Here is a 72,089-nt window from a genome sequence, read left to right on the forward strand (position 1 = left end):
CCGGGATCTTTTATGACCACAGAGAGTCAGGACCTCTGTTTTACGGCGCCAATTTTACAGCACGGTGTCCCCCTGTCACTGCACTGGGGGTATTGGGTTCCATACTCAGACCACAGGGTAAGTGCCCCCCGCTGGCTTCACCAACTCCTCGTCCATCCAAGCTTTCTCCTAGTTGGCATTCCATCCAAGTGCTGGGCAGACCCGAACTTGTTTAGAGCTTTGAGAGGTGGATGACCTCTTATCAAGTGCAGGTGGCATGGTGGCTGGCCAAAGTGACAGATTGGGAAGCAAACCCCAAGCTCTTTAAGAACGTAGCATTGGTCCCCTTCAAAGAAAATGATTCCCAGCCAACATCTTTATGGAATCCTTTTCCTTTTCTGAGGTTGGCGGGCTGACTTCCCGTTGGCCACTGACAGGAACAGATTTGCACGGAATGATCACGACCCTCGAAGGGCAATGTTGTCACTCGCCACTTTTTGGCTCACAGTCCCTGAATGTGTAAATCTCCCCCACCTGAACTTAAGCCCAAGTAGAATTAAGACAGACGTCACACGACATACAGTAAATGTACACTCACTGGCCACTTTATTAGGTACACCTGCTCAACTCCTTGGTAACCCAAATATCTCATCAGCCAATCGCAAGGCAGCAACTCAAAGCATTTCACCCTGTGGACATCGTTAAGACCACCTGCCGAAGGTCAAACGGAGCATCAGAAGGAGGAAGAAAGGGGACTGAAGTGACTTTGAACGTGGCATAGCTGTTGGTCTGAGTATTTCACAAACTGCTGATCTCCTGGGATTTCCATGCACAACCATCTCTAGGGTTTACAGAGAGTGGTCCGATAAAGGGAAAATATCAGTGGGTGGCAGTTCTCTGCTGGGCGAAAATGCCTTGTTGATGCCAGAGATCAGAGGAGAATGGCCAGACTGGTCTGTGCTGACAGAAAGGCAACAGGAGCTCAAATCAGCACTCATTACAAGTGAGGTGTGCAGAAGAACATCTCTGAACACACAACACGTCAAACCTTGAAGCAGGTGGGCTACAGCAGCAGGAGACCACACCGGGTGACACTCCTGTCAGCTAAGAACAGGCGACTGAGGCTACAATTCACACGGGACAATAGAAGACTGGAAAAACGTCTGGTCTGACGAGTCTCAATTTCTGCTGCGATATTTCAATGGTCGACTCAACAACATGACTAGCAAGGACCCATTCTAGCTTGTATCAATGGTTCAGGATGGTGCTGGTAGTGTAATGGTGTGGGGGATATTAACTTGGCACATTTTGGGCCCCTTAGTACCAACTAAGCATCATTTAAATGCAACAGCCCACCTGGGAATTGTCACTGACCATGCCAATCCTTTTATGACCGCAGTGTCCCCATCTTCTGATGGCTCCTTCCAGCAGGTTAACGCGCCAAGTCACAAAGCTCAGATCATCTCAGACTGGTTTACTGAACCTGACAATGAGCTCACTGGACTCAAATGGACCCTACAGTCAGCAGATCTCAATCCAGTTAGAGCACCTTTGGGATGTGATGGAACAGGAGTTTCACATCATGGACGTGCAGCCGACAAATCTGGAGGAACGGCGTGAGGCTCTCATGTCAATACGGACCTAAGGAATGTTTCCAGCAGCTTGTTAAATGTGTGCCACGAAGAATGAGGGCAGCTCTGAAGTCCAAAGGGGGTCCAACCGGGTGCTGGCCAGGTGTACCTAATAAAGTGGCCGGTGAGTATATGTTGTATGTGCCGATGCTACTAATTTAATGACTTTTTCCATCTACACGGCAACTCCACAATTCAATTCATTTCTATCCAGCGGGCCTCACCGCTCTGATTTTCTTATTCCGGCATTTCTCAACCTGGAGATCCACTAAAAGGGATTGCTGTTTTTTTTTTGGCCGGCCGGCCTGACGTGCAGCAGATGCCGTTAAGCCATTTTTTGATTTGCTGAATGCAACGCGTGTTCTGTCATCGGCAGCAAATGAAACGGCACTGTGAGCAGAATCAATGTCGGCCAAAAAATGAAAAAAAAAAAAAAAGCAGCTCATAAATTGCTCCCGAACTGAGACGTGGAAAACAAGGAGACGCGTCCCCCCCCACCGCTAATGCAGTTCAAAAGTTTAACACATTGAGTGCTCCGTATATTATCTCCAAAGGCTTTATTGAAGAAGGATATACCGTCAATGAGCGGCTAATGAAAAAAGGTGCATTAGGCAAATTGGATTTCCCGTAATGCCACTATCGGCCGCGGCTAATTAAAGGTGGTGGGGGGGGGGGGTGCTCTTCATTTTGCTAGGAGGGCTCCATCCTGACTGAGATGCTAACGTCCAGTTATTGATGGACGCGGCGGCGGGCTAAAGCAGAGCTTGGAATCGGCTTAGTGTGTGAGCGGGTGGGCTACAGAGACCGGTGGGCTTACGGTCCATGCCGCTCTTCTTCTTCTTGTTCTTTTTCTTGAGATCACCGCACCGGCAGTTGGGACCGAAGGGCTTCGGGAGATCTGACCAACGGGACCCGTCTGTCTCTACCCACCAGAGCAGGATGTAGTCAGGGGGCTTCTACAGACACTTTGCCCTTCACCTCTTCTTGGAGATATAATGGGCCTGAACTGCATCAAACCCTGGAAGTGCAGCACTTATCAAGGTAAGATGAGACTCCCACATGTTACGGTGGTCTTATCGGGGGGGTTTAGCAGTTAAGGCTGCTGGTCCAATCCGTACCTTGGGATGAGTGAATTTACCTGCCTGCATGCCACTTCATGGTGACCTCTTCTGTGCGTCACTTTAATATAAAAAGTGCAAGCCAAGTGTTTAACTGAGATTAATAATACTAGAGCTGTGAATGGATTCAGGGCCTTGGGATGCTGAAAGGCGCTATATACTGGAAGCCAATGTCAGTCCAATAGTGGCTTGAAATCTGCCATATTTATGGTTCGGTTCACAGCACTGACCCAAATCCATATGTGAAAGGTGCTATAAAAAGACGGTCATTAAAATCACGTTGGACCACCCCAGCCCCTGCTTGGCTTATTCCAAAGCATCACAACCTTCTTCTGTTCTCCTCTCCTCCACGGTCGGCCCGCTTTCTTACATTTCAGACAAAATGTTTAAGGATCTGTCGCGTGTGTGTGTGTGTGATCATGATATCTCCACCTACTTACCCTGTACTTGAGTTCTTCAGGGGTAAGTGGGCTCCTCGGGTTTGTTACCGGGTTGGTCTACCATCACCCCTTATGATGAACACACACAGAGACCCTCGCCACAAAAGCACCATATGAAAGACGTATACACACAGCATGTGATTCACTAGCACTTGAACCCACACATGAGTAACACACACACATAGTCCGTCACTCCCTGGTACCCCTAGTGACGTACTTATCATAGGCACCAAAAACGTGCAACGTTTTAGATATCGTATCTCAGACCTAAATATTACTTTTGGTCTCCAAGAAAATATTCAAACATGCAAAAGCTCAACATCCAAGGCTATAGGCCATTTATCAATGTCTTACTTAAACGCACTCTTCATTATTGGACAGAGCTCTTCATCCGCAGCTTGATGAACCTCACAGCTTGGATCATATGGCACTTCCTCACTGCTCCTTACTACCTCCATTACTCCAGGTATGAAGACAAAGTATGGAAGCAACGTGGCATTTCGTAAAAAGCAATACCACCAGTAGAGAAAGGCATAAAAGAAATAGCAAAGTCTGGACGTATATAGTCTTTAGGAAAAGGCTTACGAAAAGTTAAAGATGTCCAAGACGGATGTCCCAGGATGCCGCTGATTGAGCACTTGACGTTATTCGTGACGTGCTTTAGCTGACGATCAGATGACAACAGTTGCCCGTCGCCGGTGCCCTCGCCTGACGTCACTCTCAGATGAGGCGTATTTATAAAATTCCACGCGGGGGTTTTTCAACACGTGATTGTTAACATACACCTGATTGGCTGAATTTTGTTACTGATAGTCTCTGTGCAACATCGCCCTCTAGTGTCTGAATTCTGGTACTGATGGTATCCCTGACTACATCACCCTCTAGTGACTGAAATCTGTAATACGTTTATAGGGTCGGTATTGCACCTTGTACAGAGTCCAGTGAAATTCTTACTTATATGTGTGTGTCCTGCGGTGGGTTGGCACCCTGCCCGGGATTGTTTTCTGCGTTGTGCCCTGTGTTGGCTGGGATTGGCTCCAGCAGACCTCCGTGACCCTGTGTTCGGATTCAGTGGGTTGGAAAATGGATGGATGGATGGATGGATGTGCTAATCCAGCGGTTCTCAATCTGTGGGGTGGGCCCCCCTAGGGGGGCGCGAAGTAACAAAAAGGGGGGGCGCGAAGATGTGAAAAAAAGAAAACAAGAAAATATGAAAAATACATCTATTGAAACCAAAACAAATTAACTTAAACTACATTCTGATACTAGAAAAACAAATATAGAGTTAGATAAATGTCGATAAAAGTTAAGTAGGTATAATAAAATATGCATCTATGATGTATCATTAATTTAAAAAGAACAAATTGGTATTAGTGGGCTCCTTTCAAAAAAAAGTTAGGGGGGGCGCGATTAAAACTGTTATGAAAACTTGGGTCGCAAATATTTAAAGGATGAGAAACGCTGCGCTAATCAACATGCAACATGTCATCACCCTCCAGCACTGTCGTTAGTGCGTAGAACTACCTGATCTTGAAACTTCTGTCAACTTAGCTGAAATAGCAGTGGTGTCTGTGTCTACATCGGCCCCTAGGGTCTGAAATACATCACTGATGTTATCACTGATGACAGTGCCCTCTAGTGTCTGTATTTTGTCACCGACAGTGTCACCGCCACATCGCCCTCTAGTGTCTGAACTCTGGTACTGATGGCATCACCAACCACATCCCTCTCTCGTCCCTGACACAGTCACTGAAGGTATCTCTGACTACAAAGCCCTCTAGTGTCTGAACTCTGTAACTGTTATCACCAACCGCATAGCCCTCGAGGGTTTTCACTCTGTTACTGATTGTATCCCTGACCACATCGCCCTCTAGTGTCTGTATTTTGTCACCGACAGTGTCACTGCCACATCACCCTCTAGTGTCTGAACTCTGTAATATGTTTATAGGGTCATTATTATCCCATGTACAGAGTCCTGCAAGTGCTGATTAACATGCAACATACCATCACCCTCCAGCACCACCATTAATGTATAGAATTACCTGACCTTAAAACTTCTGTCTTCTTAGCTGAAATAACTGCCTTACATTAAAACAATGCTACCCCTGTCTACATCGCCCTCTAGTGTCTAAATTCTTTCACTAATAGGACCACCGACCACATCATCATCTCATTGACAAAGTTCTATTACTGATGGTATGACTGACCACATCACCCTCTAGTGCCTGAAATATGTAACTGATGTTCTCACCGACCACATCGTCCTTTAGTGCCTGCACTCTGGTACAGGATTATATGGTCATAATTGTCCCATGTACAGAGTCCAGTGAAATTCTTATATGTGCTAATCAACATGCAACATGTCATCACCCTTCAGTGCTGTCGTTAGCCTATAGAACTACCTGATCTGAAACTTTTGTCTTCTTAGCTGAAATAAGAGCCTGACCTTAAAACAGTGGCATCTGTGTCTACATCGCCCTCTAGTGTCTGAAATATATCACTGATGACAGTGCCCTCTAGTGTCTGAATTTTGTCACTGACAGTATCCCTGACCACATCACCCTCTGGTGTCTGAAATCTATAATACGTTTATAGGGTCATTATTGCCCTGTGTACAAAGTCCAGTGACGTTCTAACTTACATGTGCTGATCAACATGCAACATGTCACCACCTTCCAGCACCACCATTAATGTACAGAACTACCTCATCTTGAAACTTCTGTCTTCTTAGCTGAAATAACTGCCTTATGTTGTGAGAAGTCAAGCAAAACAACCCCTTTTATTGGTTAATTAAAAAAAATTATAATATGCAAGCTTTCGAAGCAACTCAGGCCCCTTCTTCAGGCAAAATGTTATCACTACATCATTACATCACTGATGTTATCACAGGTGCCCTCTAATGACTGAATTTTGTCACCACCACATTGCCCTCTAGTGTGTAAAGTCTGGTACTGATGGTATTCCTGTCTACATCGCCCTCTAGTGTCTAAACTCTGTAATACGTTTAATAGGGTCGTTATCGCCCTGTGTACAGAGTCCAGCAAAATTCTTTCCTGCAAGTGCTAATTAACATGCAACATGCATTCACCCTCCAGCACCAACATTAATGTACGGAACTACTGTACATGATCATGAAACTTCTGTTTTCTTAGCTGAAATTACTGCCTTACCTTAAAACAGTGCTACCCCTGTCTACATAGCGCTCTAGTGTCTGAATTATTTCACTGATAGGACCACAGACCACATCATCATCTCATTGACAAACTTTTATTACTGATGGCATCCCTGACCACATCACCCTCTAGTGTCTGAAATATATCACTGATGACAGTGCCCTCTAGTGTCTGAATTTTGTCACTGATTGTGTCATTACCACATTACCCTCTATTAATAAAGTATCTATCTATCTATCTATCTATCTATCTATCTATCTATCTATCTATCTATCTATCTATCTATCTATCTATCTATCTATCTATCTATCTATCTATCTATCTATCTATCTATCTATCGTGTAAATTCAGGTACTGATGGTATTCCTGTCTACATCGCCCTCTAGTGTCTGAACTCCATAATACTTTTAATGGGGTCGTTATCATCCTGTGTACAGAGTCCAGTAAAATTCTTATCTGCAAGTGCTAATTAACATGCAACATGCCATCACCCTCCAGCACCAACATTAATGTACGGAACTACATGATAATGAAACTTCTGTCTTCTTAGCTGAAATAAGAGCCTTACCTTAAAACAGTGGCATCTGTGTCTACATCGCCTTCTAGTGTCTGAAATATATCACTGATGACAGCACCCTCTAGTGTCTGAATTTTGTCACTGACAGTATCCCTGACCACATCACCCCCTGGCGACTGAAATCTATAATAATAAAAGGCAAAGCCCTCACTGACTCACTCACTCACTCACTCACTCACTGACTGACTGACTCACTCACTCATCACTAATTCTCCAACTTCCCGTGTAGGTGGAAGGCTGAAATTTGGCAGGCTGAAATTTGGCAGGCTCATTCCTTACAGCTTACTTACAAAAGTTAGGCAGGTTTCATTTCAAAATTCAAAGCGTAATGGTCATAACTGGAACATATTTTTTGTCCATACACTGTAATGGAGGAGGCGGAGTCACGTATCGCGTCATCACGCCTCCTACGTAATCACGTGAACTAAAAACAAGGAAGACATTTACAGCACGAGTCACACGCGGGAACGAAGGTAAATGACGTTAATTTTTGACTGTCTTTTAATACTGTGTAAGCATACATATTAACACATGTGCAATTAAACGTGTGCATTTACGGGGTGATTTCTCAGGCTTAAAAGCTCACCTTTTATCAAACGCGGGAAGAAAGGTAACTGATGTTGTTCACTGTCTTTTAATACTGTGTAACCATACATATTAACACATGTCCAATTAAACGTGTGCATTTACGGGGTGATTTCTCAGGCTTAAAAGCTCGCCTTTTACTAAAAAGGTAAATGCAAAACTATTTTCAATCAGTTTATTGAAACGCTCCCGTTAAGGATTGCAATAACATATTCGCGAGATAAAAGAACGAAGTAGGGAGAAATGGAGGAACAGCCGCAAACAGCGAAGAGCAAAAAATTAATTAAACAATTGAGAACGGAGCGAGTTAAGCATACAAGCATGTTCATAAGGGAAACAAAGCACGGTGTAAAACGTAAGTTTAAATCAAGTTTATAGAAATGCTCCCGCTGCGGATTGCAATAACATATTCGCGAGATAAAAGTTTAATGAGAAGACACGAGGTATAAACGAACCACACGCCGTGGCGCAACGTTAGGGGCAACAGTTTCAACCATTCTATGATCTGCTTCTCGCAACTGAAAGATGGCACATGGCGGATGTTAGCCGACTTGCTGACCGCAACATTAAGGGCTTCAACTCTGGCGCTGACGCCACATCTCAGTGCCAACACTTTGCAGACTCTACTTAAAAGACACGCCCTCCTCACTGGACAGTTAAAAACACCAATCAAACTAACGATGACATCAAGTATTACCCAATCAAAAGTAGGAAAGGAGGCATCTTCATAAAATGCGTGTGGGATGATTTGCATGAGACGCTGCTTTAAAAAAAAAATGATAAAAAAAATACGGGATAAATCCCGCCCAGTATCGATTCAAAACGGGACGCGCAATTTCATTCTCAAACGCGGCACGATTCCGTATTTTAAAGGACGGGTGGCAACCCTACAGTGCCAGGTAACCACCCATACAATCAGATTGTGATTCAGACTAGGAATGCAATGAATGTAATTACTCCGATCTACATACAAGGCGAAAGTCTTGCAACATTCAAAGATGATGGTTTGTGATAAGTACACCATACAACATAAAAAAGCTTATGAAGCCTTGAACCGAAAAAAGCAAGATCTCAGAGATCGTAAAAAAAAAAATAGGAGGTAATGTCGTTTTACTCGCTGTAGATTTTAGTGAAACATTACCAGTTATTCCACGAGGGAGACCAGCAGATGAACTCAACGCGTGTTTAAAATCCATGCTTCTCCCACGCTCGGTTATATGTCGCGTGTTCTCGGGTAGGTGCACCAAAAAATGTATACATTTAAGCATGTAATGGGCAAAGAAAAAATGAGGTATACCCGAAGGCACTGCAGTAGTACTTAATGTAACTTTACTTCTTAAATGTTAATGTTTTACTGTTTAATAATTTATACGCTTCTTATATGTTGTTCAAATTCTTTTATCAAAATACCAGTGACAGCGCAATGCACGATAACATGGAGTGAATACACCATACGCATCCGCCCACGGCCGCCCTGGTGTGCGCAGATAGGAGTTGATTCTACAATAAAATAAAATAAAGATAAAAAGAGTAAAACAATCATCACCCATAAAGCATGTGTGTGTGTATATATGTGTATATATATATGTTGATATGTGGATGTGTATATGTATATATATATATATATATATATATATATATATATATATATATATATATATGTAGATATGTATATATATGTGTATATGTATATGTATATATATGTTTATATGTGTGTGTGTGTATTTTATATATATAAAACACAGCAACACTCATAACAATGACAACACAATTACATTGACAATCATGTTACGTTATTTTTAAAATGTTTCCTTTTTTTTTCATAACCTCTTTAACACACTACTTCTCCGCTGCGAAGCGCGGGTATTTTGCTAGTCTGTAATATGTTTAATAGGGTTGTTATCGCCCTGTGTACAGAGTCCAGCAAAATTCTTACCTGCAAGTGCTAATTAACATGCAACATGCATTCACCCTCCAGCACCAACATTAATGTACGGAACTACTGTACATGATCATGAAACTTCTGTCTTCTTAGCTGAAATTACTGCCTTACCTTAAAACAGTGCTACCCCTGTCTACATAGCGCTCTAGTGTCTGAATTATTTCACTGATAGGACCACAGACCACATCATCATCTCATTGACAAACTTTTATTACTGATGGCATCCCTGACCACATCACCCTCTAGTGTCCGAAATCTGTAACTGATGTTCTCACCGACCACATCGCCCTTTAGTGCCTGCACTCTGGAAAGGGTTTATATGGTCATAATTGTCCCATGTACAGACTCCAGTGAAATTTTTACTTATATGTGCTAATCAACATGCAATATGTCATCACCCTTCAGTGCTGTCATTAGCCTATAGAACTACTTGATCTTGAAACTTCTGTCTTCTTAGCTGAAATAACAGCCTGACCTTAAAACAGAGGTTCCCCGTCTACATTATCCTCTAATGTCAAAATGACATCTCTGATGTTAACAATGATGACAGTGCCCTCTAGTGTCTGTATTTTGTCACTGACAGTGTCACCACCAAATCACCCCCTAGTGTCTGAATGTTGGTACTGGTGGCATCACCAACCACATCATCCTCTAGTGCCTGAACTCTGTTATATGTTTATGGGGTCATTATCTCCACCGTGTACACAGTCCGGTAAAATTCTTAACCTGCATGTGCAACATGACATCATCCTCCAGCACCATCATTAGTGCTTAGAACTACCTGATCTTGAAATTTCTGCCTTGCTTAACTGAAATAACAACCTTAACTTGAAACAGATATATCACTGACCACATCGCCATCTAGTGTCTGAATTCTGTTACTGATGGCCATCACTGACCACATCGCCATCTAGTGTCTGAATTCTGTTACTGATGGCCATCACTATCAACATCGCCATCTAGTGTCTGAATTCTGTTACTGATGGCAATCACTGACACATCGCCATCTAGTGTCTGAATTCTGTTACTGATGGCCATCACTATCAACATCGCCATCTAGTGTCTGAATTCTGTTACTGATGGCAATCACTGACCACATCGCCATCTAGTGTCTGAATTCTGTTACTGATGGCAATCACTGACCACATCGCCATCTAGTGTCTGAATTCTGTTACTGATGGCAATCACTGACAACATCGCCATCTAGTTTCTGAATTCTGTTGCTGGTGGCCATCACTGTCAACATCGCCATCTAGTGTCTGAATTCCATTACTGATGGCCATCACTGTCAACATCGCCATCTAGTGTCTGAATTCTGTTACTGATGGCCATCACTGACCACATTGCCCTCTAGTGTTTGAATTCTGTTATAGATGTATAAGGGTCATTATTATCTCATGTACACAGTCTGGTGAAATTGTGTCAATTAATATGTTGTCACTCTCTGCTGGGTTAATTACTGAGTAGAAAAATGTGACCTCGACATTTCTCTTTTCCTCACCTGAAAAATCTCACCGCACAGTACTTTACAAAACTGCTAACCCCCCCCCCCCCCCAACCCCCCAACTGAAATCTCTTTCAAGCATATCTGGCTCTTTGGGCATGAATGAGTTCTCCTTCATATCTGTTGGCTGTAAGGATAGCTCTGTGATTGGAGACCAAAAGAACAAGTCCCCAAATACACATGGTGCCGTGACCCTGATTCACTCAGGAGAGGGGTGAGTGTAGCAGAGAGAGAGAGAGAGAGCCTGTTGTGATGTCAAAGCAACCCTCACAGTTAGAGACCTGATTGGTCACTTGACCTGGAGGAGCTCTCCAATAGCTGCACAGTCTCACAAGGGCGGTCTTTATTCCCAAGAACTCAAGTTTGAGTCCCAGTGTTGCTGTTCTAAGGAGAAATAAGCAGAATCGGGGGGTGTTGTCAAACTGCATGACTTCTGTAAAAAGAGGAGGGATTGCGGTGAGGCTAAGAGTGAAAGACAGGGAGATAGATAGATAGATAGATAGATAGATAGATAGATAGATAGATAGATAGATAGATAGATAGATAGATAGATAGATAGATAGATAGATAGATAGATAGATAGATAGATAGATAGATAGATAGATAGATAGATAGATAGATAGATACTTTATTAATCCCAAGGGGAAATTCACATACTCCAGAAGCAGTGATAACAATGCCGATAACAATGTAGGTATACAGACAGACAATAACTTTGTATAACTTGTATAAATTGAAGAGTCGTATAGTGTGTGGGAGGACCAATCTCCTCAGTCTGTCAGTGGAGCAGGACGGTGACAGCAGTCTGTCGCTGAAGCTGCTCCTCTGTCTGGAGATGATCCTGTCCAGTGGATGCAGTGGATTCTCCATGATTGACAGGAGTCTGCTCAGCGCCCGTCGCTCTGCCACGGATGTCAAACTGTCCAACTCCATGCCTACAATAGAGCCTGCCTTCCTCACCAGTTTGTCCAGGCGTGAGGCGTCTCTCTTCTTTATGCTGCCTCCCCAGCACACCACTGCGTAGAAGTGTGTATAATGTATAATGTGTAGAATGGCATCTGTGTAGACAAAAGCAAGGGGTACTCTTTTAGCTCAATCATAAGACCACCACCTCCCCAACCACCACTGCTGTCTGAAGGAGAAAAAGCACTTAAGTGGGTCAGGTCACCCGGCCAAATTCCTCAGCAGAGACAAATGTTTCTGTGACGCGGATTCACTCGGGAGAGGAGTGTCTGCATCTGAGGAGGTGGACGGTGGGCCTGATTGGTCAATTGACCTTGAGGGGCTCTGCCTTAGCTAGCGCTGTTGGTAATTCTGAGACTTCAAGTCCAAGGATGAACAAGCAAGTGAGAGGGAGAGGTAACAATGGGGGGATTTTATCAGCAGGGAGTAATGGGGCTGTGACCGGGACTGGCTTAGGGAAGGAGTGAGTGTAGCATATAGACAGAGAGAGAGAGAGAGAGAGGTGGAAGGAACCTTTGCTGTTAAGAGTCCTGATTGGTCACTTGACCCAGGAGGCAGGGCTAGATGTACCATCAGGGTGTTCTGGGTGCGGGCCCAGGGTCCCACTGCATGACACAATGAACAACGACAAAGAAGTCTCCATGTGCCAAAAATGACCCTGTCTGGCAAAACGTCAATCGCAAGAAAAGAGAAAACTGTGAGAGGCATTGAACAACCGGGTGTCTGCGATCAGCATTGTTAACAAAGTATGATCAACTCTCTGTGATGGAGAGGGGTCTGTGGGTAGGGGGTCTTAATCCAGATTTGCCCGTCGGAGGTCTCTTTTAGCTCATCGAGCTGAAGGTTTGTTATGCAATCACGAAAACTATAAGTTCCAGTCCCGCCAACGTGACCTCAGGCAGGACGAGCAGCCGAGTGAGATGGGCTGTCAGATTCCCAGCAGAGACAACTGGGCACTGTGCCAGCATCCCACTCACACAAGGCGGGTGTCACGTCACTCTGCTCATTTCTCTGTTACGATTCGAGGCAGCCTACCCACTCCGCGGGGTGCCATTCAAAAATTAATTCACGCAGTCAGAGATTCAAACAGCACCAACGACAGTTAGCAGTCCAACAGATATTCATCACAATGATATGCCAGTCCACGCACCATCGGAGGAAGCCGTAAAGAAGAAAAAACAAAAATGCCCATTTTATTTCTTCTGTAGCTTGCAGGAAGCCCACTCCTCCATATTAGTTCTTCCCAACAGGTATCCTCCACATGGTGGTGTGCAACAGGCCTTCCATCCCAGTAGGGTGTATTTACTTCAGCCAAAAGCTTCTCTCTCTTCCCACAACTGCTGGGGTCCTCTGATGTTAGAAAACCCCTCCTTGCTTGGGGGCTTCCTGTTTTTTTTAGCTCGTCCCCTTTGGCCAGCCCATAGTATGTCTTCTCCCTTAAAGGTGCAGATCTTACCCCCATTTTCAGGCAAATCAAACACACTCAAACAGACAGACAAACCAATAAGGGGAGACAACAAGAAGCAAAGACAACACTGACGGGACGACCGCTACAAGACCACTGCTCTGCGAGATGCAAAGATGCACCCTCGTGGATAGAAGCCCGATTGGCAGTGGGGGGCCGAAGGAGTTCTCCTTTATCTCCATTGGCTGAAAGGATTGCTCTGTAATCATATGACCCCAACTCCCTGAGTTGGAGTCCCACCACCATTGTTTGGAAGGAGAATGAGCGCCTAAATGGAGGAGGTTGCCCTGATTGAAATGTTTCTGTAACCGGGATTCACTTGGGAGAAGAGCATCGGGTAGCCGAGAGCCAACCTACTGCAAAGTGGTCTGACTCGTTAGTTGACCTAGAGGAATTCTCCTTCAGACCACAGGTTTGAGGAAGAACAAGCATATGAGAGGAAGAGGTCACATTGGGGGCTTATATCAGCAGGAACAAGTGGTGCCGTGACCTGGATTGGCTCCGGGAAGGAATGAGCATATCAGAGAGGTAGAGAAAGAGAGATGGAGGGAGGGAGGGGAGGTGCCCTTGCAGTTAGAGTCCTGATTGGTCACTTGACCCAGAAGCAGGGGTGGATCTACCATCAGGGAGTGTCTGGGTGCATACCGAGGGTCCAACTGCTCTTTTCTGCAATCCAGCCCCCTCGGCACTATGAAATAACAGTCTCCACATGCCAAAGTGACCAAGGGGGCTCTCTCCCACCTGATGAAACGATGGAGTCTCCGCACGCCAAACGCAAGGGTGGGGAATACCATGAAGAATTAAACTTCTGGATGTCCACGAGCCGCAGTGTTAAAAGTACGATCACCTCTCTGTTAAGGAGCCTGTGGGGGGTCTCCACAGTGGATTACTAAAGATTTAAAAAAGAAGCTGCAAAGGAAAAACAGAAGAATAAGGCATATAAGACTAAAGACTGCAAAGTGAATCGTAGAGCGGATGAGAACATGAGGGCAACCATCAAGAAGGATATCAGGGAGGCTAAAAGACAGTTGGAAAGGAATAGAGCAGATAAGGCGAAAGACGACCCGAAGAGATTCTTTCAGTATTTTAGTAGTAAAAGAAAAGTCAAGGAGGAGGTCAAGTACATCAGGAATAGTAAAGGGGGATTAAAAGATACAGACAGGGAAATAGCGGATGCCCTAAACTTACATTTTTCTGAAGTGTTCACAAGTGAGCAAGTGGATAACCTCAGAGTAGTAACAGGGACTACTAAGGAGGTACTGAGGGATTTGGAAATTAAAGAAGGAGAAGAGCTGCTCAGATTAAATAGGCTGAAATCAAACAAATCACCAGGACCAGATAATATTTACCCTCGAGTTCTTAAGGAGGCTGACGAGTACAGATAGAAACCCTTTGAAACAGATTTTTAGGAAGACACTACAAACTGGAGAGATTCTGAAGGACTGGAAAATGGCAAATATCATCCCATTATATAAAAAAGGGTGACAGGGCAGATCCAAACAACTATAGGCCAGTAAGCTTAACATGCATCACAGGAAAATTAATGGAAAGAATAATTAAGGAAAAGATTGAGCAACACCTGGTAAGAACAGGAGTTATTAGGAAGAGTCAACGTGGGGTCAGAAGAGGGAGGTCGTGTTTTACTAACATGCTGGAATTCTATAAGGAGGCAACAAAAGGATACGATCAGAGTGGAGTCGATGAGATTATTAATCAGGACTATCAGAAAGCATTTGATAAGGTGCCACATGAGAGGGTGGGCATCAAATTAAAAGAATTTGGAGTTAAGGGTGTGGTGTGCTGATGGGTGCAGAATTGGCTGAGACACAGTAAGTGGAGGGTGAAGGTGTGAGGACCCTCACCAGAACTGGCCGATGTTAAGAGTGGTGACCAGCAGGGGGCAGTGCAGGGCCGCTGCTATTTTTAATAAATACAAATGATTTAGATAGATAGATAGATAGATAGATAGATAGATAGATAGATAGATAGATAGATAGATAGATAGATAGATAGATAGATAGATAGATAGATAGATAAGTAACAAGCTGGTTAATTTTGCAGATGATACCAAGATAGGTGGATTAGCAGATAACTTGGAATCCGTTATATATCATCACAGAAGGACTTGGATAGCAGACAGGCTTGGGCAGATTTGTGGCAGATGAAATTTAATGTCAGTAAATATAAAGTATTACACATAGGAAGTAAAAATGTTAGGTTTGAATGCACAATGGGCGGTCGGAAAATCGAGAGCCCACCTCACGAGAAGGATTTAGGAGTCGTAGTGGACGCTCAGCTATCGACTTCCCGCCAGTGTTCAGAAGCCATTAAGAAGGTAAACAGAATGTCAGTTTATATAGCGCCTTGAAGAGTGGAGTACAAGTCACAGGAGGTTCTGCTCGAGCTTTATAACACACTGGTGAGGCTTCATCTGGAATCCTGGGCGCAGTTTTGGACTCCAGGCTACAAAAAGGACATAGCAGCACTAGAAAAGGTCCAGAGAAGAGCAACTCGGCTGATTCAGGGCTACAGGGGATGAGTTATGAGGAAAAATTAATAGAGCTGAGCCTTCACAGAGATTAAGATGTGACCTGATTGAAGTGTTTAAAATTATGAAGGGAATTAGTCCAGTGGATCAAGACGGTGACTTTAAAATGAGTTCATCAAGAACACAGGGACACAACTGGAAACTTGTTAAGGGGAAATTTCGCACAAACATTAGGAACTTTTTCTTTACACAAAGAATGATAAACACTTGGAATAAGCGACCAAGTAGTGTGGTAGACAGTAAGACTTTAAGGACTTTCAAAACTCAACAACAACAACAACAACAACATTTATTTATATAGCACATTTTCATACAAAAAGTAGCTCAAAGTGCTTTACATAATGAAGAAAAGAAGAATAAAAGACAAATAAGAAATTAAAATAAGACAACCTTAGTTAACATAAAAAGGAGTAAGGTCCGATGGCCAGGGTGGACAGAAAAAACAAAAAAAAACTCCAGAAGGCTGGAGAAAAAAATAAAATCTGTAGGGGTTCCAGGCCACGAGACCGCCCAGTCCCCTTTGGGCATTCTACCTAACATAAATGAAATAGTCCTCTTTGTAGTTAGGGTTCTCACGGAGTCACTTGATGCTGATGGTTATACAGACTTCTGGCTTTTAATCCATCCATCATTGTTGGAACATCAACTCGACTTGATGTTATTTTGGAAGAAATAAGTGGATAGGACTGGCAAGCTTTGTTGGGCTGAATGGCTTGTTCTCGTCTAGATCATTGTCTTAGCTCATCTGGCAGAAGGTTTACCAACACCATCTCAGGGAGGATGAGCAGCCATGGGGGGGTTGTAGAAATCCTCAGCAGAGACAGCAGGGCACTATACCAGCGTCCCAGCCGCATAACGCAGGTGTGATGTCACTCTGTTAATTTCTCTGCTACCTACTCTGTGGAGGGGGCGACACAAAAAATGGGGATGGCACAGGGACACTAGGGCACCATGTTGGCCCTGCTGTGATGTCCAATCGTGCTACAGCACCATACATGGCAAATCTTTTAAGCTCCATTGATTTAATTTGCCTTTCTGAATTTGATTTCAGATGTGAACAAAGACATCCCCGTCAGCCCGGGCTCTTATTACTTCATGACCAGCGGCAGCGGACAAAATGAGTGGAAAACCCCCCTGGAAGCTGGGCCATGGCTGCCATTTACAGGTATGGTGCTAAGAGTTGTGGACTTTGTCCGGACTTAATGAGTAAGCATTTTCTGTACCTCTGGGTTCCCTGGGTAAGGTCCCCAGTCTGCAAACTGGCAGTTAGGCTTGTTTTGTTATGGGGTGTGACAGAGGGACCTCAGGTCAGCTGTAACACCCCCAATATAACCTCTGTCCATTTATTAGGCTTTGACAGTCGCAACCAGGATTGACTGCACACTTCACTTATCATTAACTTGCTCAAAGACGGTGTGGTCACCAGGGGGCGCTGCAGCTCTCCAAACACCCAACACAAGCAGACACAGACTCACCTGTAAAAGGCTAAAGAGTCCTTATTCGTGGGAAACTCTTCTTTATCAAGCGTTTCCCACCACAGCCACACGTACGCAATAAGCACAATAAAGCAACTCTTTTCTGATTAATTGTTGAGTCTCATGGTTTAGGGGAAGGCTACAAAAAGCCATTTCAGAGGTTTAAACTGTCAGTTTCTGTAACTGTAAGGAATGGAATCAGGAAATGGAAGGCTACAGGCACAGTTGCTGTTAAACCCAGCAGGTCTGGCAGGCCAAGAAAAATACAGGAGCGGCATATGAGCAGGATTGTGAGAATGGTGACAGACAACCCACAGATCACCTCCAAAGACCTGCAAGAACATCTGGCTGCAGATGGTGTATCTGTACATCGTTCTACAATTCAGCGCAATTTGTACAAAGAACATCTGTATGGCAGGGTGATGAGAAAGAAGCCCTTTCTGCACTCACACCACAAACAGAGTCGCTTGTTGTATGCCAATGCTCATTTAGACAAGCCAGATTCATTTTGGAACAAAGTGCTTTTGCCCTTGTTAAAGGATAATGTTCAAGCATCAGTCACAAAGTTGAAGTTACGCAGGGGTTGGATATTCCACCAAGACAATGACCCAAAACACAGTTCAAAATCTACAAAGGCATTCATGCAGAGGGAGAAGTACAATGTTCTGGAATGGCCGTCACAGTCTACTGACTTGAATATCATCGAAAATCTATGGGATGATTTGAAGCAGGCTGTCCATCAAATTGAACTGGAGAGATTTTGTATGAAGAATGGTCAACAATACCTCCATCCAGAATCAGACACTCATCACAGGCTATAGGAGGACAGCGTCTAGAGGATGTTAGATTTGCAAAAGGAGGCTCAACTAAGTATTGATGTCATATCTCTGTTGGGTGCCCACATTTATGCACCTGTCTAACTTTGTTATGATGCATATTGCATATTTTCTGTTAATCCAATAAACTTAATGTCACTGCTGAAATCCTACTGTGTCCATAAGGCATGTCAGATATTAAAAGGAAGTTGCTACTTTGAAAGCTCAGCCAATGAGAAACAAAAATCCAAGGAATTAAGAGGGGTTCACAAACTTTTTCATATGACTGTATAACCATAATAGAGTGAATTAACAAACACAAGGAAAAAGTCAGATTAGGTCAGGTTGGGGAGCAGGCACTGGTACAGTGCGTTGCTTCACCCACCACACGACAAAACAGCTCAGGATCCCAGTTGGTAACTCCCCAGGCAGACACACGGTCCAGTCCCACCTTCTGGAAATGACCATCTATGTACCTTAGCCAAATGTTACGTGGGTTTCCCCTTGGCCTGGTCCAGCCGCTCAGGTCCTCAGCAATGACGATCACCCTCGGGTAATCGCGCCACACGGCCGTAGTGCCGTAACTGACGCTCCTTCATAATGCAGGTCATGTGCCTCATTCAGGACCCTGTGAGTAACACAAAGTCAAACCAGTGGTACCCAAGGACCCTCTGAAGAGTCACACATGAAGCATTCCAGTCTTCATCTCAGGTCACTGGATAGTGTCCATGTCTCGCAAACAGGAAGCACCAGGACTGTAAAGACTTGGACATTCGTCCTTTTGCTGAGATATCAGGAGCATCACACATCCCTTTCCAGTGACCTCATGACGACCCCCCCCCCCCCCCCCCCAATGCGCTCTCAATGATTTCACAGGGAGAGTCACCAGAGCCATGAATGTCACTACCGAGGTAAGTAAATCTCTCAAGGAGGTTGACACTCTCTCTGCAAACACACTGCTGATGGCCATGCCTAAGACGTCATTAAAGGCCTGGATGTTGATTTTTATCAGGACCCTCGCAAGCCAAGACACTCGGACTCCTCGCTCAGCCTCTCGAGACCCCCGATCAGAGCCTCCATTGAGAATCGTCAGCAAAGTCAAGATCAGTGACTCTCTTTTCACCAACTGATGCCCCATAGCGGCTGGACCCCACAACTCTGCCCAACACCTAGTCCATGAGCACCTCAGTATTCGTACTTTGCAATGTCCAGTTGGTCCTGAGGATGCGTCACAGACATCGCTGGTTAAATGCATCTGTTCAGCATTCCGTGACTTTTGTGAGCGCCCGTGATTTGCCGCCATAAGTCAGTATTGAGATTATAAGTGCATTATAAAGATGGACTGCTACAATACAGTATGTCGTGATCTTTCCAGACGTTGTCCATCGTACCAAAGGTGGCAGTGGCAGCGGCACTGGCCAATCTGGTAGGCACTTCTTTTAGTACTGAGCCAGCCATTCGTCACATACAAACCGAGATATTTGAAGTCATGTACAGTCTCAACAATCTTGCCCTCATGTAGGGGGTAACTGCATAGCGCTTATATGGTCACACCAGTAACGGCAGACCGCACAATATCGTGCACTGAATACGCTTGACTTGAGCATTCATAGTTTTCATCCTCTTTCTCTGTATGTTTATCATTCGTTTGCTCAGACGTTGATGCGCCTGCTGTTTCCTGAGCAGCTCTTCTTTTCTCCACCCTAGTCGCCTGCTTCTTCTCTTCTTTCCTCTGCATCTTTTCACGTTAAAACGGATTAAGTTGGTGTTTGTGTTGCAATTACTTAGTATGTTTTCCTTAATTTTTCACTTAAACTGGTACTTAAGTCTTCAATCTGCCTCAACAAAGATTTAAGATATGAAGAGGTGGAGGAAGTGATGGCGAAGGTGGTAGGGGTGAGAATGGCGCCCGTACGCATGCGCTACCCTGCTGGCCGCTGCTGAGAGTTGATTCTACAATAAAATAAAATAAAAATAAAAAGAGGAATAAAAATTATTACCTTGAAAGTGGATAGTAGACGCCACATAGTATATGTGCATCAAATTTCAGGTCAATCGGTCAAACGGTTTGCGAGCTACAGGTCATTTAAAATCCTGGACAGACAAACGGACAGCCACGGTAGAGTATTATATAAGAAGGTAGTTGGCCGATCAGCATAGCTTTGGTTTTGTCGTAACTGATCTTCAAATCAACTGCGGCTCCAACATCTTGGAGATGCTCAGCGGCAGCAGTCAGTCCAGTACCCTCTAAAAGGATGATGTCGTCAGCAAAATCTGACAACAACCATGGCGGGTATCTACTGTTCCTTTGTGGCCGAAGTACCGTTCCCATGTTTGTTGGCATCTTGGAATACCCTTAGCACCTAATCGATTAAGATAGCAAGCAGTAGAGGTGAACAATACGCATCCTTGCCACCCACCAGCAACTACTGTGAACCACCCAGACAGCCTGTTTTCAGCCTGAACACATCATTCCACTTCTTCCTGTGTGTTTTTAATTAGCGTGATCTGGCAATCCATATAACTCAAGTACTGCCGACTGAGAATCCCTAAGTACAGAATCAAATGTGGCCCTGAAATCAACAAAGTTCATTGCATACGGGAGTTGAAACTCGCTGCGCTTTTCAATGATTTAACCCAGGCTGAATGGCTGATCTTAGATAGATAGATAGATAGATAGATAGATAGATAGATAGATAGATAGATAGATAGATAGATAGATAGATAGATAGATAGATAGATAGATAGATAGATAGATAGATAGATAGATAGATAGATAGATAGATGTGAAAGGCACCATATAATACAAGTAGTGATAGATAGATAGATAGATAGATAGATAGATAGATAGATAGATAGATAGATAGATAGATAGATAGATAGATAGATAGATAGATAGATAGATGTGAAAGGCACCAAATAATACAAGTAGTGATAGATAGATAGATAGATAGATAGATAGATAGATAGATAGATAGATAGATAGATAGATAGATAGATAGATAGATAGATAGATAGATAGATGTGAAAGGCACCATATAATACAAGTAGTGATAGATAGATAGATAGATGTGAAAGGCACTATATAATACAAGTAGTGATAGATAGATAGATAGATAGATAGATAGATAGATAGATAGATAGATAGATAGATAGATAGATAGATAGATACTTTATTAATCCCAAGGGGAAATTCCCATACTCCAGCAGCAGCATACTGATAAAAAACAATATTAAATTAAAGATTGATATTAATGCAGGTATAACAGACAATAACTTTGTATAATGTTAACGTTTACCCCCCCCGGGTGGAATTGAAGAGTCGCATAGTTTGGGAGAGGAATGATCTCCTCAGTCTGTCAGTGGAGCAGGACGGTGACAGCAGTCTGTCGCTGAAGCTGCTCCTCTGTCTGGAGATGATCCTGTTTAGTGGATGCAGTGGATACTCCATGATTGACAGGAGTCTGCTCAGCGCCCGTCGCTCTGCCACAGATGTCAGACTGTCCAGCTCCATGCCTACAACAGAGCCTGCCTTCCTCACCAGTTTGTCCAGGCATGAGGCGTCCCTCTTCTTTATGCTGCCTCCTCAGCACACCACTGCGTAGAAGAGGGCGCTTGCCACAACCGTCTAGTACAACATCTGCAGCATCTTATTGCAGATGTTGAAGGACACCAGCCTTCTAAGGAAGTATAGTCGGCTCTGTCCTTTCTTACACAGATCATCAGTATTGGCAGTCCAGTCCAATTTATCATCCAGCTGCACTCCCAGGTATTTATAGGTCTGCACCATCTGCACACAGTCACCTCTGATGATCACGGGGTCTGTGAGGGGTCTGGTCCTCCTAAAATCCACCACCAGCTCTTTGGTTTTGCTGGTGTTCAGTTGTAGGTGGTTTGAGTCGCACCATTTAACAAAGTCCTTGATTAGGTTCCTATACTCCTCCTCCTGCCCACTCCTGATAGCAGTGTCGTTAGTGAACTTTTGCACATGGCAGGACTCCAAGTTGTATTGAAGTCCGATGTATATAGGCTGAACAGGACCGGAGAAAGTACAGTCCCCTGTGGCGCTCCTGTTTTGCTGACCACAATGTCAGACCTGCAGTTCCCGAGACGCACATACTGAGGTCTGTCTGTAAGATAGTCCACGATCCATGTCACCAGGTATGAATCTACTCCCATCTCCCGTCTTTGCAGGAGTGGTCCGGTCTAAAGCCTGTTTGGTTGACTCGCAGCCTCTGATCCAAGGCGGTTCTTTTAATATCTCTTTATTATAATAAAAAAATCATGAGATGAACCTTTTACAGGGAGACACGTTCACATCCCATGAGACGAGACTTTGTGCCAAGAGATTTAACCAGGCCCGGGGCCAGAAATAAAAGACAAAGACTAGATGTCAAAGACAAAGTAGAAACATTGTACAGAATTCAAAAACGTTGGCGTGATACACATGCAGAGCAGGTTAGAGATAATGGAAGTAGGAAAATGGTAGGAAAATTCGAAAGTCTCAAAAAATGTTAGTAAAGATCGCATTAGTGCAAATAAACAGAAATTATTGCTCGGTCAAATAATAGAAAAGCAAAAAGAGATTGAACTTTAAGTCAGGGATTTGTAGATCGTCTAATTCATGTTGCCATCAGGGAAAAGAAGTGTTTCTTCCCAATGAAGAGGCCTATCCGCGAGAATTAAAAGCTTTGTTGTTTGGTGAAAGTGAAATCCACATACGAGAGTGGCAGAGACGCAAATTTGTGAAGCGCAGGCGGGGGGGTTGGAAAGTGAAGCGAGCAGGGAGCAAAGCCCCCTAGTTTGTGTTTAAATAAAATTGTGTTCCCGAGTTGTACTGTTATACGTACAAAGGGGAAAATGTTTTGGACTAAGACAGCAGCCCTGGGTTGGTGGTGGGCAGGGAGGTCAGGGGATTTACCAGTACTAATTATCAATTCAGCCAACACTATTGCCCAACCTCACCATCTTGTGGTCTGCAGGTCACGATGTTATGAACCAGGAGTCTCAAAAACACTTCCAAAAATGGCCACTAGAGGGGGATATCCTCATCAAACCCTGGCTAGTAATAAAAGAGCAAGCAAAGAATCCTTTAAAATTAAATACATGCTCATCTACAAGAGGAGCACAAAAGGCAAAAAAGTGTGTGTGTTTTACCTGTGGCACAAATAGCAATCCAAGCAAACCAACTCCAATTGTTATGATAATAGGAGTCCCAAAGCACAGAAGTCACAAAAGCGCTTTGAAAACTGCCCACTAGAGGGGGGAAATCCTGTCAAAAACCCTGGCTAGAAACAAAAAGGTCTCATGAAATCTTTAAAAAAATAAGTTTTTTTCTGCAGAAACACTGCTGTGTGAAGCTTCTTGCCTGGTAGCAGCAATTCCAAAAGCAACAACTAAGGAATCCAAAGAAATGCCAAACGAACAGAACAGAAGGTCAAAAAATCCAGTGATATAAAAAAAAAAAAAAACACTAAGCACAGTAAAGTGCAAGTAAACTTACCAACTCCAGAGCCCATTCACAGTGAACTGCTAGGAATTGTGGGAGAGCCCCCAGAGTTCCTAGCAGTGACTGGCAGGTGGCTCTGCCTCTTGGGGAATTCCCCTAAAAACACATGGAATATAACACAGGCAAAGAAAATACATCAGATAATTAACAGAAGTGACGTTAGCATAAATAACTGGCTCAACAGAGAACAAAAAGGTTATATAACAAGACTTTGAACCCCAGCTAGGGAAGAAACACTGGCCGAGATATAACGTATGCATTCCAAAATCAGAAATCCAATTACAGAAGTCCACAAAAACCAGAAGATCATAAGATGACAATATCCACATTTTGAAAACTCCATGACACTATCGCCCAACCTCACCATCTTGTGGTCTGCAGGTCACGATGTTATGAACCAGGAATCCCAAAACACAGAATCTCAAAAACACCTCCAAAAATGGCCACTAGAGGGGGATATCCTCATCAAACCCTGGCTAGTAATAAAAGAGCAAGCAAAGAATCCTTTAAAATATATAAAATGCTCGTCCACAAGAGGAGCACAAAAGGCAAAAAAAAAAAAGGGGGGGGGGGGGGTTGTTACCTGTGACACAAACAGCAATCCAAGCAAAGAAGCCCCAATTGTTATGATAATAGGAGTCCCAAAGCACGGAAGTCACAAAACGCTGATCCACTGCTGAGACCCTCTCACAGACCTCATTATAAAGGAAGGCGGGAGGAGTGAGCCCCAGTGATGTCAGGAAGCCCCGCCTCCTGAGGCACCACCCACAAAACACAAGGAACAGAGGAACATTTCAAGACACAATACACAAATAATAAGGAAAACCTACCAGAAATTACAAAAAGAAAACAAAAAACATGAAAAACAATCAAGGGTTGGGAGCGAGATCCTGCCCCAAGTGGAGGAGTTCAAGTATCTTGGGGTCTTGTTCACGAGTGAGGGAAGAATGGAGGGTGAGATCGACAGGCGGATCAGTGCGGCGTCCACAGTAATGAGGGCTCTACATCGGTCTGTTGTGGTGAAAAAGGATCTGAGCCGTAATGCAAAACTCTCAATTTACTATGTTCCTACCCTCACCTGTGGTCATGAGCTATGGGTAGTGACCGAAAGAACGAGATCGCGAATACAAGCGGCTGAAATGAGTTTCCTCTGCAGGGTGTCTGGGCTCTCCCTTAAAGATAGGGTGAGAAGCTCAGTCATCCGGGAGGGACTCAGAGTAGAGCCGCTGCTCCTCCGCATCGAGATGAGTCAGATGAGGTGGCTCGGGCATCTGATCAGGATGCCTCCTGGACGCCTCCCTGGTGAGGTGTTCCGGGCACGTCCAACCGGGAGGAGGCCCCAGGGAAGACCCAGGACACGCTGGAGGGACTATGTCTCCCGGCTGGCCTGGGAACGCCTTGGGATTCTCCCGGAAGAGCTAGAAGAAGTGGCCGGGGAGAGGGAAGTCTGGGCATCTCTGCTCAAGCTGCTGCCCCCGCGACTCGACCTCGGATAAGCGGAAGAGGATGGATGGATGGATGGAAAAACAATCACTCAAAAACAAGGTGTGTCCTGTAGGGGGCGTCTGTGTCTCATGGCCCCATTCCCTTGAAACAACTTTACAAACCTGGTGCAAACGAATAGTTTAATTTTACAAATAAAAAGTCTCTTCCTTTCAACATTCCACATCTATAGCACAAGTCTCTCCTCCTCCTCCACTCCTGTGAACTGTGAATTTCCCCTTGGGATTAATAAAGTATCTATCTATCTATCTATCTATCTATCTATCTATCTATCTATCTATCTATCTATCTATCTATCTATCTATCCTCCCAGGTGGGCTTCACCCAATTCCTCTCCTGACTCTGACTCCTTGGGTGGATGGAAGAGGCCCTTTCCATGCCAGACTCTGGAGTACCATCTGAGAAGGAAGCACTCCCAGGTTAGTTGGGAGTCCCAGAAAGTAGGGAAAGCCTTGCCCTGCTGCCTCCCTCTGTTGGCACCCATGGAGCCCACCAGGACTGCTCCCACCCTAGGACTGCAACCCCTAGCATGCCCTGCAGGCACACGAGCGGGCATGGTGCCACCCAGTGTGTCGGGGGAGCATGCACTCTTGGGAGGCTTGTCCATCCGCTACACTGGCCTCCCTTCCAGGCTTCCAGGTAGGGGGTACATGGAGGGGGGGTGTCGGTCCACCACTGCCATCCCCTAAAAACAATGAAAGGAGAAATAAATATAAGCCACCAATAAAAACCCTGGTTGGAACACAACACAGGGATTAATTTTCGCCACGCATCCATTTTATGAATCTGCGTCTTCTCGCTCTGGACGTGGAGGAGATGGACGTGGGGCAGCAATTGGGAAAAAAAAAAGAAAATGACAAAAAACAAAACCTGAGTCATTACAGAATAAAAGAAGATGATAAAAGGAACAGAATCCTCCAATCACGACACCCACATTGGACGTCAGCTCTCATGCACACAGAGAGCCTCCTGTCCCCGTGACTGTCACAGCAGCAAGCCACGATGGCCACCAACTCGCTAAGGTTACCTAAGTGAAGTGACAAATCGCCGAACACGTCATGTAGTGTGACAAGACATTAAGGGCTACATGCAAATGACAAATGGGGGCGTGGACTAAAATGGGGGGGCGTGGCTTCAACGTGAAGGTTTATGTGAGAAATTCCAACTTAGAGCTCTGGAGGGTTTTTTACAACTCCCACCTTATTTTTCTTTTTTATCAGGCTTCTTCTAACTTCACCTGTTTGTTGTCTGGTACAAATCTTGTAATCGATATTTAACCCACTTCCTATTGTCCAAATGACTTGACATTTTGCACACTTACTCACTTCTGATGACAATACATGAATCAATAATTGATCAATTAATCCATGTTAATTAAGAAATGAAATTTTCATATGACGATTTCACCAATAGATGGCGCTAGTAACGGATAGAAATAGTAAAAGAAGTGTTAAAATATTGATTACAAAATTATACTAAAACAAACCCAAGACTAAAAAGTTGAAAATAATATATATATATATATATATATAACAAAATAATTTTTAAAAACCACACTTATATTAAGTTAAAAAGTGTACTAAAAAGTAAAAAATAAGTCTCTCATACATCACTCGTAAAATAAAAGCCTGGGCACTTTTCATCAATCAACATTCAAAAAACACTTCTTAAAATCTTAGCAAAAGCGCCCACCATTTATTTTACGAGTGATGCATGAGAGACTTATTTTTTTACTTTTTAGTACACTTTTTAACTTAATATAAGCATGGTTTTTAAAAAGTATTTTGTTATATATATTTTTTCCGGGGCGGCATGGTGGCGCAGTGGGTAGCGCTGCTGCCTCGCAGTTAGGAGACCCGGGTTCGCTTCCCGGGTCCTCCCTGCGTGGAGTTTGCATGTTCTCCCCGTTTCTGCGTGGGTTTCCTCCCACAGTCCAAAGACATGCAGGTTAGATAGATTGGCGATTCTAACTTGGCCATAGCTTGGTGTGTTTGTGTGTGTCCTGCGGTGGGTTGGCACCCTGCCTGGGATCTGTTCCTGCCTTGTGCCCTGTATTGGCTGGGATTGGCTCCAGCAGACCTCCGTGACTCTGTGTTCGGATTCAGTGGGTTGGAAGATGGATGGATGGATATTTTTTCTGAGTGTTTTCTGTGATACAGTCGAATCAAAAACTTGGTCAGCTTCTTTTATTAATCGCCAGGAGTTTTTGGCCAGAAGCTGGAAGACACGGTGATGTACGAGAGGAGGTACGGGGAGAGGGCAGCACCCCTCATTGTGGAGCAGTGCGTGACGTTCATCGAGAGCAATGGATTACATGAAGGGGGGCTTTTCCGTCGGCCCGGCCAGGCTGAGCTCATCAAAGAACTCCGGGACGCCTTCGATGCTGGAGAGAAGCCCACGTTTGACCGGTAATTCTTTGTTTTATCTGTGTATATGCTGGCCTGCCGTTCTTACATTTTGGAATGTTTAGTTTAGTTTTCTTTCTTTATATAGCACATTTAAAACAACTAGAAGTTGGCCGAAGTGCTTTACATGGAATAAAAGGTAACAGAAGGGAATAAGAGCCTGATAAGGAATTATTAAAAATTATACATACATGAATGCACAAATACCAACGCACACACATAAATAGCTTACCGTATATACTTGCATTTAAGTTCTCCCGGTGATTAGTCGGGACTTGATTTTACTGTATAATTTCTGGTATTTTATAATATTGGTCGTATAAGTCGAATGCGGAAACTCACGCTATTGGTCCAAGAGATTAGGATATGCTAGCGCCCGCCCACCTGAGAGAGTAACCGCGGAGCACTCGGCCTTTTATTTCTATGCGGATGCGGCAATGCGCTGTATCAGCGTGTGCTTCTAACCCCTCTCTCTATTGTAATACCCGAACTATTCTGAAGCGACGTTTGCACTGTTTTGTATTTTTTGTATCTCACACCCTCATACACCTTTATCGTAAGAGCATCCCTTATCTACAATGGAGTGTTCGATCAGAAGAAAAATAAATCCAAGAGGATTAACCGCTACACTAACCACACTGAATAGAGCTTTTAAAGGGCTGAGGGCAGTGACAGTGTGGGGGACTACCCGCAAAACACGTGGCACACAGAAAAAGATAGAAACTAAACGATCAATTAGGTTAACATAAACTAAACAGACTTAAATGGGAGACGTGAACACCAGCCTGGGGAGGGACACTGGAGGAAACATAACAGCAAAGGTGAACACCACAAAGTGGACCATTTCTACCACATGGCCAGAAGAGAACTCCATCAGCTGGCTAAAAACTCCTCAGTCGTCCCACCATATGTGCAATCGAGTCTTCTGTCCCACAGTTGGTTTGTGACATTGCCCACCACTGACACTTTTTAAATAAAATTTGGAGACAGGTCTTTAGGAATGTTCCTGTAGTAATTTATAATTTGTGAATCTCAACATACTGTCGACTTTTTAAATGTGTAAAGCAGCTTAGTGATGACACTGTTTATATTATGGGCTATATAAATAAAATCTGTTATCTTTATTAACACAAAACCCCGACTGTGGATATTCAGGCATTGGCTTCATTTTAAGAGTTAAGTGACTTACACCCCCCCTCCTTGGGCAGAGCAGCTAATGCACCCTAGATCTTTCTAAAATAACTCGGCCGCTCTGACGGGCACTTTCAATGTCACTGAAATACCCGACTCTGACCACCACATAAGAACTGACCTTACCATGCCCTGCTTGTTCTGCATCTTCTGCCTTTAGCAACACAGACGTCCACACGGTGGCTTCTCTTCTGAAACTTTACTTCCGGGAGCTGCCAGAGCCAGTTGTGCCGTTCTCAAAATATGAAGATTTCGTGCTTTCTGCGAAACTGCTCACCTGGGAAAGGGAACAGGTAATTCATCATTCCTTTCAGCTTGTTGTTACACCGGCTGTGCTACCCCCATCTAAGATGGGTTCAAATCTAAGAAATCAACATAGACTTCAGTCTGCATAGACCATCCCATCTATTGGAATGTATTTAGAAATGCTTGTAGTAATGAAAGGCATTGCATCTGCAATTCCAACAGATGGTGCATCACAAACATTTGAAGTAATAAAATGCATTACTACAAACGTTTGGGATACATCATCTGTTAGAATGACCGATGCAATGTTTATGACTCTGTTACATGCCATTTGGTATGGGATTAAAAACAGCAGTGCTAATGATCATGATGCGCCATCTGTTGGAATGTCAAATGCAATGCACATGTCTTTGTTATATGCCATTTGGTATGGGATTCATAAAAGTAGTGCTAATGATTGTGGTGCACCATCTGTTGGAATGACAAATGCAATGCATATGTCTTTGTTATATGCCATTTACTATGAAATTCATAAAAGCAGAGTTAATGATTGTGACACACCATCTGTTATATGCCATTTGGTAAAGGATTCAAAAAAACAAATTTTAATGTGTGTGAAGTGCCATCTTTTGAAATGACAAATGTCCTTGTTATATGTGCTGTTGGGTATGAGAATCATAAAAGCAGTGTTAATGGTTGTGGTGTGCCATCTGCTAGAATGACAAATGCAATGCATATGTCTCTGTTATATGCCATTTGTTATGGGATTTATGAAAGCAGTGTTAACGTTTGTTACACACTATCTGTTGGAATGACAAATGCAATGCATGTGTGTCTATTAGAAGCAGTTTGGTATGAGAATTATAAAAGTAGTGTTAATAGTTGTGATGTGCCATCTGCTGCAATGGCAAATGTAATGCATACAGTATGTCTCTATTATATGCCAATTGTTTTGGGATTTATTAAAGCAGTGTTAATGTTTGTGATGCACCATCTGTTGGAATGACAAATGCTATGCATGTGTGTCTATTATAAGCAGTTTGGTATGAGAATTATAAAAGTAGTGCTAATAGTTGTGATGTGCCATCTGCTGGAATGGCAAATGTAATGCAAATGTCTCTATTATATGCCAATTGTTATAGGAAATATTAAAGCAGTGCTAATGTTTCTGATGCACCATCTGTTGGAATGGAAAATGCAATGCATTTTATTACTACAAATGCTAGTGATGTGCCATCTGCTGGAATGGCAAATGTAATGCATATGTCTCTATTATATGCCATTTGTTATGGGATTTATGACAGCAGTGTTAACGTTTGTTACACACCATCTGTTGGAATGACAAATGTAATGCAAATGTCTCTATTATATGCCAATTGTTATAGGAAATATTAAAGCAATGTTAATGTTTGTGATGCACCATCTGTTGGAATGAAAAATGCAATGCATTTTATTACTACAAATGCTAGTGATGTGCCATCTGTTGGAATAAAAAATGCAGTGCATTTTATTGCTGCAAATGTTAGTGATGTGCCATCACTTGGAATTAGAAATGCAGTGCACTTTATTGCTATAAATATTAGTGATGCACCATCTGTTGGAATGATAGAGACATAGCAAGTGGTCAGGCACACAGATACACAGACACTTACCCTTGCATTAAGGTGCATATCGCACTTCCAATTGCAAAGCCAGGGCACTGAACACATTTACAAGTACAGGAAGTATAAATAGCACAACAGGAAGCAACTTCTGAAAAGAAAATAATTTAAGGGTTATATTGATAAAACATTGTAAACACTGAGGCAATGTGCAGACAAAATCAAAGAAATACTCCACTAAAAAATATATTTTTTATGTGTTACTTATCCCACGTACTTTTAAGTGTCAAGCCACAAGCTCAAAACCTGTACTATAATGCTATTTTTATTTGCCAAAATATTGTTAGTTACTTAGAACTGTCAGCAGGCACATAAACAGGAAGCCTTATGGGGCCACCGTTTTTGAATTGAAGACACTCCTGTCTCCTCATTCACTGGTCAAGAGTCCTGTCTTCCCCTACACTGTACTCGTATATCCACACATACGCTTACGTTAAGAAGGACACGCAGGTGCCACTTGGAGACTGCTCACTTCCTCTGTACAATTATTCCTTTTATTTTGAAGGGTATGGCAGAACTGAAGAGAAACCTTGAAGATCTCCCTAAGGCCAATCTGAACCTTCTACGGTACATCTGCAGGTAAGTGACATGCTACTAGCATACAAACCTTCCTAGCATTGTGTTTATTCCTAGAAAAAGAATAAGAAAATAATGTTATTATGTGTAACGTGGCAAGCGTGTTGTAAAAGAGAACACAGAAACAAGAAAAAGGTTTGGGGATCCACCCCGTGCCGTGTATTGTCATTTACTGGATGTACAATGGGGACTGTTACATATGCATTATTTTCACTTTTACTTTAAAACTTTTGTAACAACAATATTTGTCCTTTATTTCCGGCCCCGGGCGTGGTTAAATCTCTTTCTTGCAGGACGTATAACGCTGCTCGCGTTGTGAAGGGGCGTGGCTGAACACACGCTAAGGAGATGTGGTCGGATCATGTTGTCCTGCTGCTGCTGGTGAGCTGTGTGTTCTGCTTGCTGCGCTGCGCGTCGATCATTTCAAAGCCTGTACTGCAGCTGTCCTTTTGCCACTTCGTGTCTCTGCCGCTCGCATTGTAAAGGAGGGGACTGAACACACGCTAAGGAGATGCAGTCGGATCATCTGCTGGCTTCCAGCTGCTGCTGCTGGCGAGCTGCGCGTTCTGCTTGTCACTAGTCGTTGTTTTAAGAACTGGGAGCACATGATGTCTGTCTACCAAAAGCATTTCAGCAACTGCTTGGTTAGATGTCTGTGATCTTGTTTTAAATGTTGTCTCACGGGACGTCAGATTGCAATCTCTTGGCACCAAGTCTCATGTTTAAGGTCCCCGCGAGACGCTCCACGGCCAATCTGTTTCATCTCGCGGGTCTTTTAAGTGTCTTCCGAGAAGATCACGTCTCGTCTCCCTGGTCTCCCTTCCACCAAGATTTTTTTTTTTTATAATAGAGAGAAAGTAGAGACATAAGTTAAAAACATAAAGCAAGGATTTTAATGGGTTATGAGGAAAACAAAAGTAAAATCATTTGAAAATGATTTAATACAAGCTAAAAAAAATTCTGAAAAAGTGTAAATCATTTGGAAATATTTATTTAACACAGACAACAGAGAAATATTATTATTATTTAATACAGGTGGTTAGAAAATAAGTGGGCCGTGGCAAGTAGTAACACCAGCCTGTGTCGACAGTCACTGTATGTGGCAATGCTGAACTGCAGAGCAGTGCGGCTGGAGAGCAAAACGGTAATAAGAAGTGTCGCCGTCCTCCGCCAACCAGAGCGACTGAACAAGTTGTGAACAGGCAGCACACACTCGCTTCCTCGTTACATTTGGGTTATTTTCATCAAGAGAATCTGAGAAAACAGGGTGGCGCAGTGGGTAGCGCTGCTGCCTCGCAGTTAGGAGACCTGGGTTCGCTTCCTGGGTCCTCCCTGTGTGGAGTTTGCATGTTCTCCCCGTGTCTGCGTGGGTTTCCTCCCACAGTCCAAAGACATGCAGGTTAGGTGGATTGGCAATTCTAAATTGGCCCTAGTGTGTGCTTGGTGTGTGGGTGTTTGTGTGTGTCCTGCGGTGGGTTGGCACCCTGTCCGGGATTGGTTCCTGCCTTGTGCCCTGTGTTGGCTGGGATTGGCTCCAGCAGACCCCCGTGACCCTGTGTTCAGATTCAGTGGGTTGGAAAATGGATGGATGGATGGAATCTGAGAAAACAAAGTATAATCACTTATAAAGTTACAACTAAGTACCGTAAGAAGGTAGTAAAAATATATTTTTATGTACGAAACTTGAAAATGAACTAAATATGGGACATTTGGGTGTCCCTGAAAGGTCAGTACAGGACATGGGACATGTCCCGTATATACAGTAAGGGAAGTCTGGCAACCCTACACTAATTTCCACTAGGTGTCCTCATGTACGAGATTCACCATTTAGTCTCAGACCTAAATATTACTTCGGTCCCTAGGATTACATTCAAACAAACAAAGGCTCACCATCCCTGGCTGAAGGCCATTTACAGTATCAACCCAGAATGCCTTACTTGATGTCCCGTTCCCTACTATCGGGTGGAGCTCTCATCCTCAGTCTTAATAAACCTTGCAGATCGAAGCGTATGACAAACTTCCGACTGCACCAGGAGCACTTAATATCTACGTTAGTACCTCAGTCCCTCCAGATATGAAAGCAAAGTATAGAAAGTTAAAGGCAGCGTAGTATTTACTGTAGCCATACTAAGAACATCAGCCAATGGTCGTTCTCTCTCTCTTTTGACCATCACTGTAGGATTTTAATAATGGGGGGTGAAGGATGAGGAAGAAAGATGGAAGGAAGAGGTCTTAGACCTAAATATTATTGCGGTCTCTAAGATTACATTCAAACATACAAAGGCTCCTCATCCCTGGCTGTAGGCCATTTACAGTATCAACCCAGAATGAATTACTTGATGTCCCGTTCCCTACTATCGGGTGGAGCTCTCATCCTCAGTCTTACTAAACCTTGCAGATCGGAGCGTATGGCAAACTTCCGCCTGCACCAGGAGCTCTTAATAAAAATGACCTTATTACCTCAATCACTCCAGATATGAAGACAAAGTATAGAAAGTCAAAAGCAGCCTGGTATTTATTACAACCATGCTAAGAACATCAGCCAATGGTAGGTCTCTCTCTCTGTTGACCATCACCATAGGATTTCAATAATGGGGGGGGGGGTGAAGGATGAGGAAGAAAGAGCCTGCATAAAGGAGTTGTTGAGATTCGTAGTCTGAATCACAATCTGATTGTATGGGTGGTTACCTACCAGGTAACGCTTATGGTTGGCCAGCAAGTCAGCTAACATCAGCCACGGTGCCCTCAGTTGTGAGAAGCAGATCATAGATTGGTTGAAAATAGTTTACTGTCAAATAATGCAAAGAGTACGCGACACATGTTTCACCCTAATTCTTGGCTCATCAGGCGTACACACTCACTGCACTCCCTTACGGGAATTGAACCTCGGACGTCAGCGCTAGAGGGGCTTCGGAGCGGTGAAGTATTGCTTTTAAATTTTAATTAAGAAGAAAAGAAAACCTTTTTAAATTGAGGGAAAACATACCAATAACAATTTGTTAAGGATCTGTTTTTTTGTGAAGCTGCCTTTACACAGCCTATCCGCTGTTTTATAAACGAACGCCACATAAGGCCGTCCTTTCTCCTTCACAGTCAGTTCACGTGATTACGTGGGAGGCGTGATGATGCGATACGCAACCCCGACCTCCCACGGCCAGCGAGCTGCAGTCCATTACAGTATATGGACAAAAAAGAGGTTCCAGTTATGACCGTTACGCTTTGAATTTCGAAATGAAACCTGCCTAACTTTTGTAAGTAAACTGTAAGGAATGAGCCTGCCAAATTTCAGCCTTCCACCTTCACGGGAAGTTGGAGAATTAGTGATGAGTGAGTCAGTGAGTGAGTGAGTGAGTGAGGGCTTTGCCTTTTATTAGTATAGATAGATAGATAGATAGATAGATAGATAGATAGATAGATAGATAGATAGATAGATAGATAGATAGATAGATAGATAGATACTTTATTTTAATATTTTGGTAAAACGTTCTTTTTTATTTTTACAGGTTTTTAAATGAAGTCCACTCCTACTCCAATGTTAATAAAATGGACTCTCAAAATCTGGCGGCGGTTTTTGGAACAAACATCTTGAGACCCAAAGGGGAGGATCCAGAAGCAATTACTGGAGGTAACAATAACAGTATTTATTTATCTATCTACCATCCATCCATTTTCTGGGTCTGGATCATGGGGGTAGGGGTTTTGGGGGGGGGGCAGCAGTGTAAGTTAAGATGCCCAGACTTTCCTTTTTTGCCCTTCAGCTCATCTCTGGGTTCGCCACTCCCAGGTCAGCCCAGTGATTTGACCTTTCCAGCGTGTACCATACCTGCCCTGAGGTCTCCTCTGAGTCGGACAGGCCAGAAGCCCCTTCACCGTGGGGGGGGTGGGGGGTTACCTTAATCAAATACCTGAACACCCACAAGGGGCTCCTCAATTCTGAGCCCCCTCCTGTGCTTCTCACCCTACCTGAAAGGCTGAGCCCAGACACTCTGTGAAGGAAACTCATCTCTGCCGCTGGTATCCGTGATCTCGTTGTTTTGGCCAAATTCATTAATAAAAACATTATTTAAATAATTTTAGCATGAGGCTGAAACACGACAAAATGTGAAAAAGACGGGTCTGCATACTGTGGCGGATGGCCGGGACGCCCAGAGAAGAGAAGGAGGGGGGAAGGCAGTTACTGTGGGACGGCAGATGGCGAGTTCCCTACAGCATGGCGGTGCCCCGTATTCCCGCAGGGCACCATGAGATTTGGGGTTCAGCTTCTCAGCCCTGCTGGATACTGTGGGTGCCGCCAGGAGACGCTGTAGGGGGGGACCTGGGGACTCGTATCTTTTCCATAGCCCAGAGGTACTATCCAGTCACGGGGACGGAAGCCCCAAAGTACTTCCAGGCTGAGGAAAAACAAGTTCTCCATCTGACCCAGAAGTGCTGGCGAGTCACGTGAATGGAAGTGGAGAAGCACTTCTTGGTTGAGGACGATATAAAGGACTGGTCGAGACCCAGCGAGGGAGCTGGAGTCGGGTGAAGGTGGACAACGTTTGCTGGGAAGTGTGGAGGAGACAGAATTGTGATTGATTGTGCTGATTTATTGTCTCTTTATTGTGGTGGAGGTGTGTTTGAGGTACTACACAAAAAGGAAGGAAGAAATTAAACAACTTCTCGTGATTATATCCTGTGTCCTGTGTCTGGGAAAAGGTGAGCAACAGTGCCACCTAGTGTCCACTCTCTTACAATACTTACTGAAGGCGCCTTATAAAGGCAGAGGATGATCCCTCAGTGGTGATGTCATGGTGATCCCACCCCTTATGGTGACCCCGCCCCTTGTGGGGTTCCACCCAGAAAACAGAGAGGAGGTAACCTGCAGTGTGCACTCTTTGGACTTCAAGAAGTCGTGGGCTCCTGACAAGTCACGTCACCTGCCTGAGGCTCCAACTGGAGAAAAAAAACAAAAGAAGTGGAACCCATTGTTCAGTATCTCAACTGGTGTAAATCGCCTTGGATGAAGGTGTCATCCAAATAATACAAGATGCTTATACACCGATCCATAATGTTGTGTGATCCCCCCTCAAGCAGCCAAAGCAGCTCCCGCACATCGAGGCGTGGACTCCACAAGATGGTGGCTGGAGTGCAATACGTTAGCATCACAGCCTTTGGATTAAATAGATACTTTATTTGTCCCCAGGGGTAAATTTGACTTTTTACAAAAGCTCTTTAAATAAACAAATAGATAAATACCGTATATACTCGTGTTTAAGTTCTCCCGCGGAGAAGTCGGGCCGCATAATTTCTGGTATTTTATAATGTCGGTCATATAAGTCGAACGTTGAAAACTCACGCTATTAGTCCAAGCGATTATGATATGCTAACGCCCACCTGAGAGAGTAACCACGGGGCACACGGCCTTTTCATTTCTATGTATTGTGCCCACGTGACCACACGGTGATACCCAAACTATTCTGAAACGACTTTATACTGATTTGTGTTTTGTGTATCTCACACCCTCATACATCTTTACCATAAGAGCAGCCCTTATCTACGATGGAGCGTTCGATCAGAAGAGAATATGAAGCTGGTTTTAAATTAAAAGTCGCTGAAGTGGCAAAAGAAATCGGTAACTGCGCTCCTGCAACAAAACTCGATGTGTCTGAGAAACTGATGTGAGATTGGAGGAGGCAAGAAGATGAAATAAATTAAGTGTCTTATTTTTGAACAGGTGTATAAGTCGGGGTCTGATTTTATGAGCAATGTTTCAGGTTTCAAGACCTGACTTATAACGGAGGAGATCGTTCCTCCTCCACACTATGTGACTCTTCAATTCCACCTGGGGGGGTTAAACGTTAACATTATAAAAAGTTATTGTCTGTTATACCTGCATTGTTATCACTCTTTAATTTAATATTGTTCTTTATCAGTATGCTGCTGCTGGAGTATGGGAATTTCCCCTTGGGATTAATAAAGTGGGCAGCATGGTGGCGCAGTGGGTAGCGCTGCTGCCTCGCAGTTAGGACAACTGTGGTTCACTTCCTGGGTCCTCCCTGCATGGAGTTTGCATGTTCACTCCGTGTCTGCATGGGTTTCCTCCCACAGTCCAAAGACATGCAGGTTAGGTGCATTGGCGATCCTAAATTGTCCCTAGTGTGTGCTTGGTGTGTGTGTCCGGCTGTGGGCTGGTGCCCTGCCCGGGGTTTGTTTCCTGCCTTGCGCCCTGTGTCGGCTGGGATTGGCTCCAGCGGACCCCCGTGACCCTGTGGTTAGGATATAGCGGGTTGGATAATGGATGGATGGATTAATAAAGTATCTATCTATCTACAGTTAGGTCCATAAATATTTGGACACAGACAACTTTTTCCTAATTTTGGTTCTGTACATTACCACAATGAATTTTAAATGAAACAACAGTTGAAGTGCAGACTTTCAGCTTTAATTCAGTGGGGTGAACAAAACGATTGCATAAAAATGTGAGGCAACTAAAGCATTTTTTGAACACAATCCCTTCATTTCAGGGGCTCAAAAGTAATTGGACAAATTAAATAACTGGAAATCAAATGTTCATTTCTAATACTTGGTTGAAAACCCTTTGCTGGCAATGACAGCCTGAAGTCTTGAACTCCTGGACATCACCAGATGTTGGGTTTCCTCCTTTTTAATGCTCTGCCAGGCCTTTACTGCAGCGACTTTCAGTTGCTGTTTGTTTGTGGGCCTTTCTGTCTGAAGTTTAGTCTTCAACAAGTGAAATGCCTGCTCAGTTGGGTTAAGATCAGGTGACTGACTTGGCCATTCAAGAATTTTCCACTTCTTTGCTTTAATAAACTCCTGGGTTGCTTTGGCTGTATGTTTTGGGTCATTGTCCATCTGTATCATGAATCAATTTGACTGCTGTATTTAGCTGGCTTTGAGCAGACAGGATGTCTCTGAACACCTCAGAATTCATTCGTCTGCTTCTGTCCTGTGTCACATCATCAATAAACACGAGTGTCCCAGTGCCACTGGCAGCCATGCACGCCCAAGCCATCACACTGCCTCCCTCCACCGTGTTTTACAGATGATGTGCTATGCTTTGGATAATGAGCTCTTCCACGCCTTCTCCATACATTTTTCCTGCCATCATTCTGGTAGAGGTTGATCTTGGTTTCATCTGTCCAAAGAATGTTTTTCCAGAACTGTGCTGGCTTTTTTAGATGTTCTTTAGCAAAGTCCAATCTCACCTTTCTATTCTTGAGGCTTATGAGTGGCTTGTACCTTGCAGTGCACCCTCTGTATTTACATTCATGCAGTCTTCTCTTTATGGTAGACTTGGATATCGATACGCCCGCCTACCCCCTGGAGAGTGTTGTTCACTTGGTTGGCTGTTGTGAATGGGTTTCTCTTCACCATGGAAATGATTCTGTGATCATCCACCACTGTTGTCTTCCGTGGACGTCCAGGTCTTTTTGCGTTGCTGAGTTCACCAGTGCTTGCTTTCTTTCTCAGGATGGACCAAACTGTAGATTTTGCCACTCGTAATATTGGAGCAATTTCTCGGATGGGTTTTTTCTGTTTTCGCAGCTTAAGGATGGCTTCTTTCACCTGCATGGAGAGCTCCTTTGACCGCATGTTGTCTGTTCACAGCAAAATCTTCCACATGCAAGCACCACACCTCAAATCAACTCCAGGCCTTTTATCTGTTTAATTGATAATGACATAACGACGGACTTGACCACACCTGCCCATGAAATAGCCTGCGAGTCAATTGTCCAATTACTTTTGAGCCCCTGAAATGAAGGGATTGTGTTGAAAAAATGCTTTAGTTGTCTCACATTTTTATGCAATCGTTTTGTTCACCCCACTGAATTAAAGCTGAAAGTCTGCACTTCAACTGCATCGGAGTTGTTTCATCCATCCATCCATTGTCCAACCCACTGAATCCGAACACAGGGTCATGGGGGTCTGCTGGAGCCAATCCCAGCCAACACAGGGCACAAGGCAGGAACCAATCCTGGGCAGGGTTCCAACCCACCGCAGTATGTACAGAACCAAAATTAGAAAAAAGTTGTCTCTGTCCAAATATTTATGGACCTAACTGTATATAGTGCCTTTCATTTCTATCTATCTATCTATCTTATACGTGAGTGTATAGAGTAAACACACAGGCACACACACTCACTATGGTCTAAAAACACGTTAGAATAACTAAAGAGGAGGAGGATGATTACAGCGCCCACCACCCAGACTGAGATCTGAGTGCAGCGGGTGACACCTCAGCACCACACTGGACGAGTGTGAGTTGATTTGTTACAGAGGCTGGAGTGCCAATCCTGCAAGTTGGAGGACCTGCATGCAGATTAATGTCACATCCAGGATGGAGCAATCACAGGTTAATAAGTGCCCTCCATGCTCAGTTGGGTCATTTCTGCAGTTTTACAGGATTCGAACCGGCAACCTTCCGATTGCCAGCACAGATCCTTAGTCTCAGAGCCACCACTCCGACACTAAAGAGGAACAAGATTAAAAAGAAAGAAAACCTCCGACTGGTCCGTCTACATTAATTATCGTGATACTTCTCTCTGCTTACCCTTTACCTGTTTTCTTCAGTGACATTCACGTCTCTGGTGACTCTTCCTATGAAGTCAGTAGACGGATTGGGAGAGCATGGGGGGGTGGGGGTCATGACGTCACTGGAAAGGGCGCAAAAGTACGAAGGTCCAAGTCTTTACAGTCCTGGTACTTTCCTGTTTGCGAGACATGGACGCTATCCAGTGACTTCAGATGAAGACTGGACTCCTTCAGTACTGTGTCACTTCAGAGGGTCCTTGGCTACCGCTGGTGTGACTTTGTGTTGCTCATGGAGTCCCGAATGAGGCACATGACCTGCATTGTGAGGGACTGTCAGTTATGGCTCTCAAGAGACTGAGTAAGGAGTCTGAGTGTCTGGGCTGGTGAGGGTCCTGATAAAAACCCAACAGCCAGGCCTTTAATGACCCCCTGGGCACAGCCATCAGCAGTGTGTCTGTCTGCAGAGAGAGTGTCGACCTCGTCATCGAGAGGTTTACTTACCTCGGCAGTGACATTCATGACTCTGATGACTCTCCCTATGAAGTCAGTAGATGGTTTAAGAAAGCATGAGGGGGGTCATAAGGGGATGTGTGGTGCAAAAGAACGAAGGTCCAAGTCTTTAGAGTCCTGGTGCTTCCTGTTTGTGAGACATGGACGCTACCCAGTGACCTGAGATGAAGAGTGGACTCCTTCAGTACTGTGCTACTGAATCCATAGGTCCCGCTGATTTGACTTTGTGTTTGTCACGGAGTCCCAAATGAGGCACATCACCTGCATTGTGAGGGAGCGTCAGTTATGGAACTACGGCCATGTGGCGCCATTACCAGAGGGTGATCCTCATTGTAGAGGACCTGAGTGGCAGGACCAGGCCAAGGGGATGCCCACGTGACATCTGGCTGAGGAAGATAGAGGGTCATTTCTGGTGGGTGGGACTGGACCGCATGTCTGCCTGGGGGGTTGCCAACTGGGATCCTGAGCTCTTTCATGATGTGGTGGGTGCAGTGATGCACTCTACTCTACCAGTGCCTGTAAAGGTGATGGTAATTCTCCACCAATCCAGGAGGTGGCGCTGTGTGATAATGCAGTTGCTCACGGAGTCCCGAATGAGGCACATGACCTGCATTGTGAGGGAGCGTCAGTTGCAGCACTATGCCCATGTGGCGCGATTACCTGAGGGTGATCCCCATTATTGGGGACCCGAGTGGCTGGACCAGGCCAGTGGGATGCCCACATTACACCTGGCTGTGGCAGATAGAGGGTCATTTCCAGTGGGTGGGACTGGACCACGTGTCTGCCTGGAGAGGGGGTAATGCCAACCAGGACCCTGAACTATTTCATCATGTGGTGGGTGCAGCAACACGCTGTACCAGTGCATGCCCCCCAACCTGACCTGACCTGATACGAGGTCTGACAATTAAGTTCACAAACTCATCCAAGACAAAGTGCTACATACCTGATCGCTGAATATCACGACGGTCCCCTTCACAGTACTCCACTTGGGCAGCTATGCACCGACGCCAGCGCCTAGTCCACCCGTCAAAGCCATTTGGGAACTCTTTTCTGGATCTGGGATCCTGCTGTGGTTGGTCATGTGGTGGGCACTTCTAACCTCCTCCTCTTCCTCTTCCTCCTTTTCCTTTCTGGAATGGCCACCAGAGCGGTCGTCGTATTACACTTGATGTCCTGAATGGCATCAAAATGTCTTCCTTTCAATATTTACTTTACCTTCAGGTAAAGTAAAAAGTCATTGGGGTCCAAGGTCCAAGAGCAATAACAACAAATATTATACAATGCTAACACTCTCACTCTCACACTCAATGTTAACAGTCTTTAGGCGACTATAACTCTTTTTACTTTGCAGGTAATCTTGGTAATACATTCATATATATATATATATATATATATATATATATATATATATATATATATATATATATAATATATATATATGCATATACAGTCATATGAAAAAGTTTGGGAACCCCTTGTAATTCTTTGGATTTTTGTTTCTCATTGGTTGAGCTTTCAAAGTAGCAACTTCAATTTAATATCTGACATGTCTTATGGACACAGTAGGATTTCAGCAGTGACATTAAGTTTATTGGATTAACAGAAAATATGCAATATGCATCATAACAAAATTAGACAGGTGCATAAATGTGGGCACCCCAACAGAGATATGACATCAATACTTAGTCGAGCCTCCTTTTGCTAATCTAACAGCCTCTAGACGCTGTCCTCCTATAGCCTCTGATGAGTGTCTGATTCTGGATGGAGGTATTGCTGACCATTCTTCATACCAAATCTCTCCAGTTCAGTTCAATTTGATGGACAGCCTGCTTCAAATCATCCCATAGATTTTCGATGATATTCAAGTCAGGGGACTGTGACGGCCATTCCAGAACATTGTACTTCTCCCCCTGCATGAATGCCTTTGTAGATTTCCAACTGTGTTTTGGGTCATCGTCTTGTTGGAATGTCCAACCCCTGCGTAACTTCAACTTTGTGACTGATGCTTGAACATTATCCTGAAGAATTTGTTGATATTGGGTTGAATTCATCTGACCCTCGACTTTAACAAGGGCCCCAGTCACTGAACTAGCCACACAGCCCCACAGCATGATGGAACCTCCACCAAATGTGACAGTAGGTAGCAGGTGTTTTTCTTGGAATGCGGTGTTCTTCTTCCGCCATGCAAAGCGCTTTTTGTTTGTCTCATCAGTCCAAAGCACTTTGCTCCATTGTCTAAATGAGCATTGGCATACAACAAGCGACTCTGTTTGTGGCGTGAGTGCAGAAAGGGCTTCTTTCTCATCACCCTGCCATACAGATGTTTGAATTGTAGAGCGATGTACAGATACACCATCTGCAGCCAGATGTTCTTGCAGGTCTTTGGAGGTGATCTGTGGGTTGTCTGTCACCATTCTTACAATCCTACTCATATGCCGCTCCTGTATTTTTCTTGGCCTGCCAGACCTGCTGGTTTAACACCAACTGTGCCTGTGGCCTTCCATTTCCTGATTCCATTCCTTACAGTTACAGAAACTGACAGTTTAAACCTCTGAGATGGCTTTTTGTAGCCTTCCCCTAAACCAGGAGACTCAACAATCTTTGTTTTCAGATCTTTGGAGAGTTGCTTTGCGGATCCCATGCTGTCACTCTTCAGAGGAGAGTCAAAGGGAAGGAAGCACAACTTGTAATTGACCACCTTAAATACCTTTATATCTCATGATGGGACACACCTGTCTATGAAGTTCAAGGCTTAACGAGCTCATCACACCAAGTCATCAGCATTGAGCAGTGACAGGCATTCAAATCAGCACAATGACAAGGGGACCCACATTTGTGCACAGCCAGTTTTTCATATTTGATTTAATTTCATACAACTAAATACTGCGTCACTAAAAATCTTTGTTTGGAAAACACAGCAGTGCTCAGATGTTCCTAGGAAATGAAAGACGTACCACTGTTATCTTTATTGTTCAAAGGAGAGTCAATTATTATGCAGGCTGAGAGGGGTTCACAAACTTTTTCATATGACTGTATATATATATTGTGACAATTAGAGGCACTGTTGACCCCTTGAACCTTCAGACCACACGTCAGACACCAGATAAAAGTCCAAAATGAATATTTATTATAATAATAAAGTGCACAAAGCACCCTCCTCTCCACAGTACTCATACAATAATAATAATTAACAATCCTCCACACTCCCAGATGCTTAGCCACCCTACCACCCAGCTCAGCTCATCGTCTGGGATTTCCCACAGTCCTTTTATATTCCCTGACCCAGAAGTGTTTCCAATCCCTCAGTCCATGTGATCTCCTATCACTTCCGGGTCAGATAAAAATCCTCTTCTTCATCCCGGAAGCACGTCATTTCCCTTGTCGCCTTGCCTATGACGCACTTCCAGGTTATAGGGCATGTAGAATTCCCTGAGCCTCCCTACAGCGTCTCCTGGAGGTCCCCATGGTATCCAGCAGGGCTGGTTGTAAAAACTACAAGGTCCATGAGGCCCTGCTGGAATTCGGGGAACCTCTATGCCGCAGGGAGAGCTCCATCTGGCGGCCAGGGGGTGTTGGCCGGGATGACAGGCCGGCATATATATATATATATTAGGGACTGCACCTAATTTCTTTATATGTGTTACAATGACAATAAATATTCTGATTCTGATATAATCATGAGAAAATTCCAGCACCGTTTTCGACCTTCCTAAGTGCAAAAATATCATTTTCATATAAAGTTTGATATTATCAATTAGGTATGATGAGAAACAAAGAGATATAACATTTGAGAAATATTACACGACTGTAAGCGGCTCTGACGACCTTCTCCTCTTCTCTCAGTATACCAGAAAGTCGAGGGGCGCACAGCACTCCCTATTTTTCTACTTCCAATGTATCGTCTTCAGGAACCGACTCTTCACTTGCTGCCTGATCTGTCAGGTGTCATCGTAACGAGACCATCAGTGTTATTCGCTTCACCTATAGGTGGTCTTATTGTGGCGGCTGATCAGCGTACACACAATACATAACAATATTATGAAACATGACAGAGTAACAAAAAATTTGGATGTGAGCATCAGTAGGCTTTGCACCCATAGGAACCAAAATTACCCAAACTCTTCGGGTTCAAACATTTCAGGTTTAATTTATTATTCTGACGCTGATCCTGCTGATCATAAAATAGGTCAATACAATAGCAACTGACAAGAAAAATTTGTTTTAAAAAACGCAGAAGTACAGTATTTGAGGGTTGCTCTGGAGGGCTTCTCTTTCTCTTACATGATTTGGCTCAAAAACTAATCAGCACTTCGTCATCTTGTAACAGGCTGAAGTTTCGAGTTTGGGATTTTTCCATCAAGTCATTCAATCTCAGGAAACTGACACACACTGACACACACACACACCCATCATCGAGATATCAATGTTTTTGGTATTGGGGACCCTAAAATGTTGAGATCCGTCGAAATCTGGAGTTTGGGTTTTTTGAAGTATCTAAAGCTTTCGCTCCTCCCTCATATATGATTGGGGGGACGACACAAAGCAAAAAGGATTAACCTTGGCTAAAAGAATTAATTAAGAGACCAAAGAATTAATCTCTTTCTCAAACGAGAGGTTCTTGACAAACATGACACCAAGATTATGAACTCGAGGTTTGCAAAAATCCTTGAAAGAGCCAAGAAGTTCAAAACTTATTTGAGCTTTGGCTGTAGGACCAGCTACCAGCACTTCCATTTTATTTTGATTCAGAGCGAGAACATTGTCAGCCAAATGGGATCTTAGTTCTACAAGACAATTGTGCAGCTGATTCATTGCAGAGTCAGACACACAGGAATACAAACCAGCATAACTGTTAAAAGAAATTTGAAACTTCCTAAAAATAACTTCCATAGGATGAAGATATGCTGTATAGAAAATAAAATTGGACCGAAAATGGATCCCTGAGGAACACCACATTTAACAGGAGCTGTAGATAAAAAAGAGGAATATCGAGATATCGATTTTTTCCGGTATCAGGGGACCCCCTAAAATGTCGAGATCCGTTGAAAACCAGATATCAAAATTTTTGAGGAATCAAAAGCGTTCGCTCCTTCCCCATAGATGATAGGTTATGGTGGGGGTGGGGGGGCACAAAGCAAAAATAAGAATTCAAAAATTACAGTAAAAATCGGGAGTGGTCTCCCCTCGACTTTCTCGTATACTCAGATATGGGGACAAATATTTGAGGAGTAAAGCGCAAGACAAGGATTCTATTTTTATATGATGTCCATTAAAGAACCATCAGCAACAAGTCAAATCAAATTAATAATATATTGAACAATGACTATAAAAGTAAAGTTGAATAAAAGGTAAAGTATCACTTCTGGTTACCGGAAATAGCCCAAAACTTGATAGAAATCAACATTTTGTACCTCATACTTGTATGCAAAATTTGGTTGACTAAGTGAATGTGTTTTCAAGTTATTGTGTTTACACACACAGACAGACACAGACAGAGACAGAATTCCAAAAGTGGTATTTTTGGACTCAGGGAGGTCTAAAACGTCGAGATTCATCAAAATCTCGACATCAAATTTTTGCACGATTACAATACTTTCCATACGAGAAAGTAAATCGGACCCAGGGAGGTCTAAAATAGATAGATAGATAGATAGATAGATAGATAGATAGATAGATAGATAGATAGATAGATAGATAGATAGATAGATAGATAGATAGATAGATAGATGTCGAGATGCATCAAATTCTCGACATGAAATTTTTGCACGATTACAATACTTTCCATACGAGAAAGTAAATCGGACCCAGGCAGGTCTAAAATAGATAGATAGATAGATAGATAGATAGATAGATAGATAGATAGATAGATAGATAGATAGATAGATAGATAGATAGATAAAAGACACTATATGATAGATAGATAGATAGATAGATAGATAGATAGATAGATAGATAGATAGATAGATAGATATGAAAGGCACTATATGAAAGATAGATAGATAGATAGATAGATAGATAGATAGATAGATAGATAGATAGATAGATAGATAGATAGATAAGACACTATATGATAGATAGATAGATAGATAGATAGATAGATAGATAGATAGATAGATAGATAAAAGACACTATATGATAGATAGATAGATAGATAGATAGATAGATAGATAGATAGATAGATAGATAAAAGACACTATATGATAGATAGATAGATAGATAGATAGATAGATAGATAGATAGATAGATAGATAGATAGATAGATAGATATGAAAGGCACTATATGATAGATAGATAGATAGATAGATAGATAGATAGATAGATAGATAGATAGATAGATAGATAGATAGATAGATAGATAGATGTCGAGATGCATCAAATTCTCGACATGAAATTTTTGCACGATTACAATACTTTCCATACGAGAAAGTAAATCGGACCCAGGCAGGTCTAAAATAGATAGATAGATAGATAGATAGATAGATAGATAGATAGATAGATAGATAGATCAAAATCTCGACATGAAATTTTTGCACGATTACAATACTTTCCCTACGAGAAAGTAAAACGGGCCCAGGGAGGTCTAAAATAGATAGATAGATAGATAGATAGATAGATAGATAGATAGATAGATAGATAGATGTCGAGATGCATCAAATTCTCGACATGAAATTTTTGCACGATTACAATACTTTCCCTACGAGAAAGTAAGTCAGACTCAGGGAGGTCTAAAACGTCGAGATTCATCAAAATTGAATTTTTGCACAATTACAAAATTTCCCCTTGAGAAAGTAAATTGGACCCAGGGAGGTCTAAAATGTCGAGATTCATCAAAATCTCGACATCAGATTTTTGCACGATTACAATACTTTCCATACGAGAAAGTAAATCGGACTCAGGGAGGTCTAAAACATCGAGATTCATCAAAATTGAATTTTTGCACAATTACAATACTTTCCCTACGAGAAAGTAAATCGGACCCAGGGAGGTCTAAAATAGATAGATAGATAGATAGATAGATAGATAGATAGATAGATAGATAGATAGATAGATAGATAGATAGATAGATAGATGTCGAGATTCATCAAAATCTCGACATGAAATTTTTGCACGATTACAATACTTTGCCCCTGTACTTCGTATATGAGAAAGTCAGAATCTAGGGAATAAAGCCAGGCTGAGACATGACAACTCCTTGCCCAAAATGGCGGCAGGTCGCACCTTAGAGAGGGCAGCCTCATTCTCGGGCTCTTCTGTAAGGAGACAATGCCTCCCAGCTACAAATCCCTACCGGGTACCTGGCGCCCCTCTAGGTGGTTTCGTCCTTGCACTCCTGGGGTCCTTGAGTATCTGCAGTTGCTCTCCGTGAGTCGGTCGAGTACTCGAGACCCCTCCAGGCCTTGTCCTGTTGCCATTTTATTTTGTTTATGACGTGTCAACGCCTGTTTGTCTCCCACAGGGGCCGCCCTCGCTCAGCAGCTGATGGCCTTGTTGATCTGTGAGCACAGCAGGCTGTTTCTACAGGACCCAGCTGGTGGTGTAGTAAACCTCCCTGGAGGGCAATCCGGTGCCAAACGGAAGAAGAAGAAAGAGGAGGAGGAAGAGGAGAAAGAAGAGGAAAGCAAGAGAACTACTTCATCCTTCCATAGCTCCAGTTATCAAGCCTACAGTCTGGATGATGGCCCCCTGCTTATCCGCAGGTCCTACATAAGACAACTTTCTCTGCCCCTCTTAGGCAGAAAGGGCTTTTCAAGAAACCTCACACAAGAGGACCGATCTGCCAGTTCACAATCCCACCTCGTTCCAGCAGAGTGCAGATACCAGTCTAGTATGGAGAAAGGGACGTCTGAAGGACCCTCCAAGTGGAAGGTATGTGGGAGAGGAGCTGCCAGTGAATCGGCGCTTCAATGTTCTTCCTCGGCAAGGGTCATCGATATGACAAACGAAGCCATCACTGCTGCACCCGTCGCCACTGCCAAGTCAAAGCCCCAAAACAAATGTGCTCCAGGTGTCACAAACCCTCAAGGCGGGCAGGCCCCAGAGGACAATCAAAGTGACGACGAGCTTTCCACAAACGCACATGAGAGCAGCCTGTCCGTCTACGACAATCTCTGCGGGGGGACGCCGGCGTCAAAACCAGAGGACCTGACGAGCGTGGAAAGCATTTCCTGGTCCCCGTCGTCCTGCGAGATGCCGCCCGCCGACTCCACGCACAGCTCTCGGCGTTCCTCTAGGACGACAAGCGTCTTTGAAGAATCGGGGGACCGAGCCAGCGGCAGACCAAATAACGTGACCAATATGGAGGTGGCAGGTGACAAGAGTGGAAACTCCGGAGCCGCGTCTAACACGCACGACAGCAGCAGCGGCACCCATCCTGCTGCCAGGTACTGCCTCTTCACTGGCCTTAAGCAGGAGCTGGTGAGACAGAAGGTGGAATACGAGAGAAAAATTAAAAGGTGGGTACACAGAAGGAACGACACAAACAGCCTTAAACCAGCTAAGTCTGATTCAGGGTCCATCACAGGGCCCACCCGTACACACACAACGACGACAACAACAACATGTCTATAGCAAATACAAATGACGGAGCTCAAAGTGCTTTACAGGATGAAGAAAGAGAGAAAAGACAAAATATAAAAATAAAATTAGGCAATACTAATTAACATAGAATAAAAGTAATGTCCAATGGGAGGACAGAAAAAAAGAAAAATCTGCAGGGGTTCCGAGGCCACGAGACCACCCAGCCCCCTCTAGGCATTCTACCTAACATCAATGATCTCAATCAGTCCTCATGGTATTCAGGGTTCACATGAAAGAATTTGATGATGATGATGGTCATGTGGACCTCTGGCCTTCAATCCATCAATGTAGGGACATCACAGTGCTTTGATCGGGTGGTGCTGGCGCGGATTGGCACCTCAGTAAACCGGAAAAAGAACAGAAGAGAAAGTAGGGCTTAGTATGGATATGAGAGCCACACACACACACACACTGCCAGCACCAGAGTCCCCAGTTAACCTGAAAAGTGCATCTTTGGGAATGTGGGAGAAAAACCTGTGCAGAAATGGGGACAACGTGCAAGTGCCAAGGTGACAATGACGAGGTATGAGATATTAACCTAGGATGCTGTATCCACTGTGCCACCATACCACCTTGGATTCATTAACATTAAAAAAAAATAATGTGTTTTAGATTTTGGGGAGGCATTCATCCATCTTACGAACACGCAAACCCGCCTATCACAGAAAGAATCAGGTGCAAGGCAGGAACAAACCCTGGACTGGGCGCTAAATTGTGTACGGCAGAGTTAATCAACAGTGTGCTGCGCACTGAGAGCGACCCAAGTGAGCTTTAGAAATAATAATGTGGCAACACCCGGGTATGAACCTGAGAGGAACGAGCTGCACAGGTGGGCAAGATATGAAAGGCACTATATGATAGATAGATAGATAGATAGATAGATAGATAGATAGATAGATAGATAGATAGCATAGTTGGCAGGATTAGATAGATAATTTTAATTTTTAAAATGACCTTTATTTTAAACAGTGACAAAAACATTAACAGAACAATATACACATTCAATTAACATAAAAAACCAAGCGTCATAATGAACAAGAGAGCCATACATCCGACCCCAACTACTCCCCTGTACACTCCTCCTACTCCGCACATTAATAATAACTTTAACAGTTAATAATTCATTATAACACAAAGACCACCTTTACTCCCCCTGTACACTCCTCCTACTCCGCACAATAATAACTACATGATGTTGATGCCCACCATTACTTTCTTATTATTCCCAGTTGAACACCAGTTCACCCCCCTCCACAGCACACAGTACCTGTCGTGTCCCCCACATGTCGCTGAACATTTCTAAATTGTTTGTTAGTTTATGATACATGAAATCGAGTTTCAGTCTACTTTTAATTAAAATTTTGAAGAGCAGCAGAGCGTCAGTCCCCATGAGGTTCTTCTCTTTGTTTCTCCTTGTTTTTAAAATTGCCAACTTGGCCTGACCTAAGAGGAAGTTTCCAATAACACATTTATTCTTATTGTTTTGGTAATAATTAATACCAAAGATAAAACAAATATTTGAGAACTTAAAACCAAATCCACCAAGAAGAAAGTCCAAGAACAGGAACAAAGGCTTCAGCCGTTCACAGTGAATGAACAGATGAAAAACGGTTTCTCTCACATTACAGAACGGACACTGGTCAGTCTCTGAAACTTTAATCGTAAACAGAAACGAGTTTGTGGCTAAGGCCGAGTGTGTTATCCTCCACTGCAGATCTCCAAGTCTTTTCTGCAATGGCAGTTTATAATAAGCTCTCCATGAAGGTGAGATGTTCTCAGAGACCTGCAGTTCCTTCCTCCACAGTGTGTCAGGTAACTCCTTCAATTGATTATAAAATGTCACTTTGACACACAGTTTATACAGTTCTTTTTTGGTAAACAGTTCAAAGTCTTTTTCAACTAGAGTACCAAAACGGAGAAGGTGCCCAGGCCTGTCAGTGTGGTCAGTGACATTTGGCCTTACGATAATGACAGGTGATGCCATCTCTATCTCTAGTGTGTCCTCACCTTTGAAATATTCGGCACACACAGAACTCGCGCCTGACCTCCTCAGTGCTGTTTGTACCTGGCTGAGAAAACGTTCAACCAGGCGTATTGATCTGATGCCCAGGACTGTCGCTAGGTGGGCTGGGGTGTGCCAGCACCTCATATGTGTGTTAATCAGGTTACTTATTTTTAAAATTCTGTTGTTCAAAAGAATAGATACAAAACAATTGGAAAGCAATAATGGACATTCTAACATAGGGTTCAACACTAAAGGTTCTTCCATGAACCAATAAATACTCTCCAGATTTAGCCTGGTCCTCCTGAGTTTTCTGTGCCAGATTTGAAGTGCGGATCGATAAAATTTTGGCAAATCAGACCGAACAAACACTGCATTGTTTAAGAAGAAAAAATGTTCAGCGAAATTGAAGCCTCTTACTCTACGAAATAAATCAAATGCCAGCTGTCTCCACGGCAGGTGCTCGGGTCCGTATAAGAGCCGATGTAACATTTGGAGTCTAAATGCCTCCATCTTGCTTAACAAGTCAATGAGTCCCTGACCGCCTTCTTCTACAGGCAGATACAAGACACTACGCTTCACCCAATGTATTCCATCCCAAAAGAACTCTAAAATAATGCTCTGGATGGTTTTGATGATAGATAATGGGGGGTCAACACACTGCAACTTATGCCAGAACATGGAGGCTATCAAATTATTAATAATGAGGACCCTGCCACGACAGGAGATCTCCTTTTGAAGGTATCTCCATTTGTACAGCCTGGCTTGAACTTTTTCTACCCAGTCTGCCCAGTTTTCTTCAGCGAAACCTCCCTGTCCCAAAAACACCCCCAGGTATCTGAAGACTCTTCTATTCCACTGAAGACCACCAGGCAGTCTGGCGGGTCCCCATTCCTCCAGTTGCCAATTAAAAAAGCATTGCTTTTGTCCCAGTTAATCTTAGCAGACGACAGTTGCTCAAATTTAACCAGGCAAAATTTCAGTGCCGTGATGTCTCCAGGATGACAGATAAACACTGACAAATCATCTGCATACGCGACCACCTTAAGGTTTAAGTTCGGGCACTGAGGGATGTTCAGACCTTGAAGGTGGATGCGAAGCTGCTGCAGTAGTGGCTCGATGGACAGCGAGAAGAGCATACCGGACAGAGAGCAGCCCTGACGTATCCCTCTGGTTACTTGGAGAGGGGTTGTTAATGCTCCATTCAGTTTCACGACACTAAAGACGTTGTGATATAAAAGTCCAATGTGCCTAATGAACGAAGGTCCAAAGCCAAAGGCCTTCAGAACTGCTAAAAGATACTTGTGGTCCACCCTGTCAAACGCCTTCTCTTGATCCAGCGATAAAAGTCCAGCGTCAAAACCAAAGAGTCTAGCCGCATCAATCACGTCTCGAACCAAGAAGATGTTGTCCAGAATACACCTGTTGGGGACACAGTATGTCTGCTCCGGGTTCACGATACTCGCCATGACTCTTCTTAACCGATTAGCCAGGGCTTTGGAGAAGATTTTATAATCCGCACATAGCAGGCTGACAGGACGCCAGTTCTTTAACTCCGTGAGGTCTCCTTTTTTTGGGAGTAGTGTGATCACCGCTCTGCGACAGGAGAGGGGCATTTCGCCCACTCGCAGACTTTCACTGAAAACCTCTGCCAGATCAGCGCCAAGGTGAGACCAAAAGGCTTTAAAAAATTCAACAGGCAACCCATCAATATCTGGGGATTTACCAATGTTCAGTTCATTCAAGGCTGTAGTCAAGTCCTCCAGAGAAATCGTAGTTTCCAAGAAGTCCTTCTCTCTATCCGGAACCTGAGGCAAGTCTTGGAGAAAAACTGACGTCTCTAAAGGAACCTCTGCAATGTCCGCAGAAAACAGTCGCTGATAAAACTGATGCGCCCAGGCTCGAAGGGCTTCAGGCTCCAGCAGTTCTTGACCTTTGGCATTCTTTAAACAGTTAATAATCCTACTTTGGCCAATGGTTTTTTCCAAACTAAAAAAGAATTGTGTGGGAGCGTCCATCTGGGTGAGCGACTGCATTCTCGAGCGGACGAGTGCGCCGTTGACTTTCTTGTCCATGAGGTCTAACAATAATTGTTTCTTAGTTTTAAGGGACTCAAAGGTGTGGCCGTCAAAGTTAGAACATAAACCTGAATGAAGGTCTTCAATTTCCTTCTCCAGCTCCGAAATGGCCGCATTCACATCTCTGGTGGTCTGCTCTGTGTATTGTTGGCACAATACGCGTATCTCAGTTTTAGTACAGTCCCACCATTGCCTCAGTGAGCTGAAATTCTTCTTTTTGCATCTCCATTGAGTCCAGAAATACATGAAACAGTTGATAAAGTGGGGGTCTTTCAGTAGATTACTATTGAAGTGCCAGTAGGACTTGACAGAATGTTTAGAGAGAACAGAAACTCGAAGGAAAACAAGAGAGTGGTCAGATAAGGCAGTTGGAAGAATGGCGCAGTTAGTAATGAGATTACGGTGATGTTTGTGGATGTAAAATCTGTCAAGTCTGGCCATAGAAAGCAGCCCAGCTGAGGCCTTTACCCACGTGTACTGTCGGACCCCCGGATGAAAATCTCTCCAAATATCAATGAGATTATTGTTGGTAACCACAGAACCCAATGCGATGACGGACCCCGGATGAGGTTCTAGCCCATTCCTGTCCAGCTGTGCATTATCTGTGCAATTAAAACCACAAACACCAGCTCATCATCCTCACACATCTTCAGCACATCGTTTAATACAGAGAAGCAGTGAGTTCTCTCAGTCCCTGAGTTTGGGGCGTACATATTAATAAACACCCACTTCATCTGCCCCATTAGTGCTTCTACCTTCATCAGCCTCCCCTGGATTAACTCCGAACAAACCGCCCTGTCTGGTACAAAACTTTCTGAAAACAGGACTGCGACACCCGCACTGATATTGGAGCCATGACTTAAATGTGCCACCCCCTGCCACTCTCTGTGCCAGTCAGACTGATTTGCCACGTCAGTGTGCGTTTCTTGAAGGAAGGCCACGTTCATCTTCTTTTGCGCTAAGTGCTCAAATAGCTCCGTTCGTTTCACCAAATCTCTGCAGCCGTTTATATTTAAGGAGTACAGGGAATAGTCAGGCATAATACAGGAGAGGAAAGTAGCAGTCAACAACACTGAGGTAACCCAAAAAACGGGGAATCGCATTAAAACTGCCATCATGATAGATAGATAGATAGATAGATAGATAGATAGATAGATAGATAGATAGATAGATAGATAGATTGCTCTTCAAGGGAACGTTTCACTTTACTGATAATATTTTTTAAGCGGACTCTCTCTTTGGAGGTCAGTCCTAGTTCAACAGCCCGGCGCCGCACTTGTTTCGCTGAGTTCAGAAATTGATGAAGATCAGGAAAGTGTTCGACAATGTGGACCCCGCGCTTCCCTTCTAAAAATTCTAAAAACTGCAAAATATTTTCTGTGCTGTAGGCCTCGCTTAAGCTCGAGTGAGATGACAGATCCACCCTGATTGACGGGTCTGATTCATTGCCGTCCTCCCCTCCATCTCCTGTCACTGTGCTGTCAGTCTGCTGCAGAGCACTAGCGGCGGCCTCTACACCTTCAGTTTTCGTGCTCTTCTTGGCGCGTCCACCACTGGTTGTTTGCTCCTTTCTCTTTCTGGTTACCGGCTTAACCACACTGTTCACCGTCACCGTCTTCACAGAGCATTTCTCCATCGGCCCCCGTCACTTGTGTTTCTTCAGCAGGCAATGATTGCACAGTCAGCTCGCTCTTCTCCGCCCCCCCCTTGAGAAGGCGCAGCGCTTGGGTCCGTCTCTGCAGCCGCAACACTCTCAGTGGGTGTCTTTTGTAAAAGCGCTGCAGAGTCATCTGTATAACATTCGACCTCTGGTACAACCGTAGACACCACCTCCTCCTCTTCATGGCTGACTTCAGCCTTCTTATTCCCACTACTTTCACTAATTTGCCCGTCATCGGCCGCTGCGCCCGTAACTATTTCAGTCCTCGGGTAGTTGTCCATCGCAGTCTCTCTGCTTGACACTTCCGGCTCCCTTGCTTCATGTCCCGGGCCTACAGTGATACTTTGTACGGTTGTTATCTCACCCTGATCTTCAGCCACTTCATCAGAATCATACTTTGATCTTCCATTTCTGAATCACTAAACACCGACTCATTTTCTTCATTGTCCGAAGTGCTATTACGGGGCTCTCTGTGCTCGCCAGACGGTCCCGGCTTATCCGGGTTGACGGTCATCTCACCTCGCTTACACAGACTCGCTTTGTGCCCAGTCTGACCACACTTAAAACATTTCATTAGTTCTGTAGTGATAAAAACTATATACTCATAACCCTCTACTTTAAATTTCAAGGCCACATCAAGCTCCTCACGCGAATTATTTAGCAGCATGTACACCTGTCTCCTAAAAGACACGACGTGCTTCAAATCAGGAGAACGGCAGCCAAGCGGAATCATTACTAAGTCAGATAGGACTTCACCATATCGACGAAGTTCATTTAATAAAACCTCATTTTTCAAAAATGGTGGAACATTTGAAATAATAACCCTTTTAGCAGGAGTCGATAAAGGCAGCACCGGCACTAGCGAGCCGTTTATCACCAGGCCCTCCTGCACCAGAGTATGCACCATAGCTTCATCGTTTAAAAAGACCACAACCGTTTTATTCATGCGAGAGGCAGACTTTACGTTCTTACTACCCACTCTCTTCGCCACCTCAACAACACACGCCTCAACAGAGACCATCGGGTCCACAACCACCTTAATTCCGTGTTTTCGGGAAAGGTGTTCAAAATGTCGCGGGTTAAGCCCTGGAGGCTTTGCTCGGGACGCGGCCATGGCGGCAAGCCGCAGCCGCGTCCGACTATTACAACACTCACTAACAATAAACAATAGACTTTTAAATAAATGGTAAATCAGTAAAAAAATCTGTATACATTAAATTGATAGTAAAGAAGATAGAAAAAGAAAAACGAGAAAATACTCACAGAGACCCGCCACGAACGAAGCCACCAAACAACCACGCCCACCCCAGACCAGAGTAATCGACAGACAGAAAGGATAGATAGATAGATGGATGGATAGATAGATAGCGTAGTTGGCAGGATTAGATAGATAGATAGATAGATAGATAGATAGATAGATAGATAGCGTAGTTGGCAGGATTAGATAGATAGATATATAGATAGATAGATAGATAGATAGATAGATAGATAGATAGATAGATAGATAGATAGCGTAGTTGGCAGGATTAGATAGATAGATAGATAGATAGCGTAGTTGGCAGGATTAGATAGATAGATAGATAGATAGATAGATAGATAGATAGATAGCGTAGTTGGCAGGATTAGATAGATAGATAGATAGATAGATAGATAGATAGATAGATAGATAGATAGATAGATAGCATAGTTGGCAGGATTAGATAGATAGATAGATAGATAGATAGATAGATAGATAGATAGATAGATAGATAGATAGCGTAGTTGGCAGGATTAGATAGATAGATATATAGATAGATAGATAGATAGATAGATAGATAGATAGATAGATAGATAGATAGATAGATAGATAGCGTAGTTGGCAGGATTAGATAGATAGATAGATAGATAGATAGATAGATAGATAGATAGATAGATAGCGTAGTTGGCAGGATTAGATAGATAGATAGATAGATAGATAGATAGATAGATAGATAGATAGATAGCGTAGTTGGCAGGATTAGATAGATAGATAGATATATAGATAGATAGATAGATAGATAGATAGATAGATAGATAGATAGATAGATAGATAGATAGATAGCGTAGTTGGCAGGATTAGATAGATAGATAGATAGATAGATAGCGTAGTTGGCAGGATTAGATAGATAGATAGATAGATAGATAGATAGATAGATAGATAGATAGATAGATAGATAGATAGATAGATAGCGTAGTTGGCAGGATTAGATAGATAGATATATAGATAGATAGATAGATAGATAGATAGATAGATAGATAGATAGATAGATAGCGTAGTTGGCAGGATTAGATAGATAGATAGATAGATAGATAGATAGATAGATAGCGTAGTTGGCAGGATTAGATAGATAGATAGATAGATAGATAGATAGATAGATAGATAGATAGCGTAGTTGGCAGGATTAGATAGATAGATATATAGATAGATAGATAGATAGATAGATAGATAGCGTAGTTGGCAGGATTAGATAGATAGATAGATAGATAGATAGATAGATAGATAGATAGATAGATAGATACTAAATGACAGACCCTCAGTCTTGTGACCCTTAAATAAAAGTCTGCAGTGTGCTCTTTAATCTCGATGTCTGGATTGTCTCGATTTGTCGTTTTAAATGAAGCAGCGTTGTCTTTTTGTCCCAGACATGATGGAGGCCCTTTATGAATTCTTGTAGTTCAATAATAAACCAAACCGTTATCTCCATTTAACTTTCTAATTAACACTTTATTTTGATGCTGAACGAAGCACAGAGCTCTGCATGGAGTATAATACAAGATAAATGTCATTGTTTCAATACGTTGATCTTCTATCTTTATTTTAACTTTTTCACAGAAAACTCTTAGGCCAAGGAAATAAATAACAAATTAAAAATGAACAAAATGTTAAGCTAATTAAAACGACAAGCGCACTTTTTATTTTTTTCCTCACCGGGGGGCTGGCTCTGCACCATAACAGCCGTCCTCGACATATACAACAGTTTATTGGGCTCTTCTTCATGTAGAGCACATTACTTCCAATTGATTTACCGCACATTGACTCCCGGACCCTTTATGAGAGATTTGCTCACATATAGATTTTAAATTTTAATGCCAGAGCAGAGTCCTTTAATCAAAGTGTCAGAATTCAATCTGATTTGCAGAGCAATGCTGGCATCTCCGAGATGAGAAATCTCCAAGCCTTGCAGAATTTTCTGTGGCCCTCATTTCTCACAAAGTGAACTGAAACCTTTTTTTCTTTTCTTTCTTCGTTTGTCCTCCCCCTGACAGTCTGGAGCAGCGTAATGAAGCTTTAGAAGCAGAGGTGACAGAACTGCAGTTGAATTTGGAGCAGCAGAAGAAATGGTTCAACATCCTGGAGATTAAGATGAGAAATGTGGAGCGCGCCAAAGCGGACGCGGAGAAGAGGAACACCGTGCTGCAGCAGGAGATGGAGAACTTTTTTGACACCTTTGGGGAACTGACAGGTGACGTCAAGAAGACTGAGAGGACCCCACAACGCTTCTGAGAATGAACTGCATACAAGTCGGCTACAACTTTTTATTTTTAAATTGTGTCTTTATGGAGACAAACTCTCAGTTGAGCCTACTGAAAAACCTACAAGAACAATGGAGGATCAAAACTGCAAAGGCTACCTAAAGACCTTTCCGGAGTTTTTAAGATGAATTATTTTATATTCCCAAATGGAAAATATCAGAACAATTCTAGTAAAGCCAAAGTTTTTCCTAATGTATGACATCTTTACTGCGGTGGGCTGGCACCCTGCCCGAGGTTTGTTTCCTGCCTTGCGCCCTGTGCTGCCTGGGATTGGCTCCAGCAGACCCCCGTGACCCTGTGTTAGGGTATAGCGGGTTGGAGAGTGACTGACTGACTGACTGACTTTAACATCTGTAAATTATCAACATGCTGTTGGGGTGTCTGATCCTGGAGGGCCACAAGGACTGAAGGTTTTCACGTCTCATTATTAAACTGTTAACACACCTGATATCATTTGTTCTCCTTTGAATTGACTTGTTTACAAAGGTCCAGTCAGCTCTCACCCTGACACATTTAAAAACATTTTAACCTTTGTAAACGAGGATGTGAAGGGGCAGGCATCCCATCCAGGTTGGTTGGTGGCACCTTTCCCTGGACAGGCGGCCATAATGGAATGACGGAGGGAGACTGCCATCTAGAAGCAGGCTGTTCCTCCATTAAACATTGGGTGGCAGCATCCCTCTTGGTATGGGACACACAGGGACACATGGGAACTGAAGTTCTAGTGGGTGTCCCTGTTGGACCCGGGACTGAGTGTTGGCAGTTGTGTCTGGGCTTTGGGGCTTTGGTACGACCACTGGTGGTCACAATTGGCGTAGTCAGCAGGATTCCTGGCTATCTGCTTAGCAGGGACCTGCACAATATAAAACATTGTTGTGACCAAACCCCAGACACGATTGCCATTAGATAGTCTCGGCTTCTCAGAACGTTTGTTAGACTTCTTTATCAACAGTACAGTGTAGTGTCACTTTCTTCCATTTTCTCCTCAACTCTATTCCAGGCTAGTTTTGTTCCATCACCACTCCCGACTCTGACCCCCCGAGTGAGGTGGAGGAGCCGTACCCTGGAGTACTCCCAGTGTAAGGATACGTCCTCCCGGAAGAACATCCGGATCAGGCACTGGGAACAAGGGAGTCTGCACAACCCACCAGCTCCCTCTAGTGGCACCCAAGAACTCCCAACATGAACGGCCATTAGAACTTTAATTCCCATGTGGCTGTCCAAATGGGTGTTAGAACTGGGTGATACTTCCACCCAAAATACATGGGGACCACCAGGTCCAAGGGGGGCTTTCTTCCTCTGTTCTTCTGTTAAGGCCACCCATCCAGGAAAGGTGCCACTAACCAGCCTGGCACAGATCCCTGTCTCTCCACGTTATCCTTTACACCTTCTATTCAGACTAATACTGAATACCATTTGTGCCAAAATTAAATAAATAAAATGGCAATTATGAAATCAAATAGGGCAACATGATGGCGCAGTGGTAGTGCAGTAAGGAGACCTGAGGTTCGCTTCCCGGGTCCTCCTTGCGTGGAGTTTGTATGTTCTCCCCGTGTCTGTGTGGGTTTCCTCCCACAGTCCAAAGGCATACAGGTTAGGTGGATTGGCAATCCTAAATTGTGCTTGGTGTGTGTGTGTGTGCCCTGTGGTGGGCTGGCACCCTGCCCGGGGGTCTGCTTCCTGCCTTGCGCCCTGTGTTGACTGGGATTGGCTCCAGCAGACCCCCGTGACCCTGTAGTTAGGATATAGCGGGTTGGATAATGATGGATGGATGGATGGATGAAATAAAATAATCACATGAAAAAATACAGATATGAGCGTATATAAAAGAGTCCATAAACTAAGGAAAAAAATGCATAATTAAATAAAAGTCATCTGATCATTATGAACCGTCAGCCTAATTATTATGAAATACGATGCAATCATCTTATTACGAGGGCAATCCCAAAAGAAGGGTCTCCAAAGCGGTGGGGATGTAGAGAAACTGTTCATATGGCTGTTGGCCACACTGTTGTCATTGGTGCGTCCTCCACTCCCAAACAAGCATGTGCGGCTTCACTGGGACACTCAGTCTTGGCTTGGCAGCCCTTGAAAATGGAGCTCCCGTTGAACGCTACCGCCAAGTGTGAAGTTCACGCAGGAGACTGCTTAAGGGGCTTAACAGCAGAAGGCCCCCCGCCTCGCCACTTCTTTTAAGTTTAGCTCTTGGAATTCTAAGCAGGCCCTCATTTGAAGATCTAAGGATACGATTTGGAGTGTAAGGTGAGAGGCGTTCTGAGATGATGGACTGAGCAGATTACTGAAGGCTTTGTAACCCATCAGCAGTATTTTAAAGTCAATTCTAAATAGCACAGGTAACCAGTGTAGTGACGCTCAGACTGGTGTGATGTGATCGGATTTTCCTTTTCTAGTTACGATTCTAGCAGCTCCATTCTGCACCCGTTGCAATCGATTGATGTCTTTTTTGGGTGGTCCTGAGAGGATTGCGTTACAGTCATCTAAAAGCGTGAAGTAATTTATCAGCATCTATCTATCTATCATATAGTGCCATTCTATCTATCTATCTATCTATCTATCTATCTATCTATCTATCTATCTATCTATCTATTATATAGTGCCTGTCATATCTATCTATCTATCTATCTATCTATCTATCTATCTATCTATCTATCTATCTATCTATCTATCTATCTATCTATCTATCTATCTATCTATCTATCTATCTATCTATCTATCTATCTATCTATTATATAGTGCCTGTCATATCTATCTATCTATCTATCTATCTATCTATCTATCTATCTATCTATCTATCTATCTATCTATCTATCTATCTATTATATAGTGCCTCTCATATCTATCTATTATATAGTGCCTGTCATATCTATCTATCTATTATATAGTGCCTCTCATATCTATCTATTATATAGTGCCTGTCATATCTATCTATCTATCTATCTATCTATCTATCTATCTATCTATCTATCTATCTATCTATCTATCTATCTATCTATCTATCTATCTATCTATCTATCTATCTATCTATTATATAGTGCCTCTCATATCTATCTATTATATAGTGCCTCTCATATCTATCTATCTATCTGTCTACGAGGGCAATCCCAAAAGTAAGGTCTCCAAAGCGGTGGGGACGTAGAGAAGCTGTTCATATGGCTGTTGGCCACACTGTTGTGATTGGTGCGTCCTCCACTCCCAAGCAAGCATGTGCGGCTTCACTGGGACGCTAAGTCTTGGCTTGGCAGCCCTTGAAAATGGAGCTCCCGTTGAATGTTACCTCCAAGTGTGAAGTTCACACAGTAATTCGATTTTTGAACGCAAAAGGCGTTAAACCGGTTGAAATTCATCGCCAATTGACAGAAGTGTATGGACAGTCGTGCATGGATGTCAAAAACATTCACAAGTGGTCGTACTGAAATTCACAATGAACAAAGGAGTGGGAGACCGTCAATTTCCGACGAGACAGTCACAAAGGTTGAGGAAAACATGCGTAAAGATCGGTGGTTGGAACTTCATCACCCACCCACCCTATAGTCCGGACTTGGCACCCAGTGACTACCACCTGTTCCCTAAGTTGAAAGAACATTTGTTTGGAAGGCGATTCTGCTCTGACGAAGAGGTGAAAGATGAGGTTCAACGCTTCCTGAAGGACATGGCGGTGAGCTGGTATGACATGGGCATTCTAAAACTACCACAGCGTCTACAAAAATGCATCGACTGAAATGGCGATTATGTAGAAAAATAAATAAGTCTTTAACCTTTAAAATGATGTAAACATTATAGAAAATAATTGTTTGTATTTCTAAAAAAATAGGAGACCTTACTTTTGGGATTGCCCTCGTATTAGTACAGTGGTGCCTTGGTTTGTGAGCATAATTTGTTCCGGAAACGTGCTCGCAGTCCAAAGCACTCGTATATCAAAGTGAATTTCCCCATAAGAAATAACAGACACTCAGATGATTTGTTCCACAACCCAAAACTATTCATATAAAAATGCAAAATTAATACAAAATATAAAGTAAAAATACATAAAACAAATTAACCTGCACTTTACCTTTGAAAAGAATCATGGCTGGTGTGAGTGAGTTTCTAAACTCTTGTGGGATTCCACCCAACGGGACGACATACGGAATAGCATCCCAAAGCGATCGCAGTCTCCCAGTGCTGTAGCAGTTCGCCATAAAAGCGAATCCGAAAAGATCGCAGACATGCTATAAGCGCCGGCCGTCGATGGGTGATACAAGCAACAAGGAATATTATAAATGCGCAGGGCCCTGCCTGACTGCTGTGTCTGTGTATAGGAGAGTTGCAGATCCCACTACAATAAATAACCGCACTGTTGCTGTTTCAAGCTGAATAAAGCTGGTGTTGCTAAAGTACTGAGACTCAGCTTCGTGTTTTAGGGTGCAAGACGGGGACTCGCATATCACAGCACACTGTCACAATGCTGTAGTAAACAGTATACGCTCGTACGGATGTTGACTATATGAGTGAGGCACGCCGACTCAGACGGAGAATAGGAGACGATTACCCACAATCCCTCAGTGACAGTGAGAAGAACCATCAGCTCAGTTGTGATCACATGACGCTCAGCAGACAAAGTGTATACATACTACTCGTATTGCAAGGCATCGCTCGTTTATCAACTCAAAATTTATTAAAAATGTTAGCTTGTCTTGCAAAACACTCGTAAACCAAGTTACTCGCATACCAAGGTTCCACTGTACAGGTTTTAATAAAAATGGCCTCATTTTTATTGACTGTGTGGCTGGAGGCTGGGGGCCAGAAACCAGCCGGGATGTCTGGAAGGACCAGGTGGCAGTTTGTACGTCTCCTGGGGCTGCGAGGGGGCAACCGCCCTTGGATAAGGATGGGACCACGGGGACGGAGCAATGAGACTCAAACCCAGTGGGGGCCTGTGGCCGCAGCCAGGGGGCGCCCTGAGCATCGTGGAGCCCGGGAGATCTGCACTACCGCCCACACCTGGACAGGTGGAGGAAGGACCTTTCAGGGATGCCTGGAGTGCTTCCAGGTGCTAGTGCGGCACTTCTGCTACACCAGGGAATGCCGCCGGAAGGTCATCAACAAGCACCTGGAGTGAACATAAAAGGAGCCGCCATCCTACAGTCAAGGAGCTGGAGGTGGACGAAGCTCCAGCAACAGGAGGGAGAGAGGCGGCCCACGGACATTTAAAGGCCGTATTGGAGGGTGTGTGGGGCAGGACTGTTTCATTAGTGTAAATAGTTTAATAAACCGAGTGTGGCATTCGACATGGGGTGTCTGTCTGTCTGTCTGTGGTCGGGATGTCTACCACAACTGTTTTTATTTCATAATGGGAGTTTTCTGAACAGCACATTTCCGGATGGTTCTTCTAATGCCAGCACAACTTAGTTTAAAATAACTGTCCCTCGCGGCTCCACCGGTGAAGCAGGACAAACTAAAAATCAATTAAAAAAAATTGGCCAAGCGGAATGTCAAACATCGCCACTGTATCTAATCGTGTTGAGATCTAAGAGGAGAGCGTCCCCCGCGTGGGGAGAAGAGCACATGGCCGCGATGTCTGTGCCAATGAGCAGCTACCCACTAAAACACACGGAGCTCTGATCTCTCTCTCAAAAACGTCAAACGTTACTCCTTAACAATCTGTAGATGATAACGTCTGCTGAACAAACGGGTATCGCTAGGTAAGTAGAGGGATGGTGCACTCCAACACGTGGCGACTCGAATGGAGACTGACGCATGAGTGAGTGAGTGAGGAGGGCCCTGCCCACTCCCTACCCCTGACGTCACGCATCCCCCTCGTCTCGGCCTGCAGCCTGTCTCTCAAATTAGCACGAATATATCACTGCCACAACCGAACTATGATACCAAGTGCAATGAGAGAAGTCGCAAAAGCAACCGGAATGTACAAGCAAATTCTAGAAAAAAAAAAACCAATCTAAACCCGTTAAGTAGTCCACTCGTGAAAACAGACATAAATATCTATACTGTATACTGCTCAAAAAAATTAAAGGAGCCCTTTGTAATGAGAGTACAGCATCAAGTCAATGACACTGGTGGGCTATCGATCTGCTCAGTGAAGTAGCGGAGGGGCTTGTTCATCAGTTTCAGCTGCTTTGGTGCACTAGGGGGGCAACAATGAGACGACCCCCAAAACAGGAATGAATGGTTTCACAGGTGGAGGGAGGCCGTTGACATTTTTCCCTCCTCATCTATTTTGTCACTCATTTTGCATTTGGCTACGGTGAGTGTCACTACTGGTAGCATGAGGCCATACCTGGACCCTACAGAGCTGGCACAGGTAGGATGGCACATCAATACGTGGCATTGTCAGAAGGTTTGCTGTGTCTCCCAGCACAGTCTCAAGGACATGGAGGAGATTCCAGAATTCAGGCAGTTACTCGAGGAGAGCTGGACAGGGCCCCTCGTAGAAGGTCCTTAACCCATCATCAGGACCCACCGCTATCTGCTCCTTTGAGCAACAGGATGAGCACTGGCAGAGCCTACAAAACGACCAACAGCAGGCAGTCAGGAAGGCCAGTGGTGTGAATGTCTCTGAGCAAACCATCAGAAACAGACTTCATGAGGTTGGCCTGAGATCCTCTAGTGGGCACTGTGGAGCTCGATTGGCATTTGCCATAGAATACCAGAATTGGCAGGTCCACCACTGGCGGGCACCCTGTGCTGTTCACTGATGAGAGCGGGTTCACCCTGAGCACATGTGCCAGACGTGAAAGGGTCTGGAGAAGTCGTGGAGAATGTTATGCTGCCGGTCACATCGTTCAGCACAACCTTTTAGGTGGTGGGTCAGTGATGGTCTGGGGTGGGAGGCATATCCATGGTGGGACACACAGACCTCTACAGGATAGACAACGGTGGGCACCTGGACTGCCATTAGGTATCGGGATGAAATCCTTGGACCCCTTGTCAGACCCTATGCTGGTTCATCCTGGTGCACAACAATGTCGGCCTCATGTGGCGAGAGGATGAAGGAGTTTATACCATTGACTGCCCCCCCCACACCCCTTGCTTGACCTCAATCCAATAGAACACCTCTGGGTGGAACATTATGTTTCGGTCCATCCGACACCTCAGACTGTCCAGTAGGTCAGTGATACTCTGGTCCAGATCTGGGAGGAGATCCCCCAGGACACCATCTTCTGTCGTCTCATTAGAACGCTGTTAGGCATTTGGGGGGGTGGGGGTGGCATACAAACTACTGAGTATGATTTGGAGTACCTGCAATGACATTTCTGCAAACTGGACGAGCCTACCTACCTGCCTGCCCCATCATTTTTTCCCTTCAATTTTCGGGGTGTCTTTGAATTCAGCCCTCACACATCACCATATCAGTCCATAGCTGTAGAGAGAGCCAGCAGGATTTTTTTTCCCCATCGAGATCTGATGTGTTTTCAAAGTGTTCCTTTAATTTTTCTTTTGAGCAGTTTATAAATTTATATATACATTAGCAGCTTGAGATCCACAATGGGAGAGATTTGGTATGAAGAATGGTGAACAATACCTCCATCCAGAATCAGACACTAATCAGAGGCTATAGGAGGACAGCGTCTAGAGGACAAAAGGAGGCTCAACTAAGTAGTGATGTCATATCTCTGTTGGGTGCCCACATTTATGCACCTGTCTAATTCTGTTATGATGCATATTGCATATTTTCTGTTAATCCAATAAACTTAATGTCACTGCTGAAATACTACTGTGTCCATAAGGCATGTCAGATATTAATAGGAAGTTGCTACTTTGAAAGCTCAGCCAATGAGAAACAAAAATCCAAAGAATTAAGAGGGGCTCCCAAACTTTTTCATATGACTGTATGTGTGTGTGTGTGTGTATATATATATGGAAGAGAAGGTCTGTGATATTGGGTGTACAGTTTATTTATTATGAACATGTTCTTCCCAATACCCCCCCACCCCCCATCACACTGACTTAGCCACCCCCCCCCCCCCCCACGTAATATTTTGCTATATATTGCCTTTGATTCTTGTAAGTCTAAGCATTACCCTCTGATGAAGACCCCTGGCAGGGGGCGAGTGCTTGGTGTGTGCCTTGCGGTGGGGTGGCACCCTGCCTGGGGTTTGTTCCTGCCTTGTGTCCTGTGCTGACTGGGATTGGCTGCAGTAGACCCCCCCGTGACCCTGTGTTAGGATATAGCAGGTTGGAAAATGACTGACTGACATCAGTTATCCTCACTTGCAAGTCTTCTAAAGATTCATTTTCACAGGTTCCCATAAAAAGAAATCAAATCTGGCAAATGTGGAGGCCAAGAAAATGGTCCTCCTCTTCCAATCCATCTGTTAGGGAATTTCTCACATAGAAACTGTCTAACATGCAAAGCAAAGTGACAAGGAGCACCTTCTTGTTGAAACACTGTGTTCTCTATCAGTCCTAATTGTTCAAGTTGAGGAATAAAGTCATTTTGCAGCATTTCTAACAATAGCTATCATCTTTAACAACACGTCCGTCACAAAAGAAAGGCCCTATCACTCGATTTTTTCCCCAAAGCACACCACACATTAACTTTGGGAGAATCTCTTTCATGTTCAACAGACTCATGTGGATTTTCAGTTCACCAAATACGGCAAAAATAAAAATTTTTAAAAACAAAAAAAAAAAAAAATAGATACATCAAACTTTCTAATCCTTTTTACAAATTCTTTCAATCACATATACTTACAAAGTTACAACTATTTTAAATTGCACTCAGACTTTATGGACACTGTATTTGTAAACCAATCTAATCACCAAAAATGGCAAATTCTTTTTTGTTCTTTATTTTGCCTTATACAATTTCTTGTATTAGGAATTTGTTAGTTTTCGCATACCCCTTAGGGTCAGAGTACAGGGTCAGCCATCGTACAGCAGCCCCTGGAGCAATTACAGGTCAAGGGTCTTGCTCAAGAGTAGCATCTCTTTTGGCATTGACGGGGATTCAAACCGGCAACCTTCGGGATACCAGCGCAGATCCTTAGCTTCAGAGCCATCACTCCGCCCCAATTTAACATTTTTTTAACATAATTTAACATTTAACATGAAACCTACAATATCATAAAGTGCAGAAAGTGAAGGGGTTCCGACTACTTTCTGAATCCACTGTACATAGAATGTAACATATACAGTGCATCCAGAAAGTATTCACAGCGCATCACTTTTTCCACATTTTGTTATGTTACAGCCTTATTCCAAAATGGATTAAATTCATTTTCATCCATCCATCCATTTTCCAACCCGCTGAATCCGAACAGAGGGTCACGGGGGTCTGCTGGAGCCAATCCCAGCCAACACAAGGCACAAGGCAGGAAACAATCCTGGGCAGGGTGCCAACCCACCGCAGGACACACACAAACACACCCACACACCAAGCACACACTAGGGCCAATTTAGAATCGGCAATCCACCTAACCTGCATGTCTTTGGACTGTGGGAGGAAACCGGAGCGCCTGGAGGAAACCCACGCAGACACGGGGAGAACATGCAAACTCCACGCAGGGAGGAACCGGGAAGTGTACCCGGGTCCCCAGTTCTCCCCACTGTGCCACCGTGCTGCCCTTAAATTCATTTTTTTCCTCAGAATTCTACACACAACACCCCATAATGACAACGTGAAAAAAGTTTACTTGAGGTTTTTGCAAATTTATTAAAAATAAAAAAACTGAGAAATCCCATGTCCATAAGTATTCACAGCCTTTGCTCAATACTTTGTCGATGCACCTTTGGCAGCAATTCCAGCCTCAAGTCTTCTTGAATATGATGCCACAAGCTTGGCACACCTATCCTTGGCCAGTTTCGCCCATTCCTCTTTGCAGCACCTCTCAAGCTCCATCAGGTTGGATGGGAAGCGTCGGTGCACAGCCATTTTAAGATCTCTCCAGAGATGTTCAGTCGGATTCAAGTCTGGGCTCTGGCTGGGCCACTCAAGGACATTCACAGAGTTGTCCTGAAGCCACTCCTTTGATATCTTGGCTGTGTGCTTAGGGTCGTTGTCCTGCTGAAAGATGAACCGTCGCTCCTGTCTGAGGTCAAGAGCGCTCTGGAGCAGGTTTTCATCCAGGATGTCTCTGTACATTGCTGCAGTCATCTTTCCCTTTATCCTGACTAGTCTCCCAGTCCCCACAGCATGATGCTGCCACCACCATGCTTCACTGTAGGGATGGTATTGGCCTGGTGATGAGCGGTGCCTGGTTTCCTCCAAACGTGACGCCTGGCATTCACACCAAAGAGTTCAATCTTTGTCTCATCAGACCAGAGAATTTTCTTTCTCATGGTCTGAGAGTCCTTCAGGTGCCTTTTGGCAAACTCCAGGTGGGCTGCCATGTGCCTTTTACTAAGGAGTGGCTTCCATCTGGCCACTCTACCATACAGCCCTGATTGGTGGATTGCTGCAGAGATGGTTGTCCTTCTGGAAGGTTCTCCTCTCTCCACAGAGGACCTCTGGAGCTCTGACAGCGTGACCATCAGGTTCTTGGTCACCTCCCTGACTAAGGCCCTTCTCCCCCCGATCACTCAGTTTAGATGGCCGCCCAGCTCTAGGAAGAGTCCTGGGGGTTTCGAACTTCTTCCACTTACGGATGATGGAGGCCACTGTGCTCATTGGGACCTTCAAAGCAGCAGAAATGTTTCTGTAACCTTCCCCAGATTTGTGCCTCGAGACAATCCTGTCTCGGAGGTCTACAGACAATTCCTTTGACTTCATGCTTGGTTTGTGCTCTGACATGAACTGTCAACTGTGGGACCTTCTATAGACAGGTGTGTGCCTTTCCAAATCATGTCCAGTCAACTGAATTTACCACAGGTGGCCTCCAATGAAGCTGCAGAAACATCTCAAGGATGATCAGGGGAAACAGGAGGCACCTGAGCTCAATTTGGAGCTTCATGGCAAAGGCTGTGAATACTTATGGACATGTGCTTTCTCAGTTTTTTTATTTTTAATAAATTTGCAAAAACCTCAAGTAAACTTTTTTCACGTTGTCATTATGGGGTGTTGTGTGTAGAATTCTGAGGAAAAAAATGAATTTAATCCATTTTGGAATAAGACTGTAACATAACAAAATGTGGAAAAAGTGATGCGCTGGGAATACTTTCCAGATGCACTGTATCTCCACACACATACACAAACACATAAGAACATATAAAAACATTTGTTATTCTGAATGGCTGTTCAGTTACTTAATGACCTGAAGACAAACCATCTCTGAATGTACGGGTGTGAACGTCAGTGAATTACTGCACCATTTTGGGAGAAACAACTCTACAGGATGGCTGATCTGTTTAGTAATCCTGTTGTTTGTAACCCCAAGGCAGAACACCTTATGAAATGACCTGAACAAAAGGCAGCTGGCTGGCCTGTGGCATTCTGTGCCACCTTTACCATATTGTGTAGTGCGAGATGTAGTGCCACAGGGAACTGTCCTATCACCTTTCCTCTTCACCATCTACACGTCTGACTTCAGGTACAGGTGTCAGTCATGTCACCTGCAGAAATTCTCTGATGACTCTGCTGTTGTGGCCCGTATCAGGGATGGTCAGGAGGAGGAATATAGGGGTGTGGTGGAAAGTTTTGTTGGGTGGTGTGAGCAGAATTATTTACAGTTAAACATCACAAAGACGAAGGAACTCGTGGTGGACTTTAACTCTTTTAGGGTGGATGTCGACTTTTATCGACAGGAGGGGTTGAGGGCGAATGTCGACAAAAGTCGACATCCAGGGATAGAGGGCGGCAATCAGCTGTTAATGGCGACAAAACTCACTGTCTCGTCGCAGGCATTCCCTCTGTGCTTGGAGGAATGCTAGACTCATTGACTCGGCAACTAATCCTTGCGTGTGTGTGAGTTGCGAAATGTAAACAATGGCAAGATGGCATCGACATGTCACAAGGGAGCGAAGCGAGTGCAGAAAAGAAAACACTCAGCAGACAATGTTTTGCACATTATCGCGGAGTCCGACTGTGATTTTTCAGAATCGGATTTTATTGACAGTGATCAGGAGATCGAACAAGAGAGTGAGAAGCCGGCATCAGCTGATTGGACACCAGCTGATACCGCGCCAGCTGATCCGCTGCCAGCTGAGCGCATTTGCGCAGCCAATGCATCTATGGCAAGGTTCACGTGGAAGGAATACACAGACATTGCTCCGTAGGAGTCGAACTAGCTACCGGACTTCACAAGACGGCATGGCTTGCTGTTGGACACGACAGATCACCCGCTGCTGGACTACTTCAGGCTGCTCTCCAGCTACTGTCAGACGAGACAAACAGGTAGGCAGAGAAATTTTTTGAATCGCGGGCTGCGCTTGCATCGCATTCTCGTTTTTCAAAGTGGAAACCCACAACAAAAGACGAGATGAAGCGCGCTATGGAATTACAAATAGAGATGGGACAGAACTGGTGATATAACTTCAGGGAGCATTGGTCCAAATGTGCTTTGTCCCCTGGTGGCTTTGGACAGGTTATGCAGTGTGATGATAGGTACGTGCTCCTGCAAAGTTTTATTCACTTCTGTAATAAACAGAAGCAAATCCCATGGGGTGTGCCAGGCTATAACGCCATGCATAAAGTTCAGCCCCTGCTTGACATTGTGGAACCAACATAGAAACAATTTTATCAGCCTGGCTGTGATTTGTCTGTGCATGAATCTATGATAAAATAAAAGGAACACCTTTTTTTCTGCAAATATATGCCAGACAAGCCCACAAAGTATGGCATAAAGGATTTTGTACTGGCAGAAGCAACCACTGGTTTCTGCCTGAAAGTAATTACATATACAGGAAAGTATTTCTTTCAAAGAGAGAACTGTCCCTTGACAAGTCAGGTTGTGCTGGAGCTGCTTCAGGGCTATGAACATTTGGGTCATGTTGTGTACATTTGGACAATTTTTATACATGCCCAGAATTGTTCATGGAGCTACAGAGCAGAGGAATTGGAGCTTGTGGCACAGTGAGGGTGAAGAGGAGACACATGGCTTCACAGTTGAAGAGGAAAAGAGGTGACAATATGATTTTCATGCGGGCACAAAACTTGGTGGCACGGCACGATGTCAGACGGGTGACTTGTCTTTCTACAGTACACACTAACAATATATGTGAGAAAGTGCAGCAACAGACAATTGAAAAGTAGGCACCAAAGCAACACGTATTGTCAGCAGTGCGATGTGGCAATGACTGGAATTGGCTGCTTTGCTTTGAGCGAGATCAGACTTGGCAGGACTTTGCTGTGTAAAATGTATTTGAAATCATAGAGTATGCAGGCTCATACAACATGCAAGACAGTAACATTTGTCAAAAGGAAATATTTTTTGTTGATTTGATATATTAAACAATTGCTTTGTGTTCTTTTTTAAAAAATGTTAGTTTTTGGAAAAATATTCAGCCCTGGGAGAAAAGAAACAAACAAAATTAGCCCTAAAAGAGTTAAGAAGCGGGCTCCTCCTCCTCCCACCCCTGTCACTATCAGAGGAACGGAGGTTGAAGTAGTTGAGGTCTATAGGTACCTGGGAGTACACATTGACAGTAAACTTGACTGGTCCAAGAACACAGACATAGTAGGCCTACCTAAGGAGGAGGCTGAGGTCGTTTAATGTATGCAGGAAAATGTTTTAACACTCTGTGGTGGAGAGTGTGGTGTTTTTTGCAGCTGTGAGCTGGGGCAGGGCGGTGAAGACAGCTGATCACAACAGGCTGAACAAGCCGATTAAAAAGGCTGGTTCTGTCCTAGGCGTCAAATTAGAGGATCTGACTGAGTGTCCGAGAGGAGAATGCTGAAAAAGTTCCTCGGTATCATGGACAACCCCTCTCCACCCCATGCCCGCCTCCTTGAGGAACCATCAGAGGACACACACACAG

At 43.9% G+C, this 72,089-nt stretch overlaps 1 protein-coding gene across 1 annotated transcript; it reads left to right on the plus strand.

The window, feature by feature from the left end:
- Positions 1 to 2,482: 2,482 nt before the first annotated feature.
- On the plus strand, positions 2,483 to 58,241 carry si:ch211-247j9.1 (rho GTPase-activating protein 24). The gene is made up of 8 exons (XM_051934213.1): positions 2,483 to 2,651; positions 16,977 to 17,090; positions 27,428 to 27,635; positions 28,984 to 29,116; positions 31,236 to 31,309; positions 34,810 to 34,931; positions 47,805 to 48,801; positions 57,951 to 58,241. Exons 1-8 carry the CDS (start codon positions 2,606 to 2,608, stop codon positions 58,186 to 58,188), a joined length of 1,932 nt encoding a protein of 643 aa, XP_051790173.1. The 5' UTR covers positions 2,483 to 2,605; the 3' UTR covers positions 58,189 to 58,241.
- Positions 58,242 to 72,089: the final 13,848 nt, after the last annotated feature.

The sequence above is a fragment of the Erpetoichthys calabaricus genome, chromosome 11 (assembly GCF_900747795.2).
Source record: "Erpetoichthys calabaricus chromosome 11, fErpCal1.3, whole genome shotgun sequence".
Classification (NCBI taxonomy): Eukaryota; Metazoa; Chordata; class Cladistia; order Polypteriformes; family Polypteridae; genus Erpetoichthys; species Erpetoichthys calabaricus.

What these genes read in the sequence shown, in the direction of transcription:
- si:ch211-247j9.1 (XM_051934213.1), top strand. Translation starts at nt 2,606, where the DNA reads ATGGGCCTGAACTGCATCAAACCCTGGAAGTGCAGCACTTATCAAG. An exon ending in GCCATGGCTGCCATTTACAG is followed by an intron (nt 17,091 to 27,427) that starts GTATGGTGCTAA and finishes ATTAATCGCCAG; the next exon opens with GAGTTTTTGGCCAGAAGCTG. An exon ending in TCCAGAAGCAATTACTGGAG is followed by an intron (nt 34,932 to 47,804) that starts GTAACAATAACA and finishes TGTCTCCCACAG; the next exon opens with GGGCCGCCCTCGCTCAGCAG.